The sequence below is a fragment of the Euprymna scolopes genome, chromosome 3 (genome assembly GCF_053919585.1).
Source record: "Euprymna scolopes isolate OS-2025 chromosome 3, ASM5391958v1, whole genome shotgun sequence".
Lineage (NCBI taxonomy): Eukaryota > Metazoa > Mollusca > Cephalopoda > Sepiida > Sepiolidae > Euprymna > Euprymna scolopes.
The window spans coordinates 106,275,374-106,347,462 of record NC_136484.1 but is presented as its reverse complement, the minus strand read 5'-3'; positions in this window follow the sequence as shown (position 1 = coordinate 106,347,462).

Sequence of the window (72,089 nt, the reverse complement as noted above, 5' to 3'; positions counted from 1 at the left end):
TAACTCGCATGGCAAGCGATTATTATTATTAATTACTATACTATGCTATGCTATATTATACTATACTACATTATCCTATACTATACTATGCTATATTATACTATACTACATTATACTATACTATACTGCTCATTATATTACATGATTCTTTTTGGATTTAATTCCTTTTCCCTTGTTTTATTTACTCTCACATTTCTCTTATTTTCCTATCCTATTTCTACTTATGTTGCCGTCGTATTGCTGTTTGTACGCATATATTCTTCCCCATTGCCAAGTTAATATCGTTAAGTCAGCTTCGAAATGCTATGGCGTAAAAGTATTTGTTTTTCCGTCTGCCATTTCTTTTGGATCAGATAAGTTTCACATTTTTATAGATCTGATAAGTTTCACATTTTTATAGATCTGATAAGTTTCACATTTTTATAGATCTGATAAGTTTCACATTTTTATAGATCTGATAAGTTTCACATTTTTATAGATCAGATAAGTTTCACATTTTTATAGATCTGATAAGTTTCACATATTTATAGATCTGATAATTTTCACATTTTTATAGATCTGATAAGTTTAACATTTTTATAGATCTGATAAGTTTCACATTTTTATAGATCTGATAAGTTTCACATTTTTATAGATCAGATAAGTTTCACATTTTTATAGATCTGATAAGTTTCACATATTTATAGATCTGATAATTTTCACATTTTTATAGATCTGATAAGTTTCACATTTTTATAGATCTGATAAGTTTCACATTTTTATAGATCTGATAAGTTTCACATTTTTATAGATCTGATAAGTTTCACATTTTTATAGATCTGACAAGTTTCACATTTTTATAGATCTGACAAGTTTCACATTTTTATAGATCCGATCAGTTTAACATTTTTATAGATCTGATCAGTTTAACATTTTTATAGATCTGAAAAGATTCACATTTTTATAGATCTGATCAGTTTAATATTTTTATAGATCCGATCAGTTTAACATTTTTATAGATCTGATCAGTTTAACATTTTTATAGATCGGATAAGTTTAACACTTTTTATTCAACTTTGTATCTCTCATCTCTCACTTGTTATATTAATGGCTTCATTTAACAAGGTAGAGCTTCTACTGTTTTCTACAATTTTCATAATTTTATTTAATAAAATATTATTTGTATCTTTATTAATTTTTTATTACTATATAGTAGATTAAACGACAAAATTGTGGCCATAAAAAGTATACGATTCCATTTCCGTTTTATTAAAACCGGGTTTCTTTATTTGTTTAAGATCATCTACTAGTTGGCCAGTCGTACAAATCCCAAGAGCACCAGGGGCCTTCTTTCATGACTAAAACTTACACAATGTTCAACGAACGAGATCGGAGATGCACACCTATACAACTTATGCTCCCTACTGATCAACGTTATGACGAAAGGACCACTACCAGTACCCTCAAAATGCAAACCCGGGCGGTTCAACGCTGAGGGCGCAGCTCAACGAAGTTTCCAGCCACGGTTATGATCTTTCGTGTTGTTTTAAAGTGAGGGGCACATCATACCGCCTCACATCTCTTAAATCAACTTAAAAGTCAACACCAAAGTGCATCTGGATATGCTGAAGAGTGTGCTGATCCTCTATTGCAATCAGGTGACCGTTGACAGACTCTGAGTGTGACACCGGCCCACAAGTCCGAAGAGAACCAGAAGAAGTGCTACGACTTTGTACTCTTCTCTCACTGCCCCTTTTCTCCACTGATCTGAACCCGCCGCACTACTTCGTTTGGTCGTATGTCAAGAACATCACCAACATGACCTCCCACAACACTAAAACCAACATGATCGCCGCCATCCGTGAGTATTTGCCGAGCACCCACCGACGCTTGAAGAAAAGGCATGCTCTCAGTTCCGGACCTGTATCAAGACGGTTATTGGGGCCGAAGGCGGCTACATTGAATAGATTTCAGCTCTATTACATAATAAAGTTACCTGAATTGATTTTTTTTAATATAAGTTTAAAAATAAAGCAGTAATCTTGTTTTCTTTGGGGGGTGACAAATTTATTTTTCCACCCTGTATTTTAGATAGAGAAGAAAGTTATTGCGAAAGTTTAAATTTTGATTTCAAATAATGTATTTTTAAATAAGATTTCGTTATAATACTTTTATTTTATATATCATTTCAGAGAGCGTTTGCCGCACTATCTAATAGTTTAAATTGCAATCGTTTTTTTTTTTAAATATGGCTTGTTTTCAGAACGTTGAATACAAAATGGGAAAACGCAATTCGTACAATTTTCTCATTTCAGTTCAAGTTAGGCCGAAAAGCTGCTGAAACAGCTTGCGGTATCAACGAACCACTACTGAACGCATATCTCGATGATAGTTTAAGCAATTTCGTGTCGGCGGCGATAGTCTTGAAGATGATGAGTGTAGTGGTCGGACATCGGATGTTGACAACGATCAATGAAGAGTCATAGCTGAAGCCAATCCACGCACAACTGTTCGAGAACTTGCTTCTGAATTAGACGGAACGTATACGACGATTTCCAACTACTTGAGAGAGATTGGAAAGACAAAAGAAATTGAAAAATAGGTTCCTCACGAATTGAACGACATCCAAAAGAAACGCAACAAAAACGACCCGGCATTAGTCAGCAAAAAAAAAAAAAAGAAAACAAAAATAAACGCAATTCTCCTCCACGACAATGCTTGAACGTACGTTGCTAAACCAATCATGCAGAAGTTGAATGAATTGGGCTACGAAACTCTGCCTCATCCGCAATACTCTCCGGACCTCTCACCTACCGACTACCTCTTTTTCAAGTATTTCGACAACTTTCTCCGTGAGAAATGCGTCTAAAACCGAGGCGATATAAAAACCTCCTTCGGCGACTTCTTCCTTACTATTAGAACGCAAGGGTTTTACGTTGCTGCCAGAAATACGATTGTTTAGCATTGGCAAAAGTGTGTTCATTTTGATCGTGTTTTTGTTGGTTGGAGACAAGATATGTTCATCTGTATTTAAAAGTTAAAACCGCAATAGCTTCCTTGTCAATATATGTATATATATATATATATATATATATATATATATATATATAAATATATATATATATATATATATATATATATATATATAGATATATCTCTCTCTATATATGTACATTTATGTACACACGCACTCATATGTATATATATATATATATATATATATATATATATATATATATATATATATATATATATTGTAAACTAATGTTATATTTCATTATTCAAGCGTATTTGTATTTGATCGGAGTCTATTCAGGATTTCCCCAGATGTTTGTTAAACATTTGAGAAAGAAAGAAAATAAAAAAAAGTTCGAGTAAAAAACGTGACTTTCTGAAAATGTGTATTTTACCTACAAACTGTATTATGTAACTTCTTAGAAAGTTAGAAATGAATAATCAGCATATCAAATGACGCATACTTCTTTAATGAAATATAATTGACTAAACACACAAACAGATACACACACACACACACACACACACACACACACACACACACACACACACACACACACACACACACAAACACATATATGTTTTTATTATTTCAACCTCAGGAATTTTTACTTAAATCATTACAAATGGTTTCAATAGACAGGACAATAACATTAGCCTGTCATTTTAATTCATTTTAATTTCTTTCCTTCTATTCTTAATTTTTAGTTTCAATTATAATTAAAATATAATCTGTATTTCTCCCCCCCCCATCACTTTTCTTTTATTTTTCTCTCACCCCTCCCCCTCTCTCCTCTCTATGCAGCACTTCAATTCTTGGTTTTTTGATACTCATACGTAATTTATAAGAATCTTTTTTCCTTCTAATTTATTTTGGCTTAGATCGTCTTACGAGATCGGCAGGATAATTTTATTGTCCTGCCTAATGAAACAACTTGCAATGATTTAAGTAAAAATCTCCGAGGTTGAAAAAATAAAAACTAATGTATTTAGCACTTGGTTCCCCTGTGTTTTTTAACCAAATATACCTCCTAATATATATATATATATATATATATATATATATATATATATATATATATATATATATATATATGTGTGTGTGTGTGTGTGTGTGTGTGATTGTATATATATGTAGACACACATATATGTGTATGTGTGCATAATAAATTATACACACATAAATATCGCAGTTAAACTGCATAGATGTGTCGATTTTTAATCTCCAGTTGGAGTCGTCAAGCTAAAATGTTAATTTCAAATAGAATAAAATGTAGTCATCTCTGTGCAGCTTGATTGCCATAAACATATTTTCATAACTTACCATTTAGCTCTACACTCGTATTGAGTACTGAAAATCGATACCTCATGCATTATATCTCCTTAAGGTTGGCTTTGTTTACTGGGTTCACTTTCTACACCGATGATTGAATTAAGAACGAAACAATAACGTCCGTAAATATAAAAATTGTAAATATTTCTGTATAAATGTAACAGTTATATATACATATACACAAAGATATATATATATATATATATATATATATATATATATATATATATATATATATATATATATATACAGTAACTGGCTAGGATTCTCAAATCACACAGACGTAGCTGGTAGCGCAACTCATAGCTTCTCTATATCTCATTCCCTATCCCAGTTGGTTACATTTCCGACACGTTTCCCAGACCAGCACGATCAACATGCCTCACTTCTGGATCTCTTTCTGACAACGGTTCCCAATGACTGTACAACAAATGCCCACAGCCCACTCGGGAATGCTGATCACGCTGTGATAATGGTAGAAATCAGCCTAAATTCTCGCCCTAAAACTGAAGACCCACTTCTCCAAACAACGAGGTATTACAAAAAGGCTGATTGGTAAGCCATCAGGGAGCTCATCAGAGATGCCCCATGGCAAAATATCTTTACTCTTCCAGCGGAACAGTGTGCAAATGAGACAACTGAATGGTTCAAAACTGCTATTGAAGCACATGTTCCCGCACGGAAATACTATAGCAAGCCCCACTCTTCCCAATGGTTTACTTCTGCTTGTGCAGCTGCCATTTGTCAAAGGCAGCATGCGTTCCGCAGATTCAACCGACATAAGTCCAGCTAAAATAAACAGAAGTTTATATAAGCTAGAAATAATTGTAAGAGAGTGATAGACACAGCTAAGACAGATTACTCGGAAACCACCAGAAAGCGCATCGAGGCACAGAAATTAGGAACCCGGGATTTTTGGAAAATCTACAACAGCGTAGTTAATAATGGACAGTCAATTATTCCCCCACTAACAAACAATCATGAGGTTGCTTGCACGGCAACTGACAAGGCTAATCTGCTTGCCAGTCGGTTTGCCTCAAACTCAACACTGAACTCGGTACACCACTCACTCCCTGATTTTCCTCTGCGAACAGACGCCAGACTTGACGATTTGAAAACCACCCCTTCTCAGGTACATCTTATTATAAAAAACCTAGACACCTCAAAAGTATGTGGACCAGATCTCATCCCGGCTGTGCTATTGAAAAAATGCTCTGCCGAGGTTGCTCCAGTTCTGTCCAAACTTTACAATAAATGCCTTAACGAATCTTGTTTTCCCGACTGCTGGAAAACCGCCTCTGTGGTACCAGTCTTCAAGAATTCTGGTGAAAGAACTGACCCACTAAATTATCGCCCCATTAGTCTCCTCCCGATTTTCGCCAAAATATTTGAGTCCTTAGTTAATCAAGCCCTAGTCCAGCACCTAACAGCTGGTAAACTCCTGACTGACAAACAATATGGATTCAGGCAAGCCCGTTCAACAGCAGATATATTAACTGTAGTTTCTGAACGTATATACTGTTCATTGGATAAAACAGGGGAAGGTAGAGCAATGGCCCTTGATATATCTAAGGCTTTTGACAGGGTATGGCACGATGGTCTTCTAAGGAAAATTAGATCATATGGAATCACTGGAAGAATTCATAACGTAATTAAATCCTTCTTAAGTAATAGAAAAATCAAAGTTGTCCTCGACGGACATACATCCAAACAATATGACATAAATGCGGGAATACCTCAGGGGTCTATCCTTGGACCTCTATTATTCCTGATATTCATAAACGACCTCCCTGATAATATTGTTTCGGAGATGGGTATATTTGCCGATGACACCACTTTCTATAACAGATATGAGGGGAAAACAAATGAACACATATCCAAGGAAATGGCAGAAACACTAGAGGACGACCTCTAATCTGTAGTGGAATGGGGACAAAAATGGTTTGTCACATTCAATGCTGCTAAGACTAAGCTTGTTTCCTTCAATAACTACAAGAAACCTTCTCTACCACCAATAGCAATGGCCAAGAACACATTGCCTGAAAGTACTTCTTTTAAACTCCTCGGCCTTACGTTTACAGGGAATATGAACTGGAATAGATACATTGAGAGCATTGCCAAGGCTGCTGCAAGGAAGGTTGGCTCCCTCTACCGTGCTAGAAAACTACTTACGCCTGCCAGTATCCTATACCTCTACAAGGCAACCATTCGCCCATGTATGGAGTACTGTTGTCACATCTGGGCTGGTGCATCTGCTGCTTGTCTCTCGTTCCTGGACAGGGTTCAAAAAAGAGTCGCCAACCTGATAGGTCCTGAACTGTCATCTAGGCTTCAACCTCTGTCCCATCGACGAGATGTTGCATCCCTCTGCCTGTTCTACAAATACTTTAATGGTGAATGCTCTGACGAACTGCAAACACTTGTACCTCCCCGACGTAACTACCCCCGACAAACCCGACAAGCTAGTAAGTATCATCCCTTTACAGTAGAGATCCCTAGGTGCAAGAAAGCCTTTTACTCCAATAGTTTCTTCCCCAGAACTGCGGGTCTTTGGAACTCCCTTCCGGAATTCTGCTTTCCCAACTGCAATGATATGCAGAAGTTCAAGTGTAATGTTAACAAACATCTTTCTACTCTGCTCCCTTCATAATGACCCCGCTAATTAATTCCCTAATATTAGCCCCCTGCTTCAAAGTGGCACTGTGCCTTGTTTGGGATGAAAATTGAATAAAAAAATATATTAGCAGACCGCTTGATCGTAAAACACGTTAAAATATGATATTTTAATTCAGGCAGAAGATTATGTATTTATTTTTATAGCGACAATTCTCCATGGATTATTATATTAGACCTCATATATAGTAATGAGATCAATTTGTTAAATTTCTATGGTTAAGATTTTATGATAGTTGGCAAAAAAAACCCTGATATTTTCAGACAAATAAATATGCAAAAAATTATCTACATTTGTATATATAGTATCTGAAGGCCAGCTTCAGTTTTTTCTGATTCAATTGTCCCCCCCTGTTGCCTTGCCAGACGACTAGTATATATATATATATATATATATATATATATATATATATATATATACATATATAAAGCTGAATGTGTGTGTGTGCGTGTGTCTGGTCACGAATAGGTTCCTATATGGTTTACTATTTAAAAAACGGATTACATATAATAATAGAAGACACAGGAATGGGTATGTTTGATCGAGACACAGGAATGGGTATGTTTGATCTGGCAGAACCTTGGTCCATTAAAATTGTGGGGTCTGCGTTCATGTCTGGTCCACTAAAAATGAAAAAAATTTAAAAAAAAACGTTTACAAGTGTTTTTGATATGGATATGTACATAATAATACTTTGATAAGTATGTTTTAACTTAAATAGGGATGGTATAATAAAAGGAGTGAATCTGGTGAACCCAAAAACTTAAAACACATCCTAACTTCCTCAAAACTCGTCCCACACACTACAAAAGGAGTTACAAAATGCAAAAAACCGCGATGTGGAGTATGTGACATAATAATAGAAGGTAACACATACACATTCAAAAACCAAGCACAAACATTCAAAATAAAAAAGGATCTAAATTGCACCTCCAGAAAATGTAGTATATGCACTAAGATGCATAACATGCAACAAATCCTACATAGGCGCCACCAAAAATTTCAGTAATAGAGTGGCCTTACATAAGAGCAACAGCAAAATTGCAGATAACAGACACCTCCATGTTTCAAAACACGTACATACATGCAGTGGAAACAGCTTCAAAATAATGCCAATCTTCCAAACAGACAATTATTTTTATTTACTTACAGAGGAAAAAAACTTCATCACCAGATTCACTCCTGAACTGAACAGAACCTAATACCATCACACAAAAACATGAAATGCAAGGTACACTCGCATGCACACCCATACACATACACATATACACACCCACACATAAATCAGAATCGATACATTAAAACACACACAGACATAACACCCCTATCTCTAATACAACACATTGAATAAAAACCAACCCTACTTAACCTCGAAACCAACAACACTAGGAAACACCTAGAACCATAGTATAATATCTGTTCCAACACCTCGCTCCCTCCTCAGTAGAAGAGAACTCCCTCATGACTGAAACAACTATCATCCCTTCTACCATCCCCCTCCCATACCTATACCCCCTCCAATGCCCCCCCCTCCTCTGGGGAACAAAATCTTCCCCACACTAGGAACCGATCCTGGGTCTGGCCATACCCACATGGGGAGACAAATAAATAGAAACATTAAAAAATCCCTTATTTTAAATACACCTCTCTTTCTAAACAAACATAATATAAGGAATACCCGAAAAGACTATAACGAAAAATCACAATAATAAAATCCAAGAATCCAAAAAATAAATATCAAAATAGAATGAAAGCAACCCTACCCTTATTTCAGAAGAGCTAGTCCCCCCTCTCCACACATACACATTAGTAACGACCTCGGATCACAGCCGCCATCCTAAGGAAGCAAATAACCCCAAAATACTATAAAACAATATACACATTCCCAAACCAATAAAAGCAAACACACACACACACACACGCACGCACGCACGCACGCACGCACAGACACACACACACAAACACACACACACACGCACGCACGCACACACACACAGACACACCCTACCCCACCCTAAAGGAAAAGAAAAACACATTAGGAGAAAGAGATAGCGACTACAGCCAGGTCAACGGTCTCCCTCACAAGCCCAATAAAAGAGCAATAAAAATTGAGCATGCCAATGAATAATAAACACTTACAAGCCTCCACCCCTTGGAAAAACTTCAAATTAACTACAAAAATCGCCATTTTTACATCTCCAACACATTTCAAAATAATGTCTGACGAGGACGCATCACAGAACGTCTGAAACGCGCGTAAAAACGATGTCAATGACTTAAAAACATTATGACAATGATCCAAACATAATTCTCAATGAAAAACCAAGACACGGAATAATAAAATAATGTTAAAAAATACACATTGTTGGTGACTACTCCCTTATATATATATATATATATATATATATATATATATATATATATATATATATATATATATATATATATGTATGTATAAACTGTTTTGACCGGGATTGAAAAGAAACACAACATGAAACTTTATTTTCTTACAAATATACTCATTGTACGGGTAAAAGAGTTCGTACGTATAGTGAAATTTATTGAAATGCATTTCGGTAAATTTATTACTTATAAAATCTGTCTGGGAGGGCCTAATAAACAGTGAAAGAATCTTTTGAAAGACACCAAATATAAGCTCACTTTTTGTGGATTTAAAACCGATGGTAGCTATTTTATTTTTGAAATTCTGTGATACATATATAAATAAATATTACGCTCTCATTTTTTAATTTTCTTAAAAATCGAGCAATTTTATATGATTCCGTCCCCACTAACCTGACACACACACACACACACACAGGCATATATATATATATATATATATATATATATATATATATATATATATATATATATGCGTGTCTAGACAGGAAACTACCTCAAGCTAGGATCGAAACCCGACTGTTGCTCCACAATCAAGACTCCTAACCATTACGCTAATCGGCGGCTGCTGTGCGAGGTGTGAATTAACGATGTTTTGACATCGTCCAAAATACCTAAGTTCGATTTGTTTACACTAAGAGCATCGCTTTATACGCTAATGGTATTTCGTGTACCACTTCTCAACTCAAGATAAGGAGCATAATAGTCATCCACGTACAATACTGTATCGCTGTTTCATAGCTCATCAGTACGGCTAGACAGCCACTACCTCAAGCCAGGATCGAAACCCGACCGCCTGTACGACAATCAAGGCTCCTAACCATTAAGCTAATCGACGACCGCTGTGCGAGTCGTTAAATCTCTTTCTCTCTCCCTCTCTCTCTAAAGAGGGAGAGAGAGAGAGAGAGAGAGAGAGAGAGAGAGAGAGAGAGAGATAAATATGTTGGTATGAGCAGATGTATGAACGTGTATAATATCGGTGCAATTGAATTTTACACTTAGAACAAATTAAATGAAAACCATATACACGGCCTTGGCAGGTAAAAGCATTTGCCAACTTACAAGTAATGGCAATAAAATTGTGACTCCATTCTACAAAGCTACTAAATTAGCGTCTGGCCACCTGGTATAGTTTAATATCATACACACGATATTGGAATCAGTAAATTAGATATGTGTTATTGCTCATGAAAATTTAGCTTCAATTGCATGCCATTGTTGGAAGGCTTTCACCCCCTTCCCATTCTTCACCCAAGGTTCAACAATGCCACCAGCCGAGTTGCTTAAACGCTGAATCGGATTTCAAATTGTTTCTCCAAACCTGTGTAGTATTTCGTGAGAAACTAACTGCAATCACTGAATTATTTTTAATTTGTTGACTCTACTGCAAGTATATATATATATATATATATATATATATATATATATATATATATATATATATATATATATATATATATACTTGCAGTAGAGTCAACAGAAAACATGTTACTCGCATGCACGTGTCTCAGTTTCTTTTCGTTTTATTACTTCAATTTTTTTTAAGTAATTGAACGTTACATTTAATACCGGGTAACGCTACCTACAGCATTTAGTATAGTAATAAAAGTGAGAAGGTGTGTTCATGTGAGGACACTTCTCAACCTATATACTCAACGAATATTTGTATCTACAATCTTGAGATTTTGTATATAGGGTATTCAGATATATGGAAATCTTCTTAATCGGTTTTCATCCTGAAAAATGCTGCTAAGGTGTCAAAATTGAAACATTTGTACACTCAATGTTTTTAGGCTTTGGTGTCGATCTCAGCTCGAGTATCTTTTTATAAGAATGCAACTGCTTAGAAAAAAAACAAAACAAGCATAATAAAGTAGATCTCAGGGATGCGACATTAAAACTTAGTAACAAAATACAGCACAGTATATAATACACATGTATCAAATAACATTATAAATAACACCAGGGGCCGGAAAAAAACATCGTATTCCACATGTTACAGTTTCTTTCCGTTTAATTCTGACAGTATTTTTGTTTATAATCAATACGAATTCTGCATTAATTAAAATATAATATTATGCCTATTTTACGACCTGGCAGTATATATATAGTAATTTATAAAATATATATAGGATTCGTCAGGCTTATGCGCGAATTCTGTGGTTGAAGCAACCACAGAATTCGCGCATAAGCCTGACGAATCCTATATATATATTTTATAAATTACTAACTAGCTCTACCTACGTATTGAGCACTTTTGAAGTAAATACTTAAAGTTCACGCCTAAATCTATGCTTTCGTATATTAAATTTATGTGAATAAATGAAGTAGTTATATATATATATATATATATATATATATATATATTTCTGAAATGGATCTTCTCTCTTCATTGCTATATATGGCTGGATCTGTACAGTTCTATAAGGCTTTACCGTTTCTCTTAAAAATGGATCAGTTTATCTCTAATTGCCTGAGATACTCCTATCACTAAATAACGAAGGGGCTGTCCAAGGTTCTTTTGCAGGTCAGAGTGCTCCTCCTCAGGAGCGCTGGATCTTCAATCCCACTTTCATACCGTAGTATCAGATCATTTTTTGTGGGAAAAAGATAAATACATAATAACCTTTGCTAGTTATCCGAATCAATCAACAATATTTTTATTTCCGACAATCGAACAGGTTTGGTTCTTCTAGCCAGGGGGACGTTTTATTTCTGCTCGGATATCCAATACGCATTTCATACGTGAATATATATATATATATATATATATATATATATATATATATATATATATATATATAAACTCTATCTACAATAGTAGAAATACTAAATTATGATTAAATGAAAAATAACATATTATAAATTTAAAAAATAAATTAATTGCTTAAACAAATCCAAGAAAATAACTCATAGCTAAATATAGACACGTTGTCTTGTGACTTGAATCAGACTAAGTAATAAAAACATTGTAGACGCAGCTTTCCAACTTATCTATAAATACTATTGAATATTAAACGCCGATTAAAGAAATACTAACTTTGTAGGCGTTTGTTGTGTGTTATTCAAGATTTAACTGCATATGCTAACGGATATTTGCCCTTTATTAATGGATTAATATGAAAGGAGGGAAAATAATTCTCCTTGAGTGAACGGACAATGGATGCATTGCATATTACTGATGGAATAATAAAAATGTAGTTTAAACAATATGCATGAGCATTTTCCTTTAATAAATGAACAGACATTAGCAGCTAACAAATTGTTTAACCCAGAATAAAATATAACTTACATGTGAGGATCAATCAAGCTGAAATTTAAAGTGTTAAATCGAAATGCATTTTTATGTATATATATATATATATATATATATATATATATATATATATATATATATAAATGTATATATATATATATTATGATTGAAAGAAGAGAAATTGTTCAGCAGTTTGTCCGAGAAAAAAATTACATAACTTGGTGACACAGAAGAGTCGCTGTCAGCTGGCCTTAGTGCACTCGCACTTGGCTGAGTCATGGCGTCATTTCACATTGCATAACAACAACACCAACAAGAACAACAAGAAAAAAAAACAAAACGATAAAAAAAAACAAGAGCAACAAGGAAAGAAAAAGATGAAAACAGATTGACAAGGATTTTAATACGTAAAAACTGACTAAAAAGAGAACAATCTAATGGCGTTGCTTCCGGGCCGAGAACGAAATAATAAACTGAATCGAGCGAATGTCAGTTTCGATGCAAACAGTTGAATGTCGGTGAATTGTTGATAAGGCCAAGATAATCACTTATTAACTATTGTTACTATCATTTGAGGACATCAACCTCTCAATCGTCATCATAATTGTCATGCTCATCATAGTCTTCAGAGTTGAGCTAGCATTTCAACTAACTCTAACCTACTACATATATCTTTCACAAACAGGCTGTTTCACAGTATCACTGCGTTCAGTCCAGCAACTTTCTCAAACCGAGATCGAATTCGATCACACTGGCCTTTTAACTTTTTATTAATTATTTTTTAAATTCATTATGGTAAAAATTGGTTTTTATTTAGACATTATAAAATTCTGTACATTAAAGGTTTTGATATATATATATATATATATATATATATGTATATATATATTTCTTACTTTCTTTTTCTTCTTATGTCTCTCTACATGTACATATACGCGTGTGCGCACACACATAAACACACACACACGTATGTATTTTTGAAAGTAATAAGCACATAAAACTTTATTTTTAATTTCTGCTGGAAATTAGCAGGATAATTAAACTACTGAAATATATAGATATATACGCCCAATATATTATTTTACTAGCAGGACCCATTAACTGGCGTTGCTCGGTGGAAGCATATCCCATCCGTAAAAATTTAAACTACGGTTGTTGTTGGTGGCCAGTCACCAACGTCCTAATGTTAAAAACGGCTTTAGGAATAGACACCCCTTACCTCTGCATGTTAAGAACATTGTATGGAATAAATACGCCCAACATGGCCATGATAAATGCGTCTTTCGAAATAGACACCCCATTTTATGAGGGGGATTTTCAAACTATTTGACCCAAGTTTAACCTTGATATACGTTGTCAGCATACCCACATGCAAAGACTGTAAACCAAAAAAAAAAAAAAAATCGGAAAGGATGGCTTTGTCATGTGGAGAGAAGAAGACGTGTTTATCACGCGTGTGTAGAACAGTGAATTACAGTGCATGATGCATGTCATTATATCTCGAAAACTACTTGTCTCCGCCAAAGTTAAAAATTACTGTATCATTCAACATGGTCTAAAATCTTTGGAAGTCGTCAGTTTAAAGGAAATTGTGCAGGCGGAACTAAGGTAAAACATTACCTAAAAAAACAGGTAATGTCTGAGCAGTGAAACTAAAATAAAAGAGAACTAAACTAAACACTATTATAGTAAAAAACAAATATTTAAAAAATAAGTCTATCCATAAGCAATGTAATGAAGGGGAAAATTGTACTTCAAGGGCGTAAATTACTTGACTGTTAATAAAAGTATAAAAAATGGCGTAAATTTAGTCAGATACAAACTGAATCAAAATTAATTTTTTCTGGATGTAATTCAGGTTTTGAGTGTAAAAATTTGTTTACAGAATAAGATATATATTTATATGATTTGTTAGTCTTTCAACAAACAATGCATCGGCAGTAGTATTAAATAATATAAAAAGACAGGAAAATAGAATCCACCCCCCCTCAAAAAACAAAGAAAGACAAAACCAAAAACGAAAATATCATCGTGTAAAGGTTTAGAATACGCTCTTAAATCGAAAAGTATTTTTTGTTTTTTGCCTAATCACCCCAATATATGTGCCACTTTGATGTAAGGGTCTACTACAGCTCTCCTTTATTAAGAGATTCGTTCATATTTTCATCACATAAGTTCGGACGCTCGATCGAACGATACATTATAAAAAGAACGCTGCGACGATTTTTTTATTGTACTAAATCATTATCGTCATCATCATCATCATGCAGTCCGTCAGTCTTGGCGATGACTAGTTGGGGGCCTCAGTGCTTTATCACTCTGTGTTGGCGTTGTCTCACTCCATCAACACAGGACTTCCCACATTGGCTCCAAACTTTCTTGCGCAGTTTAGATGAAGTATCTGTTGCCTATCAGATAAACACCCTCTGAATCTTCAATGCTCATGTCGAGTGGAGCTAATCCGCGACGACTGGCAGCAGAGGACGCCGCAACTTCTAGCCTAAAGTAATCTCAGTGAGGTAGACAGTCGCCCTATCGTGTCCGCTACTACGCCTTTTCTTTCTGGGTGAGGTTCCATAGCGTTTGAAGGAAAACTGCAAGACAGCAGTAGGATTTGAAGTCAGTTCCCATCTCTTAGACTTTTGCTGTGATAAGGCCCTCAAGGCAGTGGTGTTTGATTTGTATGTATATGTAAATAATAGTAATCTAAATAATGCAAAATGGCATAATTTACAACGTTGAAACCAACGAAGCAACGACATTTGTAGTAGATGTAAACATTATCAGAAGAAGCTGTGCTATCAAATTTACGGCTATTTATTTGTGTAACTAAAAGTAAATATTATGGTAAGTTGAAGTAAACATTAGTTTGTAATATCGTGGAAAAGCGACGATAGGAAATGATAATTAATTTAAAACAATGCGCACCGATAACGTGTGTATCATAACAGGTGAAGGTATAGCTACGTAAATTTATGAATAGGAGCGTGGGAGAATTTTTTTATTTAGTTTATTATGTATAAAAGTACTGATTCCTGTAGATTGGGCAGTCATATTGAATAAATTTGAACTGTTCCTTTTTTTTGTAAGAATGTGTGTAATCCGGAATAATAGAATTATATGGTCTCAGCCAATGAGAATAGCCCGAATGTTAATTGGGAGAAATCATTTTTTTTCGAATAGCGAAGTGTAAAGGTAGTTGTATGTGTATGAGTATTTCATCCAATAAATAAGGGTGTCATGGTATATAGTTCTAATGCCTCAATAATTATTCGGTGTTGACTGGGAGCGATGAGAGGACGTTTGATTTAGAGGAGAAAATACGAACTACTTCGTCTAAAAATCTTGGCGATCGTGACGATATCGCTCGTAGGAACAAAGATAGGATTTTATTATAACAAATGAATGGGTGTTCGAAAGTTACATAAGATGGTGACTAAAAGTTTAGACATAATAAATTTGTATGTGGTATTTGTTATTGCAACCCTATCGTAATTTGGTCCAAAGGGAAATTCCTGAAATCATTTTATTATATATAGATATAAATAATATTAATATCTAACACACGCACAAAATCCCATATATATATATATATATATATATATATATATATATATATATATATATATATATATATATATTACAATAGAAAATGCGAGGATGAAAAGTAATATGCTTAAGCTTAAACATGGAAAAGTAAAAGACTAGTTGTTAAAACTGGAAAAGAAAAGGCCAAGATATTCTAGTAAAAAATATAATAAATTAATAACATAAAATATTGCAGCATTAAGAAATGATTATATAATGTTATAAATTGAATTTTAAAAAGTATTCTTAATGCTGCAATATTTTAAGTTTTAAATTTAATATAGTTTTAACTAGAATATCTTGTCTTTTTCTTTACCAGTTTTAATAACTAGTTCTTTACTTTTCCATGTTAAAGCTGAACCATATTACTTTTCATGCTTGCATTTTTCTATTGTAGTCCATGATTTTTCAGGCTTCCAGTAATTTATTTGTTTAATTTCAATCTCATTTTTTTGCCCCATAGACATAATATACACATATGTATAGCAATGTACGGCGCTCGTCTGCTTTCAATAACCTTCCAATTATCTCCCTTTCATTCTTTCAATTCTCTTTGTTTTACTTGTAACTTTTCTTTTCGCGAGAGCGGTGAATTTGATAGACACAGTAGTCGCTGAAGCGGCGTGGTTGCTGTGGAAACCAGTCATTAAAAAAAAACGTCGGTCACTTCCTTACGTTTTTTTGACGATTTTGAACGCTAGTTATTTCATCATAACTTTTGATTTATTGAACGAAAATTGGATTTTTTTTCACAATATAGCCGGGAAAGTGATCTATAAACTGTAATAATTGTTGGAAATTTGGTCGAAAAATGAGTGAGCCGCGAAGCTTTAAAACAGTTCTAAATGACTAAAACTGCCACTTAACCATATATTCAAACACGGTAAACAAATACCACGCACACATGATGTTTGAATGATACAGAGTGTCTCAAAAGAAGCTGACGGATTTTAAATTTAATTAACTTTCTCAATATTCAAGTTATGCTTACTTACTTTCATATATAGGTAGATGAGCTTCTTCGTGTTTTTTTTTTTCGATATAGTAAGATATCACAGTATACTTATTCTAATTTTATTTAAACAACTTAATCTAGGGTATGTTTTTCACAAGGTCTAATTTTAGTTATGAAAAATGATGTTAGTCAAATGTCCACCATTTTCATTTTCACACTCTTGGGCTCTCTGCAGGGCATTGCCCAGCACATCACGTAATGTTTATAAGGGCATTTATTGTGGCTGGTTTTATTGCATTGGGAGTAGGGGAATTTCTTGTATCGAAGTTTCGTCGAAATACTCTTTGAGTTTCTGATATTGGCTCATTCAACCGAAAATACGACTTTACTATAAATATCCACTCCTCGGTAGTGTAACGACTCATAATGACCTTGGAAGGGTTACTCTAGACGATCTGAAAAAATAAAAGAAAAATATAAAACAATTACGGTTTAATCAAGACATTACAATTAATCAAAAAATTACGGTTTAATCAAGACATTAAAAAAAAAATGAAAATATCGACAAAAATTGTAATTATACGTATCCGTTATGGAATAAAGTTCTCCGAAAATAATTTCACTTAATTTCATCAAGTAGCTTTTGTTTTACAGCGAAAAAACAATTTGTTATGATACCGAGCAAAAGGTTCGATTTTTAAGAAGAAAAGCTAGTATTAAATATGGGGAGGGAGTGTCGGCGCTTTACCTGGAGTTATCTCCCGTGGCGTGTTCTAATCTCCAAACAAAAATTAAGAAAAAATCCAAGATGTCTGCCTTCAACGTGATGTCGTAAACACGTGTTTTTCCGCTGTAAAAAAACAAAAACAAAAAAAAACTACTCGATCAAATTAAGTGAAATTTTTTTTCGGAGATCTTCAGTTCAAGACGGATACGTACAATATAACCTTTCCCGATATTTTAATTTTTTAATGTCTTGATTAAACTGTAAAAGTACCGATTTATTTTTAACCATCAGCTTCTTTTTGGACAGCCTGTATATATGGCGATTTGAGTGTTATTTTCCACAAATGAAATCCGTATACACTTCCCTTTGTTAGCTCGAAACTTTTCTGCACAAAGCAATCTCTCTTAAATAGGATTGGAATGTCTTTTCTTGTATATTCTTTTTTTACAAGTCAATGACCTGAATGCTATTTCCACAAACTAGTTTTACTCTACTCGTCATCTCTAAAGGAAGACATTTATCATAATAAGTTTCTAGATATTTTAAAACTCGCAATTTCCGGTTAAGTTAACGCAATTTTCAGTAAAGTAAACGTACCCGCGAAGTTTACAAGCGTTTCCTTGTGTCCATATCGCCTTTTATTCTGTTTCCTCCAGCGCTGTTTTCAGATCGGGATGTTTGACCCTTTTTCTGTTCAAGTCGTAAACAACTTTCTGGCACTAATACAATAGTACCAACATTGCATCATTTCAACTTATCAATAGATTTATTGTATTTATGACGTGTGCTAAGAATTAAATGACCATAAAAACATTCAGTCAGATTTTCATCCACTCAAAATTAAAATCCAAATAAATATTTATAATTATTACTTGTGAGCACTAACATTTCATGTTTCCGCAATCATCAATGTAGGGAATGATAATTAGTGCTGGTCCAATCATTCTAAAACCTGTTGTAATTAACCTTTTACTTTACAGCCTGATATTCAACCTCTAATCCAACATCAGTTAATAAGGTAAAGAAAAGAATTTTCACTCTATAAATTGTCGAACCATTAAAAGATATACTGTAAGCTTACTAATATAGTGTTCAACAGCAGAGGCCGGAACATTATTTGACTTATTATAATAGATTCTTCTAGAGGTGTAGCCCTTCTTTTAAGGGGCCGATTAGTATACTTTTATATAAATATATATTATTATTATTACCTGAAGATATTTGTATAACAATATCTTATTTAATTATTATTACGTACACATGTATGTATAACAGTATCAATGTTTTCACTAACAATCGGAGTCTGGCGATAATACTTTGCATTCCAAAATGATTTTAACTCCTGTAAAATATACAAATGAATATTCAGAAATAATTCGAGTAGTTACTCACGGTAATAAGAAAATGATACATTTTTACACTTATAATTTCATACAATGTTTGTGACAGAGCATCGGATAGATTTCCAAACACTTTTTTACCCGGAAATAGCCGGTGTGAAATACTAATGAGAACATATTTGATATATATATATATATATATATATATATATATATATATATATAAAATATATATACACGAAACAAATAACATATATATATATTTTTTTCATATCTATTTGCGTAAGTATACTTTGATAATTATGTTTCAGTTTGAAGAAATATGGTATAATAAAATTATGGGGTGTTCATTCGCGCCTGACCTCCATATAATGTAAATATGTCACAAAGTTTAACAATGTTTTTAAAAGGGGTACGAGTCCACAATAACACCTTAACTTTAATCTTAATTTACGTTAGCTTTTATTTATTCTTTTTAGTTCAATCATATTGTGTCGAATAAATTCACGTTCTTATTAAAGTGAAAGCTCCCCCCCCAAAAAAAAATCGGAACTTTAGACAATTCTGGACACGAATTTTGCATAACTCTGTTTTTTTCCTTCTCTATTTGCACGTGGCACTCTTTCGAAAATAGATAAATAGATAAATAATGAAAAATAAGAACATTACTTGTTATCGTATCAAAAGAAGGAAAAATCCTGCTCACGTGATTACGTGTCTTTTTAAAAACATTCACATTACCTTTTTATTTGTATTTATATATCTGTTTAAGCTTTTTGTCAATATACTAGAATGAATTCAGTTGATTACAACCCTTTCTGCGTGTTCTTTACATTTAAATAGTACAACCCTGAAGCCAACGGAGCAATACTACACCGTTCAATACTGTAAAACTGAAACGAAGCTGTTCTGCTTGAAAAGTGTGCCATTTTCTTCTTATTCATATTTATATACAATTCTTTGCTTTAAAAAACTAAAGTAATTACGTGTTTACTTTTTAAATATACCTTTTTGCTCTTTCGGATTATTTTACTAAAATAAGCAAAGCTTCATTATTTTTCCAAACTATTTTTGTTTCTTTGTTTTTCGATATTTCGTCGATATTATTTAGTTAGAGTGTTTAGCAGAAAAGCCAACAAACGACTACCCGAAAAAATAAATATACAAGAAATAAATGTTACCATAGTCAATAAAAGTCCAGTTCATGTTTTTTTTTGTTTTGAAATAGTTGCTCTTTATTTGAAATAATTTGAGCGAACCGAAATTAAAACGAAATTTAAGGCAATAACTACTTAAATGAATTTTTATATAAACTACACATGTCATAAAGGAATATTCCTCAAGCACAAAATAACGGAAAACATTAAAATATGTTTATAAATATTCCTTACGTTAACGGAACTCTCTTAAATTGTTAACACCGAATGCTCAGGCGCCTCTCCTTCAAATTGAAAACGGGGCTCTCCATTTAAAAATCGCTGCCAAGTCGATTTTTTAAAAACCGGTTCGTGAATTAAAAAAAAAATTTTTTTTACAAACTACTTAAAAATACAAACCAATGAACTTTTCTACCATAAAAGTAACTTTTATTGACTATGGTAACATTTATTTCTTGTATATTTATATTATTATATATATAACATTTTCTCTTTGTAAGGAAACACCATTTTGTTGGTAACTCTTGGCTACGAATGGAAACAATGTTGATATAAAAAAATATATTTTCGCGAAAATTATCTTTACTTTCATCATATTTTGCTTAGGGTAAAATTTTTGAGCATTAAAACCTATCTTTTTACAACCCCCTCCTTTTCATAACCTATCATACTTTCATCAATCACAGTCCAATTTCTGTAGGCTATTTTTGAACCCAGTCAACGACGGGTACTTCTGCTAGTATAATATAAAGCTGAACATCTGTGTGTGTGTCTGATCACGAATAGGCTCCTATATGGTTGACTATTATAGAAAACTGATCACATATAATGATAGAAGATGTATCGAGACACAGGAATGGGTATGTTTGATCTAGCATAATGATGATTCATTAATATTGTGGGGCCTGCGTACGCGCCTGGTCCACAAAGTATGGAAATAAAAAAAAAAACGTTTACAAGTGTTTTTGATATAGATGTACATAATAATACTTTGATTAGTATGTTTTAACTTAAATAGGGATGGTATAATAAAATTGTGGGATCTGCGTTCGCGCCTTGCCTCCATAGAATGGAAATAGGCACAAACTTTAATAAAGACTTTTCATATCTATCTGCGTAAGTATACTTTGATAATTATGTTTCAGTTTGAAGAAATATGGTATAATAAAATTATGGGGTGTTCGTTTGCGTCTGACCTCCATAGAATGGAAACATGTCACAAAGTTTAACAAGGTTTTTTAATATAGCACCCCCTCTTCGGGTAAAACATACTTATCAAAGTATTCTCATGTACATCTATATCAAAAACACTTGTAAACGTTTTTTTTTATTTTTTATTTTTTTATTTCCATACTTTGTGGACCAGGCGCGAACGCAGACCCCACAATTTTAATGAACCACTGTTCTGCCAGATCAAAGATACCCATTCCTGTGTCTCGATACATCTTCTATCATTATATGTAATTATTTTTTTTTAAATAGTCAAACATATACGAGCCTATTCATGACCAGACACACACACACATAAACACATACACACAGACATTGAGCTTTATATTATAGATATAGTCTTATATCGTCATTTTCTTTCTTTTTTCATTTCTGTATAAGCTCGAATACATTTTGTTGAGCTTTCCCGATATCCCGATAAGTTTCATCTTAAAGAATAGATCTTATTCTTTCCTTTAATACTCTCTTTTATATATACACTGTGTCTAAAAAGCAACTGGAGGGTTAAAAAATCTTTGCCATTTTACTATTAATGATTACTTTTTTCTATTTAAGATATTTTACATATAATATTTTGGAGATAATTATGGATAAGTATAGCATTGAACAATGTACGCAAGTTGTAAAATTATTTTACCTAAATCAGGGGTCAATTGCTTTGACTCAAAGAATTTATCGACGGCATTTTCATGTAAGAGATAGCCCAAGTCACGACCCAATTCGAAACATTGTGAACCGATTTGAAGACCAAGGAGTTGTGCTTGATCTTTCGCAAACTGGCAGACCTCGAAACATAATCACAAATGAAAATAGGGAAAGAGTGCGAGAGCGTGGAGCGGCACCCTAAAACATAGATTCAACGTCTGCAAAGTTTAAAACTCCTTCTTATAAAGTGATGCTTGCTCAACATTTTAAGCCTGAAGATTTGTAAACAAGGGTCCAAATATGCAGATCAAATGCTAGAACTTGTCCGAAATGACCGTAATTTTCTGCAAAAGTTGATTATGTCAGATGAAGTCCATTTTCATTTGAATGGATACGTTAACTGTATCAGAAGTCTTTGTCTAGCGCAAAGCAACAACACTTTTTGGTTAAAACGTAAAGCAGAGGTTCTCTAGTCACAAGTTGAGTCGAGTAGAGTTCGTTGTTCACAATACGAGATGCACGTCGACGTTCTCTATTCGCATGTCTTAAACGCCTTTTCTACTCCTCTCAGCGACTCGCCTTTTATAATGTTTCGGGAACATCCAATTTGCATACACCACACGAGACTGCTCAATATCTACGCGTGACTGGAGGTTTTAAAAGACAACAGACGCCATCTTGGTCTCTTTTTTTCCTTTTTCTGTCTTTCAGCCTGCTGCCGAGACAGATTCTCGCCCGTTTATGAGGTAGGTCCTCTCTATATCTATCACACTCCCTCCTGATCTTATGATCACAGAAATGGCAATGGGGTGGTGACCGCCGAAGGGGAACGATGCTTGCCTCTTCTTCGCTTAAGCTCTCATTCGCGGACTGGGGGTTGAAGAATACTGCTTTCACTGGGAGGCTACTGGGAGGTTTGTATCAGAAGTATTTGTCTAACGCAAAGCAACAACACTTTTTGGTTAAAACGTCAAGCACAGGATCGCTAGTCACAAGTTGAGTCGAGTAGAGTTCGTTGTTCACAACACGATATAGAGCTCGACGTTCTCTATTCACATGTCTTGAACGCTTTTCTTACTCCTCCGAGCGACTCGCCTTTTATAATGTTTCGGGCACACCCAATTTGTATATACCACACGAGACTACTCGAGATTTACGCGTGACCGGAGACTTAAAAAGACAACAGCAACCATCTTGGTCTCTTTTTTTCTTTTTCTGTCTTTCAGCCTGCTGGCGAGACAGATTCTCGCCTTTTTCTGAGGTAGGTCCTCTCTATGTTTATCACAAACAAAATTACAGAGTTTGGGGCTCTGAAAATCCAAGGGCAATTCATCAAAAGCAGCTGCATCCTATGGTGTGTAGTAACGAAAGAGAAGATTATTGAACTTTATTCTTTTTGAAGATGAAGACAAAAATACTGTCACTGTTACTGGAGAGAGAAGCGGGCTATGATTAAAGACTTCCTGCAACCACAAATTCAAAATAGGCTCGAATTATAGTTCTAACAAGATGGGGCAACGGCACATACGGCAAGAGACACCATGGAGCTTCTTAGGCAATGCATTGACGACAACATTATCTTAAGCGTAAATGTCACATGGCCACCAGGTTCCTCAGACTTTACTAGCCCTGACTTTTCTTGTTGGGATATCTTAAAAAAAGAGGCTATGTTAACAAACTCTAAACCCTACAAGAATTGAAAGAAACCATCAGGTACAAAATAAAGGGGTTAAATCGCAATCCAGAGATTCTGCAATCTATCATTAATAAACTTTTCGAAAGAATACAAATATGCGAAGCTGAAAATGGACAACATTTAAAAGACCTTATTTTTCATAAAAAGATTGTTTGAATTTCGCATTGTTTTTTTTTAAATTTCCAATGTCTTAATCAGCTTGTGTTAAAATTACTAAAAGATACTATGAAAAAAAACTACTCAAGTTCAAAACCATTAAGTGACTGTTTCGACACCCTGTGTATATATATATATATATATATATATATATATATATATATATAAATATATATATATACGTACACACACACACATATATATATATATATATATATATATATATGAACAAATTATTAATAAAACATGTTAAAAGACATCTTGAAAAAGAGTTAAAAACATATTTAATTTTAAAAAAGGAAGCACAAGATAAGTGGATAGTCCTTAATTTATATATATATATATATATATATATATATATATATATATATATAGGATGTCCAAAAGGTCACTGAAGGCTATCAACGCGATAATTCTAGGTTCGATCCTTAGCTTGGGAGAGGTGCTAGTTTAGCCGCCCTAATGAGTTGTGATACAATGAAACAGTATTGCTTGTGGATAACTACAAATATATTTTAAGCACCCCCCTTTTTGGGTAAAACATTGTCACCCGCTACTTAATTAGCTATAAATGCGGGGCTGGTTGATTGTTTCTAAACAAGCGGTTTGAGCAGTATAAACGTGTTAGAGAAATGTTTGTTTATAATGGACATTTTTTAGGTCATTTACACACAGCTCCCGTACGTCGATGGTAGAAGTGCCGGCTATCAAAGGCAGAGTCCTATATTCAATCCTCGGCTTGGGAGAGGTGGTAGTTTAGCCGTACTAATGATACAACGAAACAGTACTGTATGTTTATAACTGCAAATATGACTATACATATATAGATATATAGATATATTTAGTATAACAATGTTGTGGTTTTATAGTTAAAAAAAAATGTTGCAAATAATAAACGCAGCCCAAAAACCACATTTCCGTCTTTTATTGTTATTTGTGATCAAGAGTGGAGGACCGCTTGAAATATAAAAAATAAAATATTCATTATAAAAACATCGTTTTTATGCTTCATAAATGCCCCACAACACTGTTATACCTATTCTTGAAGCATACGTAGTATATCTTCACACACGCACACACACATATATATATGAATATATATATGATCTGTCCCTATTAAATAGACACATTGAGCTTAACTCAAAATTAACGGTGAATGGTTTTAAAATAACAATCTAGAAAAACGAAAACAGTATACATTGAAAACGAAAACAGTATATATTGAAATAACGACATTTCAAAAACAAACTTTAAAATAATTATATATATATATATATATATATATATATATATATATATATATATATATATATATATATATACGTAAGTAGATAAAGACAAGATATTGCAGAATAAAATTTACAATGTTTTATTAAAAACAAGCAAAAAAGAAAGAACGGGATTTTAAGCGAAACAATTGGCAAAAAGAAAAACATTCCATGGCACAAGTGATTCAGAAAAGAGTGAAAAAGTGAAAAGAAAAACAAAACAGAAGAGAGACTTAATAGAGTCAAAGCAGGGGGAGGGATGTTAGACATTGCTGAGTCATCAAATTCATTTTATCTAAAAACTTTTAATTTTCATTTACTTTTTTAAATTTCTCAATTGTTTGCAGAAATTGAGCTTACCAGCAAACATAGATATTTAACTATACTTAACTTTTGCTCACTTTTTCCTCTGAACAGAAGAGACACTTTTTGAAAATCTAAGGAATAAGGAACCTTTCACCTTTATTTTAGTATTCTTTGTTTGGAATAAAATATTGTCAATTTAATTCTAACATTATTTTGACTTTTACTACTTATATAAGGCTCTTTCACTGATATTGAGCTTTTTAATCTGGATAAGGCTGTTGTTCTAAAAATATATACATCTATAGGCATATTTCTGCACTTTCGACTTCAAAATTACTTTAATAATTTTTTCTTATCTTGCGAATTTTGCTCTTATTACTATACATTACCCCTTAAGCTTCCTCTGTGGTAAGAGGTTTGTTACCTTATCCAGCTATGTTTAACAAGGAATACCATCCTCTTTCTGCTAAGAAGATACCAATCCTTACAAAGCAAGATTATATCTACAAACTTGTTCAATCTTTGAACATTTTTTCTGAAAATATTAGATGAAGTGTTTTCCATCACGACATGAACCACAGCAACAACTGTAATATGACACCACCTACGAAAGAACTAATACAGCCAGAACTTCTAAGAAAAATCTCTCCATCAACTTCAGTAGAGAATACACGAAAAGTGAAAATAAAGGCAGCTAAATTTTATGGTCTCAAAACTTCCTCCCACCCCAACTACAATCCTAATTTAGATGAATGATCAAGATTATAAAGAAGATCCAATCTAATAAATATAAATACCCTCTCAACCCAATCACTAGAGAATAAACACTTTTGCAAGTTCAAACAAAAACTCAATAATTTGTCCTTGCTGATAAGACAAAAAACTATTATAAACTCGATTACCCTACTTATAAAAGACTCATATAAAATAGCATTAACACTTTAGATAGCATAAACTTTGAGGCCCAAAATATAATTACTAATTCATAATTATACAGAAATTCTAATCCCAAGAACTCCAAGGTTTACCCGCACAGACCACAAACCCATCTTCTATGCTAACCCCACTATTAGATTACTTTGCATCTCTAACTCAAATTGAGGAGCAGTAATTAAAAAAAAAAATACTAGATAGAATTATCCCATAAATTAGGAAAAAAATATCCATCCCTCTTTGGCAATGCTCGAACTCAGTCATAAAATTGTTCCTTAAGCTTAAAGATGAGCTAATGCTGACTTGTATCACATTTGCCATTGATAGTTCTCATAAGACAATTTCTCCTATCCTTCTAAATAAAGTCCTAATCTTTGCAAAAGAAAAAAAAGCACCGATCTTACAGACCTAGAAATTAAGTTATAACGAAGCCCTTTACATTTTGACAATAAAATTTGTATTAGGGAGAACACAGCCAATAACTTTGATAGTCGGTCTATATTTGTTGACAGGAATGAGGCTCGTATTTAAATTTATTCAAAGAGGACTGTATAGAGATGATGCACTCCTTATTACTAGAGTTAAACCTAGAGAATATAATAATATTCCTTTTTCAATAACCTCGGCCTCACCATAAACATAGACCCTGATAAGAAAACATCAAACTTTTTAGACATCACTCTAAACTTAATTCCAGAATCATTTACCACCTGCCATAACCTTACCTTCGATGTCCATAAACTTTCAAATCACCTTAATTCGATTATAAAATTTCAAACAGAATTTCTAAGCTATCAGCCGTCAGGAAAACATTAAACCCAAACTCTACTAATTTCCATAATGCCTTATCTCATATTCCCCTATGCCTAATATGGCCCAAACAATAATAACATTAATAAGAAAATTAACATTGCTCAATCTAGCCCTACCCCCTGTATACTCACTACTAATTCAATTGCCAAAAATAAACTGAACTGCCCATTAGATAATAACTTCATACGCAAGGATGTAATCTATGCTTGTACTATAACCGTATTCAAATACTCTTCCCATTCTTCTAAATAATCTTATGCATAATCCAACTCTCCTTCTAAAAACTCATTTTTAAATCCTTCCCAAGTTATTACTCCCTTAATTGCTAACGATAATAATAACTATTTAAACCATATCATAAATTCCCCGAGTATATTGCCAACTTTTACAACCACTAATCAAGCCCGAAATATCCATAACCACACTAATTCTATAAACCTTTTTTTACCCTAACTTAAGTACCTAAGTAGTTATTCAATTAACATTAAACGGACACTTCCAAAACCCATACATACATTGGCTCAACCTCCACGCTATCAAAAATCTGTATTTCACACCATGTTCATTTATATATATATATATATATATATATATATATATATATATATATATATATATATATATACATATATATATATATATATAATGTTGATAACAATAAGGGTAAAACACTTTCTTCACTAATAAAAATCTCAGGGCTAAAAAGCATAAGCTTCCCCATTAAATGGACCATACTCAAAAAATAAAAATCTTACACTCCATCCGCTAAGTCTTGCCAGCTTTGTATATCTGAAGCTGTGAGCATTATCACCGTATCTTAAAATATTAACGTCTTTTATTTAAAAAACGAATTCATTTAACATTGCAAACATAGGAAGAATACAAGTATAGCCAATTCGAAATTACATAACTATTCCCCCTCCATTCACTTTACCTTCGATTCATTAGCTGATAATTCTTATATCAGGCTGGCCTGTAATTTTCCCCATAATCCCAATTTCTCTTTTATTTACCATTCTTTAAATATTTTAATCCTTTCATACTTACTTCTCCGTTAATCCGTTTTTTGACCTTTACGTCATTTAATTAGACAATACTCGTTTAGCTCCAATTTCCTTTATATCCTATTGCATCCACTCTTTGTATTTTTCCCTTCCACATCCTTTAGCCTTAAACAAGTTTGAATTTAGAGACATGATACTATCTTCATCTTCGGCTGAACATGATTCTCCCGTACGCCTTTTTATTTTAAACCGTTTTATCTTTTACCAATTTACTCCTTATTTGTTTGTTTTCTATATTATGTTACTCACTATATTTTTAGTGTCTTAACGAATAACTCCTATTTTTTTGATACCCTTCCCATAAACCACATTTTAATGTTGATTACAATCTATCCCTATATATTTTGACTTACATTTATTTTCACTTAAATCTATCTCTCATTTATACATTTGCTAGGCCTCCTCCTACATTTACAGATCTAATTTATTCGTAAACTAAGTTTGAAACTCTTATTTTTTCAGCTTTACTTTCTCACTAATTTCATGTTATCAATTATAGAAATTCTTATATATTATCTTTATATGTTTTTACCAATGTGTATATACGTTTTGGAATTATATTTCTTTCTGAATGTATTTATTTATTAAGTTTTTCCAGCTTATATCAGACTATCTTTCTTTTACACCAAGTAACTTTAAGCTTCACCCTTCCTCCCCTTACCTCCTTCATTTCTCTTACCCTTCTTCATCTCGTTTATTTCTATTATTAATACACACATCAGCAGCGTGATAGTAAAACAACCCTCCTCTGCCTTGACCTTATTAACTGTCTCTTCCGTTTAGTTTTACTTTTGACTTTTTCACCCTTTTCTGGATCATTTTGGCCATGGAGGTTATTTTGCCAATCGTTATACTTCAAATCTCGTTCTTTACTTTTTAACTCTTTTCTATTTAAACCCTATATATATATATATATATATATATATTAAAGATTAAAGACCTCATTTGCCTCTCTGGACAAAAACTATTAATTCCAAGGATTGGATTTCACTACAAGATTTTTCAACACAGACTGTTCATTCCTTCTCTAACACTGGAAAAGAACTCTTAAGAATATCTTACGGAACTCTTTTTGGACTTACTAATCTCTTAACCTATTGTGAACTTTTGGATATCGCTGGATATTTACAACCATACAACCTTGCTTAGTATTCCCTTTTATTTTCTCTAAAATCTTGTAATTTTCTTTCAACTTTTTATTTCTCGACTGTGTTCCAAAATTGAGCTAACCAGCAAAATAGATACTTATCTATACTCACTGTTTGTTAAATTTATTTCCATGAGAAGAATAGCCACTCGATGAAGCTCCATGGAATAAGGAACCTTTTACCTTTATTTTTCTATTCCTTGCTTTGAATAAAATATTGTAGACTTTTGCTACTTATATTAGGCTCTATCACTGATATTAAGATTTTTAATCTGGATAAGGTTGTTGTTCTATAAATATATGCTTCTATGTTTATATTTCTGCACTTTCGAATTTGAAAAGCTTTTTATTAATCTTTTCTTATCTTGCGAATTTTGCTTGTATATATATATATATATATATATATATATATATATATATATATATATATATATATCATAATTTAGGAATTTAAAATTTGTGATTTGAAAAAGTTAAATTTCAAAGGTAGAAATTTTATTGTATTCAAGACAAAAAATACAGTATAGTAAAATATATTTCCTTAATCCATGAGTTTTCGATGTTTATACATTTCCTGGGAGGAAAAATATTAGCAAATATTATAAAAGGTTTGCACCTTATTTGCTAAAGGTAGTAAACATAGAACATTAAATAAAATGTTTTTTAAATGATTCAAAAACCTTTCTCCGAGGGGATGTATAAACATCGAAAACTCATGGGTAAGGAAATATATTTTACTGTATTCTTTGTCTTGCATACAATAAAATTTCTATATTTGAAATTTAACTTTTTTAAATCACAAATTTTAAATTCATAAATTATGATTTATTTGCTACATCTAGTATAATGAGCAATTTTATTTAACTGGGATAGTCTTATATAAAATATTACATCCAATAATATTTTGTAAGACCGAAAATCACTGGATTTGCACACCAGTAGATTTTATTGTATTTCATTATTCTGAATAATTATATATATATATATATATATATATATATATATATATATATATATAGGTTTTCGCATATTATTATCTAAAAATAGTAGAATCCAATATTGAGCGTGGAGCTACTTATCTGTGCATGTTAATTTACAAAAATATTGATATTTGATTATTTCATTTTCATACGAGAATCGGATTTTGTAGTTACGGATATTTTTTTGATTTTTCCATTCTAGTGTAATAATATTGAATCAACATTTTTCTCTCTTCTTTTTCCCCTTTTTATTTTACACCATTCCATTCCATACATCAGTTTCTCTGCTCTCAACCGGTTTTATAAAGTGTGGTAAAAGCTACCAGTAGATAGTGGCTTTCTAACCTAAAATGCACCCAACATTGATGTTATTGTTTTTTTCTGTTTTGCAAAACTGAAGCATTTTTTTGCAAAATCAAAAGCAAAAACGACAATTTCCCGTTACAAAATAACCAAACTAAACATCATGAATAAATATCTGCAGATAAATATTTTGAAGCATAAAATCATTTACAAAAATGACTGAATTTGACATGAAATAATCGGAAAATGGTTAATGTACCATAAAACAAACGGCACCAAACACCATGAATAATTTCTCTTACGTTTGTACAATGTCTGTGTTTGATATTCTCTCTAACTGGAATAAACAATTAATAGAAATATTATTGGGCAATACAAATGGGTCATCTAATAATTTTTTAAAGATATCAAGAACAAGAAGTATTAATGGATTCGTCATTAAATGACGGTAAAAATGCCGTAAAACCAAATAGTTAACACAAATTCTACAAATGACTATTTGAAGACACCAAGAAGTTGAAGCATAAAACCTTTTTACAAAGTTATAGATTCGTTAAAGATTATGAAAAAATTGGATATGTCGTAAAACAACACAACGAAACCAAAGTCTCTTTGTTTGTGTGATCCACCTTCCTTAAACTATCTAAAATATTTACAAATCTAAGTGTGTGTTGTAACAAACAAGTAAGCACAATAACATCACTAGAACGTTATTAGTATAGTAGATCCTTAGAGATTACTTTAGACAGTATTTTTTATTATAAGATAATAAGCAAGCAAGTCTTATATTAGTGTAAGGTATTCTCAAATATAGTCGATTTTACAAGTATATATATATATATATATATATATGTATATATATATATGTGTGTGTGTACGTATATGTGTGTGCGTAGAGGTACGAAAATTCTAACGAGAGACAAAATGTATGTTTGAAGGAGTGGATTCACCAACAATTGCTGTTTCTTATATATTTAATATATTAATAATCGGAGTTAAGCAACGTTGAACCTGGTCAATACTAATTGGGTAACAATGTGGGATTTCCAGGTGCTGTATGTGCTCTCAGCTTATCTCGGCATTATTTCCAGTTGTCCTGGACTTCTTGCCACTGTACTCAAACAGTGCCGATTCAGGGGAGGTGTGGTTGGATTTGCGCAACCCTTGCCTCACAATTACGTGCGCATCTGCCCCTACAGGGGATATCCTTTGTCTTTCGCGATTGAACGAATTTATTATTTGATATTTTTTATTTTTATTTTACAATCTTATCAATTATTGCTGTAAGTTCTAATGCTCATATTTATTTGCGTCCTCATCATATTTTTTGTGGAAAGGAAGATAGGTTACAGGAAGCTATTCCGAAACATATGCAGTCCATTCAGCTTTTAAAAACACGTTGAAACCAAAATAATATTAACAGATTTGTCCTTATAAACTGAGTAGGCTATTCCTTAGACCAATGCAACCAAATTACGGTTACAACTTTGCCCTCCAAAACTGATCAGGCTATATTTACTATCAGCTGTATCAGACTGGTTTAGTCCAAATACCAATTACAACTTAGCTCTTTCAAACCGAATAAACTATTACTTTTATTCGCTTTTGAAGACAAATTAAAACCAACATACCGATAACGACTTTAGCCTTTCGAAAACTAGCTCTGTAAGTTGAGTCTAACGAAACATTCTGTTGACCACTTGTTCTATGAGATCAATTAAAACCAAAATATAGGTGACGATATTTCTTTTTAAAACTGATTAGTACATATATTCCATCAGTATCACTAATTCAAGGCGAAATAATGTTGAAATCTTTGCCATTCGAAACTGACATGATTATTTTCTAAAGTCGATTGAAAACAAATTACCACTGATCACTTTGCCCATTGAAAAAGACTACTATTCATTCTATCAGCTCTAAAAAACAGATTGCAACCGAAAAAAAACACTCACCCTGCTTCCCTTCGAAACAAATGAAACTAGTCTATCTACCAACTATATAAGGCCGGTTGAAAGGCAAATACTAGTGTTGACTGATTAGGGCGATTGAAACTCAAACAAGTTTACTTTTGAAACTTACAAGATGAAAGCGGTTATCACTCGTAAACCTCTTAGTACGAGTGAAACCCAAACACACATGACTTTTGCAAACTTACAAGAACTTAGAAACAATTTCTTACTGACTAATGATGACGATTTCATGTCAAACACAGTTGAGAACTTCAAACATCCAAACCAATTCAGCTGTACTTCTACCAAATCTAGAATGCTGACTGAAACCCAAATAATACTGACAACTTTGATCTTCAAAAACAATGAGGTTAGATGGTCTACCAGTTTAAAAAAAAAACTGATTGAAACCAAAACTTCGCTGACTAGTTCGACCTTTTAAACTATGTGAGATTATTCCTTCTATAAGCCAGAGAAAGTCGTTTAAAACAAAACACAGCAGAGATATTTAGACATTAAAATGAATTTGTTCATACCTCCTACAGACAATTAGTACCCAAATGCTATTGACCACGTTGACCTTTGAAACCACTCGTCCAGATTTGTGGATTAATAATAATAATATTTTTCTTGTCTAGACTTGTAGATTCATCGAGGTCTCCCCATGTGCCGTGAAGTAAGAAAGAAAGAAAGAAAAAAAAGCATGAGAAAAAAGGAAATAAGTTTATCAGCAAAACAAAGTTATAGGAAGTGATGTTAGTAAAAAGATAATAGAGAGGAAGTTTTTGATTAATGTCCACATAAAAGCTGAACTAAGATTGATTATCAAGGTGTGACGGTGGTTGGGACAAAGGAGGTCAATAATTTTAGAGTTCTTTTTCGGTCAGTTTAAGTATGATAGAGAGTTTTGTGACAGTTTACGACAGTTAGAGAAAATTTATGGACAGTCCTGATTTTGCGACAGTTGGACACAATTTGACTCCGGCTGTGGCTCGTAGTAGATGGAAATGAACTGCTGTAAAATGAGGAACACAGTCTCAGCAGACGAGTAATATGCTGAAATTAGGCTGATAGGGTCGAAGGTGCCACACTCACAGCCGGAGTACAACTGATATTTGCAGAATGTGTCGCAGTTTGTGTTTTCTCTAGTTTTTTGGCTTTATTTTCATACTCATAAATCACTGCGCAGACCTTGGCAGCAACCAGTGTGAGGGAAAACTACATGGCCAGAATAGAAGCTGAAATAGACGAATTCTACTATCGTTGTGTTACACTCGTAATACATTTTCCTTCTTTCTATTCACAAAATCATCTTAATCGTTTAAACTTATATTTTCGTCGCCTAGATGTTTTGACTTTTAATAAACCATTTTCTCCCTCAAGTCACGTCAAGTCACGTCATATAACATAATTAAAAAAAATCTTCTTTCCTTAACAACCTGCATTTACTTGTTGAACGAAAATGTGAAGTAAAGTTCATGAAAAGCTGTAATAATAGCATTTAATTTACTGTGTGATTAAATGTCTAATTTATAGTAAACTTTTCGCCCAGCAATATATTATCTCTGCATAGACAACGTCAGCTGAATATATATATATATATATATATATATATATATATATATATATATATATATATATATATATATGTGTGTGTGTGTGTGTGTGTGTGTGTATGTGTGCATATATATGCGGTGTGTGTATATATATATATATAATGAAATAAAGATATGCAGTGTTTACCAGATATAAGCAATGGTAATCTTCAATCTAATATAAATACCAGTATTGATATATAGCTATTTCAATCCCAACAAAATAAAAAAAGCTCAATACACACACAATAGAGGGTAAAGCTTATTATAAAAGAAAAGAAATTAAAAGTTGAAATTTGCAATCAGATTTAGTGTTCGACTGAATGCTAAAATAAATTTTATTAATTTATTAATAGGGCTTTGACAGAAGTCTATTCGTTTCATTATTTTGATTCTCAAGTATATATCAGTTAATATCTTATATGTTTTTAGATAGAGTGATGTGGTTCTCGATTAATTAACTGTGTCTAACTGTGTAAGATATATACTCGAGAGTCAAAACAATGATAAGAATATTCTCTTGTCATAGCCCTACTCATAAGTAAAAAAATAACATCCCACCTCCAAACCCCCTATTAGCATTTTTTTTAGTTTTTTAATTTAAAATTTTTATATATTTTTTATTTTTATATATTTTTTTTCATATTTATTTTTTATCATTTTATTCCATTTATTGGTGTATATTTCATATTTATTATTATTGTTTTTGGAATATTCACTCGAACAATAAATTTTATTGTTAATTTCAACTTAAAGATTTAATTTCTTTTCTCATATATATATATATATATATATATATATATATATATATATATATATATATCTTTTATCGTCCTGAATTGCCCGATCGTAAATACGTTTCTACATGATATTTTAATTTATGCAGATTTCGTATTTATTATTATATTATATTGGATCCAATATATAGTAATGATTTCAAAAGTTTACAGAAAAATTAATCGTGTGCCACCACCAAGAATCGAAACCAAAACGTTTAGGTTACGCTTTACTTTTTCCTTTAACGTTAATGCCTGAGCTATGAAGACATGTTTGCTGCAAAGCTAAATATTAAAGCATGAACCAATAACTATTGCATTAAGCATGCATGTTCGTAATGTCGTCGTTTGACCGTCGCATGAAAAATTCTATTTTTTAATTTTTATATTTTTGCACCGATTTACACCGGCTAAAACCCAAATAAAAATTTCGCATCAGTTCGAATACCCTATATAGTAAGTTTCATGTCTGTAGACCAAAAACTGGCAAATATTTTAAACAAATATATATACTCATATATATATATATATATATATATATATATATATATAGGATTGATATATATATATATATATATATATATATATATATATATATATATATAAAGAGTTTTTTGTTTACTATAACCTTTTGACGCACATATTACGCAAGTATAAACTGTGTAGAATATCTGCATGAATATAATTACACGTAATAATTAACTAAAGATTATAATCCTATAGGAAACTGAAAAATCTCATAGGGAATTTAATATAACGAATGTCTAAAAACATAGTCAAATTAGCTAGATATTTTGCAGATAAATTCAATTCCAGGGCCCATATATAACAACTACTTATGAAGCCCCTGAGTCCACTCGAGGATAAAGGTTAAAGTGTGTACAGTAGCAACGGACAATATCATAGTAATCGTTAATAACGTAGATTTGGTAAATTGGATTAGTTAAGGGGAAAGCTCATTAAGAATTTGTTTACGTTGAACTTAAAAACAACCATATTGAAGTTAGTGGAAAGCAGGCAAACGGAAGACAGTTTCACAGGTGTGCAGTTCTAAGAAAGAAGCTTTGTTCATGGAATCTACGTTTAGGTTTAGGCACAGATAAAGAGTGGGAGATTATTGATAGTAGTTTCATCTAGACGAGTGTTTTTCGTATAAGTTTGGCGAGGTTGACCATGTATTGGAGCTCAGACGAGCATTTGCTATAAAAATAACGATAAAACAGAGAAGGCTCGCAATGTCTCTTCTGTGAGAAAGAGATTACAGGAAAGAGAAAAGGGCATCCCCTGCGAGGCTACGAAGTCTATTTATAACTCTGTCAAGACAGAATAAGGTTTTTTCGAGCAACTCCTCCCCAGATGTGGCAGCAATACTTCATCCTTGGACGTACCTTACTCTTATATAGGTGGAAAATTGTATCAGCAGTGAGATATCTACTGGATCGATAAAAGGATCACACCATTTTTGCAACGAGTTTGCCAACGCATTTATGTATGTGTTTAATTTCAGAGGAAGAGTAAAGGCCAAGCCCAGAAGCTTATCAAAACATGGAGCCTCCACAACACGAGAGCCATTCATTTCAATTGATGCCAGATCAGGATCAAGAGCGTTGATGCCGTAAAAGCTTGGTTTTAGATGCATTAAAAGTAATCGGTCACTTCTTTCGCCATCGTACCACATGCTCACGATCAGAGGAGAAAGAATCAGAGAGAACTTGGTCGTTTACAGCCTTTGGTGTGCTGCCATTGATGGTTGTGTCGTCAGGATAAATGTCTACGGATGATCGAAGGGTGTCATTCAGAAGATCGTTAATGTAGATCAGGAAGAGAGTTGGACCCAGGATGGATCCCTGAGGAACTCCAGCATTAATAATGTGAGCTTCTGATTTCTGCCAATCAACACCTACTCTTATGAACCTATCAGAGGGAAATGACAATAACTGGTAAGAAACTTCCAGCTATAGCATAGCTGGAGATCTTGTCAAGTAGAACTTTATGCCATACTCTGTCAAAGGCCTTTGATATGTTAAGAGCAATTGCTCTAGAAAAGAAACCTCCCTCCAGAGATTCGCTAATACTATGAGATATAACGGTAAGCACATCTGCTGTAGATCTAGCAAAATGGAAACCATATTGCATGCCACTAAGAAGGTTAGTTTTGCTGAGATGGTTGACCACTTCTCTATTTAACACAGATTCCAGTAACTTACTCATGATGCACAGGATACTTGGTCTGTAATAAGAGGTAGATGACCGAACACCTGAATTCTAAAATACAGTGCATACTAATGAGATTTGCTAGGGTGTTGGGAAGCAATTCTCTTTAAGACAACGCTTAAACAGCTTTATAGGTATCGGAGCTAGTTTTGGTTGAAGCTTTTTCAGCACTATAATTGGAATGCAGTTAGGGCTAGTTGCTTTACTGGGACCAAGGGTTTTGTATAAGCTTGGCGTAGATATTTGTATGTCGCATAGCGTGTTTTCTGATATAGGAGGAAATACAAGGAAAATACGGCCTTGGTCGCATAGGGTAGAATTAGCTGCAAAGTTCTTGGCAAAGAGTTTGGCATTGTCCGATGCTGACAAGATTACCTGAGGTCCATAGTTAGGATAGAGCACACACTTCTGTTCATGATCCTGTTTGCTATTTCTTCATTTTCATTTTAGAGTGGTTGCTGGCAGTCCCGAAAGCGGGGTTAATCTCAGTACATCTGTTACGTTGGGAGTAATGGAAGAAGTGATTTCTGTGCGCAATGACAGCAGCACATTCTGGAGGAAACCACGGACGGCTGTTAGGTTTTTGCTGGAACTTTTTCGAGGGCATGAAACGATCTATACCTACAATTAACCATTCTGTCAGGTCTGTTACTAAAGAAGACACATCCTGTTATAACATGGAACGTAGAGGTAGATCTGATATAAATGTACAGAAGCTATCTCAGTAATCTATAGAGTATCGATATATTGTACGATGGAGAGGTACGTCTGAGGACTTATTACATTTCGTTTTAATCTTAGCGGATACAGCAAAGTGGTCGAAAGATCGCAGTGGGGATAGAACGGAAGGTGAACATAGCTCAGGGCAAGTTGTGTAGAAATGGTCTAAGAGACTTGCATACTGACCGTCTCTGTCGGGTACCCGCGTGGGTGCTTGAACAATCTGAGTGAGGTCATAAGTAATGGTGAAATCGCGACAGAACCTCCCCTCATTATCAGTTGTGTCTGAATTCGTTAACCATTCCACATTGTGAACATTGAAGTCTCCACAGACGTCAATGTTATCCGAAGGATAGATACACGGGATGTAGTACATTTTCTCAGATATGCTCTTAAAATAGTAACTCCGCTGTTGGAGGGGTCAAATATAAACGCAGTAGTGTGAGAAGTGCAGACCCGAAGCACATATAAGGTAATTTAAGGTCTCTGGTGATATCTCTGCTACACGGAAAACCATCTTTAATGTAGGCATATATTTCATGCCTATGGTGATCTTGGAGGTCAGATTTGGATGTTAAGTTAGAGTATCCTTTAATTACAAACTCATCTAGAGAAATAGTCGATCCGATGCCAGTTTTACTTAAGAATAATAAGTCTGGTTTGGTCTCCTGTAATTGGGTTTCAAACTCTGGAAGGAACGTAGACCTCTGATGTTAGAGAAGGAGACATGGTAGCGGGGGTGTATGTTGGAAGTTGGAGATCTGAGTTCAATCGTGTATTTTTTCTGGAAACTTTTCATGATGGAGTTTTGGGATTTGTGAAATAGGTCGACAGAATTGCTTAGAGCAGGACAAGGAGGGAAAGTAAGACAGAAAAAGAAACGAAGAAATATATATATATATATATATATATATCTTTTTTGTAACACACGATAAGCTAAAGCCGTAAAAATTACTCATTAATATGGCATCCAGAAGCCTCACCAGAAGCGACTGCATGCTCCAGAATTCATTCAGACAATACAGCAGCCTCAATACTTTGCACATGCTGATAGGACATCCTTCTTAGTGGTTAATCCAAGGTTCTAGTCCCTGACTATCAGGCGGATAACGTCAGCCCAGATAAAACGTTTACCTCCAGCACTTTTATGGCTACAAGGATATACATAGAAACAGAAAGTTTGCGACATCTCTGGCGACTGTTCACGCAAAATACTGTCAACCTAGAAGTCAGGTTTTTCTTCTCCTTTGGCAAGAAAGATAACTCTTTAAAAATGAGAACTGAGGGACAAATTAGGAAAAGCGAGAGTAACGGGAGCTGCCGATAACGCATCCACAATATATTGTCTTCTATCCACTATAAAAAAGGTACTATTAAGTATTGAACTTAATATAAGTCCAATTGACGTGTTTATAGAAAACTTTTGTGATAGATTCCCCTTTCACTAACTGAAAAGAAGTAGAATTGTCGAATCTATTCAGGCCATATTTTAAATCAACTTGCTAGATATAATGAGTACATTCATGGACGAGAAAATCTATTAAATAAAGCAATCAAATAAAAAAAATAGACATAAATTAAAAACTGAACTAAATATAAATAATATTAACATTTGTATCTAATAAAATAGAGAATACATATCACAATTAAACAACCAATCTGCTAAAAGCTTTCATTTCTAATGCAAACTATTAAAAATAGTCTTAGCTTTAAGTTAAGCATTCCAATATTTTTTAGATTTAACTGTTGAAAATGCTACTTTTGCTCCATAGTTGACCTGGTGATTGTTTTAATATCAATATCAACACACACACAGACAGACACAAAAATTTATAAGAGTATAGATTGAATTCATTAATAAGAAAAAAATAAAATAAAATAGTGTGGTACACAGAATCTTTCGATCTGTAGTCGAATGCTCTACAACTGAGCCATGTTCCCAGATATCAAAATATCGTTTTTTTTTTTAGAAGAAATTATTTGTTAAGATTTTATTATCTTCCTTGCCGGTGTAAACTAAAATAAGACCCTGTAAATTTTGTTATCTATAGGGCAGAACGATTATTTTTAGGACCGGATTTTTTTCGATTTTCGATATCAGACGAATTTCTGAACAAAACACATCTAAAAACACTGCCAAACATATAATGGAGCCTATACACACAAAGTAACTTATATATATATATATATATATATATATATATATATATATATATATATATATATATATATATATATATATATATATATATATATATAATTTTTTGTTAAAATTTCATTAAAAAAAACATAATTTTTCAGAACAGGAATTTATTGTTTGAATAAAGAATAAAGTTAATCTATTTTCTTTATGCTTCCTAAAAAGATTTAATTCATTTTTAAATATATTTTCTTTGTGTGTGCTAAATAGGAAAATTATTTTGATTCGATCTAATATTTGCTAATGACTTCTCCTCCGATGAGATGAACCTACATCGAAAATCTGAACTGTATTCTTTGTTGAAACAATTTTTGTTCTGAAAAATTATGTTTTTCTAAATGAAATTTAAACAAAAAAATGTAAATTCTATTTGCTCTATCAAGTATATTGAGATATTCTCTTTTTGGCTGGGATTGTCTTATATAATATTACCTTCTAAAATATTCTGGAAAACTGGATACCACACGATTAATTAATTTGTGTTCCGATTTAGCTTAGGAATCTGATACACACACACACACACACACACACACACACACACATATATTTATATACCTAATCTGAGATAGATCGTCAAGTACTTGCTAATGTTTAATAGTTTCAGATAACATTAATCAGTCGAGTGATAAAGACTCGATGTTCGTGTTATGTTTCCATGTCGACGAATAAAAGTGCAACTCGTGTTCACCATACCAAGTAATGTTTCCTATTTGTTTTGGCGACGTTAGATGTGTTGACTTCGAACGTACACAATTACGCAACTGAGAAGTTCATTACACAAACTCTGTAATAGGCGAATGATATTTTGTGCGTTTCTGTTTTTTATGTAATCTGAGTCATATATTCGTGCAGGTGGGTTTAGTGGCGCAGTTTATTATTTGAGCGTGTATTAATTCTGACAGTAAAGTTGCAAAACTAGTTTATAAAAATGTTGCACATAGGCTTGACTTGTGGTGTAAAAGTACATATAACACCGAAAACATCTACTTACATTTTTTTTTACTAATGGGTCATCACATATAAAGGCTTAGTAGCTACTCGAGGATAAGATGACGGCTAAAGTAATTTTTAGTTCTACTACGAACGCAACTACGAGAGAATTAGAAATATGGGTGGAACAGAGAGAGGAGTATTTAAAAAGAGTTGAGTGTTCAAGATGACGAGCCAACAAGGATTTGTTTATATTAAACTTGAAGAAAACCCGGTTCTAGTCGATTGAGAAGATTGAGTCATGTTTTCTTCTGTATTTCTAGGATGTTCTAGTGAATAAACTTTGTTCATGGAAGTTCCGTTTAGAATTTGATCAGAGAGAGAGAGAGAGAGAGAGAGAGAGAGAGAGAGAGAGAGAGAGAGAGAGAGAGAGAGAGAGAGAAACAGAGGGGGAGATGAGAAAGGAAACTTGCAGTGATTGTAGCTTGTCGAGTTTTTGCTATAAATGTTATACAGATGGGAATATGTATAAACACACACACACACACACACACACACACACACACATATATATATATATATATATATATATATATATATATATATATATATAATAAATATTCCACTAACTGACAATAGTGAAATATTGGCATTTTGATAGGATGTGTTATCCTTCCACTACTGTTTGTGTTGCTAATAACACCAAAATAACGTGACATTAATCACAGAATCCAAATCACACATGAAACAAATGATAATCCTCTTACAGGATCTGTTTAATTGAACTGCGATGAAAATAAAGCCATGAAAATATCGCAGTTCATCTATAATTAAAGGAAACATTCTTTGTGAACGGAAACAAAATCCCCACAATCTGCGAAAAAGGCGTCAGAAGCCTTGGTCGCTGCTATTCTCTACCGCTGAATGATTGACACTGTTGGCAGGACCTACACAAAATGCTACAAGATGGATTACGCTCAATTGATAAAAGTGACCTCCTTAATAAAGACAAGATATGGTGCATTTACTTTGGATTAATTCCCAAATTATCATGGCCAATGTAAATTTATGAAATATCACTAACAATATTTGAGGCGATCGAACGTCTGATCAGCAAGTTTATAAAAGAAATTGTCAGGAGTATCTAATTCCCTGACAAACGTAGCACTATACTGTTCATTAACAAAGTTAAAACTTCTAACGAATATAAATTAAGGAATGCGCGACTTTTCCAGATGCTGCGTTACTCTCCCGACTCAATAGCAAAGAATGCTCAATCATCAGTAATATCTGGTCGAAAATAAAAAGTAAAACAAGCAGTGGAAGATGCAGAATCGGCCCTTAAGATGCTGCGGCATGCAGGAAAAACAGGTCTAGAGTTATATCTAAAACAATGGCGGTCCAAAGAACACCCTGTAAAGCAGAGAAGAATGGTTTTGGAAGATATCCATAACCTTAAAGAAGTAAGCGCATTGCTAAAGCTCTAGGTCAAAGTAAACAAGGCGCATAGACAAAGTGGGAGAGTGTAAAAAACAATGAAATTACATGGCGCGACCTCAAATACATGGACCCTAAAAATGAAGCTTTTTTTTTAAAAGCAGCTTACGATATCTTACTAATATCAGTTAGCCTTCAGCTAATCGATGCAAAGTATGTGAGAAAACTGCCAATCTCAAACATTTTCTTACTGGATGCGAGCGAACATTCTCTAAGAAGCTACACCTGGAGACACAATGAAGTATTAAAGCTTGTTGCGGAAGCTGCGAAGATATGTTGCGTGACTGCCAATAAAGCTCAAAATATCACCAGTAGAGCAATTCATTTCGTTAAATGTTGCAAAGAAAAAAAGAGTACACAAAACCTCAGCTCACTCCAGCAGCGTCGCCCGTCGTTACTTTCCGTAGACTAGTTTTCACCTCTGTCATATCTGCTCCAGTGGCCTGATTTTATAAAAGACAGGATCCTCCAAATTTGCACATTTGCATATGTGCGCGAGAACACGAAAGATTCTATGAGACTGCATTGTTATATAAGGTCGCAGGCGCCATCTTGAACCCTTTTCAGCATCGTGACGCTGCGTCGGAAAAGCGCACACCGAGGCCGTTTAAGAGTTAAGCCTGCGTTCCCAGTTTTCGCCACATTTAAGAAGGAAATAATTCTAAATCTTTATGCAAAAATAGGCAGAGATCATCATTGTTTGATGGCTGCACGGACTGGCGCGTTGCAATCGATTAGAACGTCGATTGGTATTTCCAACTGAAATAACGTGAACGGATCAGCGTCCGGATATAGTCATGTATCCGGTTAATTAAAAAAATGAATGTTTTTCACGTTGAATTAACGGTTCCATTTGAGGAACATTTTGACTGAGCACATCAGTGTGAGTTGGAATGATATGAGAATCTACGAGAAGAATGTACTAGACAATGGCTGGAAAACCATTGTGTTTCTTATGGAAGTCAGCTACTAATGACGATGAAGCTGTTCACTACCCTGTGAAGTTTTTAAACTCTTTAGAACTATCTGGAATGCTTCCTCTCATTTTTAATATCCAAATTGGATCCACAATTATGATTCGTCGATCCTTAGAACCGCCCTCCCCCCTCCCCCCAAAAAAAAAACTAACGGAACCAGATTTGTTCTCAGCAGATTGCACACCAATGTACATGAGGTTTTATTGCTCTCTCTGCATCATCGTGGATATGGCAATCCCAGAGATTGACAACAACCCAACAAAGTTTTGTGGTATAGTGAGATACTGCTGGGCGCTCTGGGCTAGTGGTAATGATGCTTCGGCCCCGACACCATGTCTGGACCCAGAGTCATCATCTGATGAAGGTTTTGTTGGAAGCAATGTTGCTATAAAAGCAACTGTTATTGTATTAATTTTTCAATTTATATATATATATATATATATATATATATATATATATATATATATATATATATATATATATATATATATCATCCCAGCTGTGCTATTAAAAAAACTGCTCAGCCGAAGTAGCTCCAGTTCTCTCCAAACTCTACAACAAATGCCTTAATGAATCATGCTTCCCGGGCTGTTGGAAAACTGCTTCTGTGTTACCAGTATTCAAGAATTCTGGCGAAAGAACTGACCCATCAAATTATCACCCTATTAGCTTCCTCCCACTTTTTGCCAAATTATTTGAGACCGCAATTAACCATGCTCTAGTCTGTCACCTTACAGATGCTAAACTTCTGACTGACAAACAATATGGATTTAGACAAGCCCGCCCCACAGCATACATCCTCACTGTAATCTCTGAACGTATATACCATTCACTGGACAAAGCGGGGAAGGACAGAGCCGTAGCTCTAGATATATCTAAGGCTTTTGACAGGGTATGGCATGAGGGTCTCCTCAGGAAAATTAAATCATACGGTATCACTGGTAGAATACTTAACATAATTAAATCCTTCTTAGATAAGAGAAAATTCCAGGTTGTCCTCGATGTCGTACATCTAAACAGTGTGATATAAATGCGGGAGTGCCTCAGGGGCCTATCCTTGGACCTCTATTTTTTCCTAATATTTATTAATGACCTCCCCGACAAAGCTGCTTCTGAGATGGGTATATATGCTGATGACACCACACTCTATAACAGACATGACAGGAAAACAAATGAACACATAACTAAAGAAATGGGAAAAAACTAGAGGATGACCTTCAATCTGTAGTGGAATGAGGACAAAAAATGATGGTCACATTCAATGCTGCTAAGACTAAACTTGTTTCTCTCTTCCACCTATAGCAATGGCCAGTGACTCCCTGTCTTAGAGTACATCTTTCAAACTGCTTGGCCTAACGTTCACAGGAAACATGAGTTGGAACAATTATATTGAAAACATTGCCAGGGCCGCTGCGAAGAAGGTGTGCTCTCTCTACCGTGCTAGAAAACTACTGACACCTGAAAATATCCTGTACCTATAAGGCCACCATTCGCCTATGTATGGAGTATTGTTGTCACATTTGGGCTGGTGCATCTGCTGCTAGTCTCTCGCTCCTGGACAAGGTTAAAAAGAGAGTCGCCAATCTGATAGGCCCTAAACTGGCATCTAAGCTTCAGCTTCTGTCCCATCGACGAAACGTTGCATCCCTCTGCCTGTTCTACAAGTATTTAATGGTGAATGTTCTGACGAACTGCAGAACTTGCTCCCCACGACGTAGACACCCTCAGCAAACCCGGCAGGCAGCTAAATCCCACCCCCACACAGTAGAGATCTCTAGATGTAGTAGTTTCTTCTCCAGAACCGCTAGACTCTGGAATTCCATTCCAGGTCCCTGCTTCCCCAACTGTACTGAAAGATTACCGGACAACGCCAGGTAAATTATCTAATATTTGTTTCTTATTGTGCGCTTCCAGTTGAAGTAAGTCGGTCAACTTAGCTCATATGTGCAGATCGTCATATAATGATTAGATCACTTTGACTGACGTTAAAGCATTTAAAAGGAATAAATGTTTAAACCTCAAATGTATTTCTCGCAGTTGACGATTGCCGGGTTCGAATCTCTCGACTGGTGTTAATCGTGACACGCTGCATTGATGATTCCCGAAAGGATGAAACACTAGTGTCTGTATGTATTTAATAATTATTTTAGTAAATAATTATATATATATATATATATATATATATATATATATATATATATATATATATATTCGGTAGTATTTTATCTATCACTTTTGAACATTTTGAAGATTTGATGCATAATTTGTCATATTACAATGTTACTTTTAAGAAAACTAGCAGGTCGCTCAGCATTACCCAGTCATAAAATACGCATAAATATTATATTTAAATTCATTCAAAAACCGTGACATATGCATGCGAGCATTATGTTTTTTTTTTCTGAACTGTTCAATTCTTGTAAGTCAATATAAAAGTACTCCAGCTGAGATCGAAACCAAAATCTTAAAACACTGAGTCAAGAACGATAATAATTAGACCAGCTTGATGCTTTCTTTAAAAAGTGTTTTCAAACCTATTTATTCCCAACATAAGGACTTTGCCACGAGAACGATTCACGCATCCGCAGTCGTTAAACAGTTAGCAAACAGATAAAAACGTCATCATATATGCCCCTTAGCACTCCATTTTTACCGGATGAAAACCGATAAAAAAGTTTTCTACGTGCCTGAATACACATTATATTAAATGTCAAGTCTGTAGATAAAAAATTCGTTGAGTATATAGGTTGAGAATTATCCTCACACACACATTCTCACTTATATAGAGATATAAATATATTGATAGATAAATAGTTCAAAGTGTTACATTTATTCTGATTCCAATGCATCATTCAATGAATTATTCACTCTTCTTGTAGTCGACGAAGAGTTTATTATCTTTTGTTTCCATTTTGAAAAAGTTTATTGTCTTTCGTTTCCATTTTGAAAAGGTTAGTTTACCGTTTGTATTTTAAAGGATCCTCATCGATGATAGATGAAACTGATTAGGATATTTTTTGCGGTCAGACTGGACTACCCATTTTTGAGGTGAGGTATCGCACTATAAACTGATCTTGTGTCTAACCTTGACATCCCGGGAAGTAGTTAAACAGACACGGTTGCTATTTGCACCAAATATGGTTGGATTACAGGAAAGGCTGTAAATTTTATTAACGATAATTTTATGGAAATCGCTCTAGACAAAACACGGAGCCACTTGATGTAAGGAACTAGAAATACTACTTTAAAGTTAAAAACTAACCAACGATAAAGGCTAGATGGATAGATCCCGACTCAGAAAACAGCAATTCGTCCTCTTATTTCGAATGCGAGAACTAAAAGAAGAAAATAGGAGAAACGAAAGTAAACTGAAGTCCACTACTTAATCGCCTTTCATAGGTGAGTGGAAAATTTAAATAGAATCTCATACTTTGATGGCTAATAGATATAAATCCAGGGCCAGGGAAGTCCCAGGAGAAAGTTAAAGATATCTACGGCAATCGTTTATATGAAATCCTACCATACTTCATACATAACTTACCTTTGTTTGTATGTATGTGTTATATGTATTGTGTATGTATGGATGTATTATGGATGTGTGCATGCGTGTATGTTTATGGGTATGTATGTGTATGTATGTGTGTATATGTATATATATGTATGTATGCCAAAGACCGTCTTCAATGTCATGTCTGCTTGAGCGTGTGAATTCGCTGGCAGGACTAAAAAAAAAGAGAAGTTATTTTCGGGCTCATGGACTTTCAGTGACTGAGGGAGTGGCACTCGTCTGACAAGACGTTGCAATCATCATATATATATATATATATATATATATATATATATATATATTAGTACTGGGACGATTAATCGGAATCGGAACTCGGAAACATCGGAACTTTTTGGAGTATCGGAATCGTTATCGGTATCGGAAAAATTGTGCCCATTAGTCGATGCCAAAAACGATTCCTTGAATTGTCTTTTTTTATTTAATTTTGTTTGAAACAAAATCTTCAAATGCTGGTTGCGATGATGAATAAAAAAATATTTAATAATTTCGAAACTAATAGTAAAATACGGAAAAATATTCAGAGCTCATTCAAAAGGTATATTTTTACATTTGAGGAAATATCTGCATGTTTAACATATGTTTTGACGGTAATCGAGAACAAACAACAACACTATTGTTAATATGTAAATATTTATAAAAAGCAGAATCAAAATCGGTAATTATATCGGTATCGGAAACTTACGGAATTGCTAATTATATTGAATTCACTCCGCTATGTATCATTGTATTCCAAAGCAATGCCTTTGATTTTATTATTCCGCCGATTTGGTTAAAGGGGATTGCAAATTACATTGTTACGATGACTCAACTCATGCATTCTATAATTTTAAAGTTTAATCGCTCTGTTGCAGATGTTGACGGTGTGAGGCTCTAAGAAAGAAATCTCATTCATGATCGTTCACTAGAAACATAGATACATCAGTAAATTCTTCCATGCAGAAAAAAAGGAACCAATCAGCAATGCATTTAACGTTTACGAGGCCGATGCAGTTGTCAGCACAGTTAGGAGATGGGTTCTTCGATTTCAGAGTGGCAACAGAGATAGAATGATAAAGCGCGCACCGGACTTTTACGACCGAGGTGTTAAAAGAGGCTGGCAAAAGTGGGTTTAGAATGATTGTGACTATGTAGAAAAATAAATTGTGGATGTCGATGACTTTAGTAGTATCACTACCGTCTTCGTAGCTCTTCAACGTTTTAATTTTTGAATTAAATGATAGGAGGCTCTACTTTTGAACAACCATCGAACTAATATCGTATCTTAACTTTGTGTAAGGCGCACAGAAATGCATGCTGGTGTTATCATTGCAAAAGAATAAAAATTAAAGTTTTAAAAATTGTATTCACATCTAGTTAGCTGCATGTTTTCCTTATACGTTTTCTGTCGTAATCTTCCCTAACTGATAGTTTAGTTTCTTATCTATAGTTTCAAAACAAGCAACTCGAATCCAAACTGATGGAAGAGAGAGAACATTTATCCAGCTTGATCTTCGTTTCAATACAGAGACCAGTGTGACGAGCAGAGAGACAGCAGTCTCTGTTTAATCATATTTTGTCAGCACAGCTCATTCTTCATGTTCATGGTCTGCGTTTTCCCAAATGTGCTGCCCCCTACTTTTTCTCGCTTTAGTCATATGACGTAATGGCCGTTTCTATTGATTCTCACCATCTAGAAATCTTCACCAGGGGTTAATCAAGTGCATCCGAAATGACTTTCAACTAACGATTTTATATACTAGTAGATCTACTCGTTCAATATTAAACATTACAAATATTCACTATTTTAGCACTGAGTTGTATATATTAGTGTTAACACGTTTATAAATGAGGACATAAAATGTTGAAGTGCTAAACATTTAAATAAGTTATATACATAGCATTTATATACACACACACACACACACACACACACACACACACACACACACATATATATATATATATATATATATATATCAATCATTATTCCAGGTTCATACTTTCCAGAGGTAAAGCAACCAATGAATTTTAACGAAGTCAATACAAGTTGCTCAATATCGAAGATATACTTTTTATTTGTTTTACATAAGCATTTATATTTCGCTACACAATCATGATCATGGTTTGGTCAGGCAATTCAAACTAGGGACCTTTTAAGGCGATAATATTCATACAAAGATAGAATCCGTAATGAAACTCCAGTACATACTGTATTTTTTTCTTCTTTTATTATAATCTCCTCTATCTCTACATATACAGAGTGAAAGACGGATATATATATATATATATATATATATATATATATATATGCATATAAAATGTTTTAAAAGATACCAACGAAAGATAAATGTATATTTAAATGAGTAGGGTCATTAACAATTGCTATGTTTTTTGATACTTGTGTTATTATTTCATATTTTCATTTTTTTTTAATTCATTAGGTCATTGTAATAGTTTTTAAGTCATTGAAATAATTATTTTCAAATAATTTTTACGCGTTTCGGACGTTCTTTAAAGTGTCCTCTTCAGAAAATTTGCAATATATTCAAAATGTAAAATATTTAAATCCAGCGTTTTTTTGCTGACTATTTTGATGATAGGAGATATTTCCAAGAAGTTGGACGATTTGTAATGTTTCAAAATATTTTCCTGATTATATTCTATCCTTCCTTTGTTTAGTGGGGGTCAGCATATTACCACTGAATGTTGTTGGTCATTGCTTTTAACATTTTTTCCTTTTTTCTTTTCTTTTTTTAATTTTTCTTCTCGCTGCGTGGAGGTCTAGGGTGCATTGGCGCTGGGTCATTTAAGTTTGTCTGTGTACGTGTGATCATGTGCGTATGGGGTTTGTGAGTGCGTGTATGTGTGTGTATTTCTTTGTATTGGTTGTTGGAATGTCCGTTCTGTCTTATAGTTTGAGTAAGCCTTGTCTAGAATTCGTTTTTGGTAGGATGTTATTTCTTTCTATTGTAATTTTCGTTTTTATCTTAGTCTGTTGGGATATTCACTATATTTATAATTTGATAATTACGTTTGTTGATATAAGGGGGGCGATATTTATGAACAAATAAGGTATTACTTAGTGTTTATTTTCATTTGTCTCTCCACATGATTGGTTTTTAGTGTTGAGAAATCCCCGTTCTCCAAAAGGGGGCACTCTGGGTAGGCACAAGAATAAGAATAACAATTGTCTCAGTCACGAGGGATTTCTCCTTCACTGACCGAGTGTAGAAGACAAGAAATATACTACACTGTTATTCTAGCTATTTCTTGGTGTTGTTGGTCTCGTAGTAAAGTAAGGTTGCCTGTATGTGTAGCCCTAGGTGTTTGTGTGTGTGTGCGTGTTTGTTTTTCAATATGTCGGTTTTGATTTATGTTTAAAGGGGCATATATATATATATATATATATATATATATATATATATATATATACGTGTGTGCGAGTGTATTTTGCATTTCGTTTGCTTGTGTGTCGATATTAAGTTCTGTTCAATTAGGAAGTGAATCTTATGAAATTTTTACTGTTTGGAAGATTGGCATTATTTTGAAGTTATTCCCACTACATGTAGGTACGTGTTTTGAAGGTGTCCGTTATCTGTAATTTGCATGTTGCTCTTATGTAAGCCCACTCTATTGCTAACGTTTTGGTTACGTCTATGTAAGATTTGTCACATGCTGTGCATCTTAGTGCATACACTACATTTCTGGAAGTGTAATTAGGTCTTTCTTTAAATCTGAATGTTTGTGTTGGGCTTTTGAATGTGTATATGTTTCTTTCTATTATTATTATTATTATTATTATTATTATTATGTTATAAACTTCACATCGGTGTTGCTTATATTGTAACCTCTTTTGTAGTGTGTTGATTGAGTTTTGAGGAATCTATGATGTGTTTTAGGTTTATAAAAGTTGTATAAACTTGATTACGGACTACCTTTTTACAAGTAAGTAGCCAATTGTAATTGGCTGACCGAAACATGCTTCTGAATATGTAGCGACAAATAAGTGCTTATGTAAATCCAATGAAAAGTATATATACATATATATATATATATACATTAATTGATTTTAATTGTCTCTGAAGAGAACGGTAAATAATGAAGATTCGGTATGTTATAATTAAAAAACCGTTTGTCTTTTTACCCTTCGAAACAGCTGTCAGACTAAGGAGGAAAAAAAATATATAATAACATGTCTTAAAAAATAATAAAAACAAAAATTGTGTACTACTAAATAAAAGGTGTTGTTTTTCTGATTATATAAATTATATTGCTCTGAATTCTCATCGAGCTAAACCGAGGTTAATATTGGTACAATTATCAATAAAATACCATTTAAAAGGTATTAAAATTGATTGTTAAAAAAATACATATATATATATATATATATATATATATATATATTGCTCTCTCTCTTTCTCTCTCTCTCTCTCTCTCTCTCTCTCTCTATATATATATATATATATATATATATATATATACATATATAATTATTGTATCCAACTTTTAGAATTTTTATATTTTATTTTGCAAAGGTCATTGAAAGTCTAATAGATTACATTTTCTCTTTAAATTCTCTGCATACTATTTCCATGTGGGCATGGAGACTTGAACAAAAGACATTTTCACAGCTGAAGGCTATTGTTTTAATTCAATTTCACACAAAGATTTGATTTAAAATTGAACTTTTTGTGTGTGTGTTTGTGTGTTTGTGTGTGTGTGTGTTTATATGTGTGCTTCTCTGTGTGCGTGTTTGTGCATATCAATAGAATGTTATACGTCAAAGCACACTGAGGGTGACAAGCGCGAAGAAAAAATGAGTAGGAAAGGACGAGGAAAGAGAGGAGAAGAAAGTGAATATGCGCATAGAAAACATTCGCATGTCAAATAGATAAACATACGGAGAAAGAGAGGGAAGGAAGGGAGGAAGTAAGAGAGACAGAGAAAGAAAGATAGAGAGGGAATGTTAGTAGAGGCGGAGAAGAATTGAAGAACAAAGATCAAAAGCAAAAGATGAAAAAACATATATGCAAGAAAAATTAGAAGAGGAAGAAGAAAAAGAATAAGCAGAAAAAGAGGTAGTAGTAGTAGTAGTAGTAGTAGTAGTAGAAAAATATGAAGGATAAAACTAAGAAGAAAACGAAGTAAGAAGAACCAAAAGGAGAAGACGAAGAAAGAAAGAAGAAATAATAGAAATATACAAAAAAAAAAAAAAAAGGATGAGAATGCCATACGAAGAGAGAAGAAAGAAAAGGAAAATTATTTGTAAAAATATGAAAGTGAAAACAAAACAGCACAGCACCAATAATAACAAGTAGTATTAGTAGTAGTAGTAGTAGTAAAAGTGGAAGAAGAAAAAGAAAAAGAATTGCATAAGTACAAAAAAGCAAAGGGAAAATATGTTAAGAAAGGAAAGACAAAGAGAGAAAAGTATCGAACAGAGAGGGGGGAGAGAGAGAGAGAGAGTTAGTAAAAGTATATATATATATATATATTCTTTATTTTTCTGCAGTCTTTGATTTTATTTTTACATTTTTTTAAAGCTTGTTTAGACTAGACATATTTTCTTTAACTATGTTCCTCTCTCTGCATATACAGAGTAAGAGAGAGAGACAGAAAGAGAGGGGGGCAGAGAGAGAAAGAGAGAAAGAGAGAAAGAGAGAGAAGTGATAAAAGTATATATATATATATATATATATATATATATATATGTGTATCCTTTTACTCACTCTTTCTCTTACTCTTTTAATCTCTCTCTTTACATATATATATATATATATATATGTGTGTGTGTGTGTGTGTGTGTGTGTGTGTGTGGAGAGAGAGAGAGAGGGAGAGAGAAGAGAGTAAGAGAGGAGAGGCGGAGAAGAGATTCAGGGCATAAGAACTAAGGAAGAAAGGGAGGGCATGGAATGCGACATTACAGATAATTTGAGAATCAGCAGGTGTCCAGGGCAAGCGCACTTTTTAATATGTCCTTGGCTGTAACAGAAAAAGAAAACGAAAAGAAAACGTCCACAATCCAAATTAAAGTAACAACAATAACGAAAAAGGAAGTGAATCAAGCTTTTTGGATAAACAAGAGTTGTGCCGGTCGCCTTGGTCCTTCTACATGCAAACGAAGTCAACATTGCGTAAATATCCCTGCAGTCCGATAAGGCGAGAGAGGGGCGAGTCGGTTGGCGGTAGGAGTGGACGCTGTTATCACTGCGAAATGAAACCTTCCCTCCTTTCCTCTGCCCTGAGGATTGCATCATATATCTACACGAGGAGGGCTTGTGAGCGCATGCGCACATTTTTTATGTTGTTTTTGTGTTTTAATCTCACAAAACGGCTTCTGTGTACGTGCGCCTATATGTTTACGTCCATATGACATTTTATGTGTCCCTCGGTACGGTTGTACCTCAACGAGGAGAAAAGTTTTCTCTAGGGCGAGGTGCCCTTACCGATATCTAAAAGAGCGCTTACCCTTGTACCAAAATGGTGTGCATTTTGGTCAAATCTTACTAAGTCGAGATTAATCTGACACACGTTTATAAATGAAGTATCTGTTCTGATACTGCACAGACACAGGGATCTTCTCTCTGCCCTCAAAGCACAAGTTTCCACGCCATTCTTAAGATGAATTACTCTCTCTTTGGTTAAAGTGTGGTTCGTATAATCCAGTGAAGTTCTATTGAGAAAGGGTTAGTTCATTGTTAATCGTATGAGCTGTCACCACTGGTGAACACGTGCGGGACTGCCTAGAGACTTTTCGGGGGCTAGAGTGCTGTTCTGTTAGGGCGGTTGCTCATCACGCCCCATTTCCACAATCTTGTGTCACATTTTCCTTCCGTAGGAAGGAGATAAACACCTTTCAACTTTTCTGTCTCCGGTCAATGAAAAAGATATAGTACTAGCAGATGTACCCGGCGTTGCCCGGTATTAAATGTAACGTGGAATTCCTTTAAGAATAATGAAGTAAAAAAAGGAAAGAAACTGAAACATGTGCATGCGAGTGTTATGTTGTTTTCTAAACAATTCACTTCTTGTAAGTAAAAAACTACTAAAGCTGAGATCGAAACCAAAACCTACCAACAGTGAGTCAAGTGCGAGAACTATTAGAAGAATTGTTTTCAAACCTCATCAAAAAGTTGAACATAAAAATCCGATGTCCCCAAGTACCAATGTTTCAATTTTCACCCCTTACCAGCTCTTTTTTCCTGAAAGAAACCGATTAAAACAGTTTTTCACGTGTCTGAGTACCCTGTATACCAAATTCTAAGTCTGTAGATTCATTGGGTATATAGGTTGGGAATTGTCCTCACGAACACAGACATTCTCACCCTTATAGACATATAGAAAGCAGTTTTAATTTTTGACTCAATGCAGAGTGCTACTTTCAGAAAAAGTTGGATATTTTTCTCCCATATTAATAACCGAACTTGTGTGGTCCTGGGTATGATCTTAAACTATATCCGATGGTGAGGCCCCAGTTTGCGAGCTTTGAGGAGTGTGGAGTAACCCCTTAATTGCCATTGCTCCCAGGTCCACTCTGACGCGGAGTTAGGATTCCAACTATTGGTTAAATAGAAACTGACTTGAAAAAAAAGCATATATTCTATTAAAAACTTTTTCTTTAAAATCACTGGATTCGGCATTAAATGACCTAAAAAGGGTTGATATGCCGTAAAACAAAAACAACCAACCAACCAACCAACCAACCAACCGAACTTGTGCCTAACTCTATCATCGGCCATATGGAAGTAAGATACTCTAGTCGAGATTGGCAGTGCGTGACTGCCTTAAGATATACCGACTGGAACAATGAGCGCAATTCATTTATCTTATCTCTTGCGTTCCGCACTAAATAACGTCGAGCAAAACATTCATTCACACTTACCTCTGAGGTATTGAATAAATAACAAGATGAATGGTCTACAATGTATCGTTTACACTAGGTATTACGCTCTGGATTTCAATTATTCGAAAACCCGTGCTCTGTCTCTATTTACTTATCGACCTGCAAGGGCAAAGTTAGACAAACGATCAGATTTTAATGTACAGACAATTCAGCTCCTTAAAACGAGTCCCTCTGTCTAGAAGGATTTCTCTTTCACTGATCAAAGATAGAAACAATGAAGCGTACTATCAGGACAGATACTACATATTGTTCCTAACAAAAAATGCAACGCCTACTAGTATTCACATCTTATTTTCTACAGCGATTAGAATTTTTTCTCACATTCACCCCCAAAAGGCGTATAGCCACTTGAATGTAAGAGGCTACTATTTGGTAAGATTAACAAGATATTGGTTTACGTTACATTTACACGGCTGTATGAAAGTACAGTCAGGGAAGCGGGTAGCATGAAGGGAATTCCAAAATCTAAAAAAAAAACTAACAGACTAGAAAGATTTCTGGCATTTGTAGACCTCAACAGTGAAGTAGTGTGGTTTTATTGCTAAGTCTGAGTGTCAGGCATATGTACGTAGATGGGGAATAAGTGGAACGAGTTCATCAGAGAATATTTCATTAAAATACTTGTAAAAGAGACGCAGAGATGCAACATTGCGGCGATGGGATAGGGGCTGGAGCTTAGTTGACAAAGTGGAACCTACAAGGTCAAAAAGTGGCAACTGAATAGTCACAGCATAGTAGGACGTACACTCTGACATACAAAAATGCCCGAAATAGCCTCGTTACTATTCCGTGTTAGTTGCACCCGAGGCGATCAACATTAAACTACTCCCTTCTCAAAAGGAGGAGATAAAAGTCAAACGGAACCTTTTCTACACAGAACTCTAATACTAAACATATACCGTATAGATTGAACAGGATTCTGGCTTTGCCGGTCTGCTTGTCGACACAACGTATATGGAAAGATGTGTCTGTACAAAGCAGAGAGTGCTTGGTTATAAAAAGTGGTAACATTTCTCATTAACAATTTCAGAGAAGACCATCAGCCGACAATGTTGTGTCAGTTATTGATTATTGACAAGATGATAAGCTAAATAGTCTATAATGAATCGTTTACACTAGGCGTTGAGCTTCGGCATTAAACATTTTAAAGAGCTGAAACGCCATAAAAAAATACCGCATTTTGCTTACTTTTACGTAACACTTATATCCATTCATTAAAGGAATTCGAATTTCTAAATATACATTCCCGAATTCGACGTAAATATTCCGAGATCGGCAGGATGCACCGGAAGACGGTCAAACGTTACATCGGCCTGTAATGTCGGTGGAACAAATAAACAAAAGAAAATAAATAAAAATTCGACTCGGCATTTTTTTCAAGTGTAAATGAAATGCATTTATTTGTGGTTTCTCCAAAACGATGCACTTCACTATCTTGCAAATGAAATGCATTTATTTGTGGTTTCTCCAAAACGATGCACTTCACTATCTTGCAAATGAAATGCATTTATTTATGGTTTCTCCAAAACGATGCACTTCACTATCTTGCAAATGAAATGCATTTATTTGTGGTTTCTCCAAAACGATGCACTTCACTATCTTGCAAATGAAATGCATTTATTTATGGTTTCTCCAAAACGATGCACTTCACTATCTTGCAAATGAAATGCATTTATTTGTGGTTTCTCCAAAACGATGCACTTCACTATCTTGCAAATGAAATGCATTTATTTATGGTTTCTCCAAAACGATGCACTTCACTATCTTGCAAATGAAATGCATTTATTTGTGGTTTCTCCAAAACGATGCACTTCACTATCTTGCAAATGAAATGCATTTATTTATGGTTTCCCCAAAACGATGCACTTCACTATCTTGCAAATGAAATGCATTTATTTGTGGTTTCTCCAAAACGATGCACTTCACTATCTTGCAAATGAAATGCATTTATTTGTGGTTTCTCCAAAACGATGCACTTCACTATCTTGCAAATGAAATGCATTTATTTGTGGTTTCTCCAAAACGATGCACTTCACTATCTTGCAAATGAAATGCATTTATTTGTGGTTTCTCCAAAACGATGCACTTCACTATCTTGCAAATGAAATGCATTTATTTGTGGTTTCTCCAAAACGATGCACTTCACTATCTTGCAAATGAAATGCATTTATTTGTGGTTTCTCCAAAACGATGCACTTCACTATCTTGCAAATGAAATGCATTTATTTGTGGTTTCTCCAAAACGATGCACTTCACTATCTTGCAAATGAAATGCATTTATTTGTGGTTTCTCCAAAACGATGCACTTCACTATCTTGCAAATGTCATTTCGCAGACACATGTGATTTTTAAAAGTCTTTCTTCTCACCACCTCGCGCCGACCGTCAATCAGTGCTTTCACGCCCTCGACTTTACATGTCGATATTGCACGGTACGCCACTTGCTTCTGTGGAAAAATTAATTTCCTAAAAGTAATAAGACTGCTCAGTCGAGAAGGAAGCAAGATACACTCACCTTTAGAGTTGCGAAAGAATTGCCCTTCCGCGACTTGACAGTCAGTTAACAAAATAAGTAATCCAGGTAATCATCAGCAGCAATTTTTAAATACAACTGAAATTGAATCTCTACAAGGAGGTTGATTACCTCCCTTTATAGGTCTGAAAAGGTCATGTGATCACCATCACATGACCAAGGTAAAGCTTTATAACGCTTCTAGGAAACAACAACTCTTTTGGTTAGTAACAAGGTAAGTGCACCTACCCCCCTCTCTCCTGAGCAACCAGTAATTTCTAGTTTTTTCCACACTTCTGTTCTCACGCTGGCGCTTGCTAGCGCTTTCTCGCCCTCGCATTTGCATGTCCATCTTTCCCGGCGTGGGATTTTCTTCTCTTTCTACCACGTGGAATATTTTTCTCTCGTTTTCTTGAGACGCAATCTCGCGCACACTTGTTAATTTGCATACGTGCTTTAACGGCTGCTGCTAATATTTTGACTAGCTAATTTTATCACACACGCCCATACGCGCTCTATTAGAGATCGAAACATTGTGGGATGAAAATAATACCCTAAATAATACAAATAATAAGGAATCATAGAAAATGCAATAAGTACTGAGAAAGAGCAAACAACAAACATAGTTGGTCTTTTCCATTGAACATAGCCGAGCGTGCTATATCATAAAAAGTGGTAACATTTCTCGTTTAAAACCATTAAGAGGGGCATTAACCAACAATCTTACAGAAAATCTTACTTGTTTTTGTCAGAAGTAAATAATAGGTCGCTCCAAAAATAATTCCTCCTATATTTTAATTCCGTCTCAGTAGATCAGAGGGGATTCAAAATTGTATTATTATAACTAACCTTATGCATTCATGAACTGAAAGTTTCATCTGTTGCAGATATTGACGGTGTAAGAATCTAAGATAGCACCTCCTGCCATGGATGTGCGTCAAAAGCAAAGATTCGTCATTGACTTCCAGGAAAATGTGTGTTGAGAATGGTGGTAAGTATGTGGAAAAATTCGAGAGCACAAAAGGTCGCCCGTTTTAATAGTACCTTTCCCGTCATCGTTGCTTCTCAAACTTGGGAGTTAAAATTTAGGAGGATTTGCTTTTGGAACCGTTTTCGTATTATTGAACACCTTTAGAGGTATTATTTCATTGTCTGAATTTTGTGACTAGATTTTATAATCTTCTATAATATAAGGCAAAACGTGTGTGTTTCTATGTATTCCACAGACGACAGATCCTCACGAGATCAGTATCGTTTTGATGTTCGACGTCTTGAACGACAAATATCGAAAAATTGGCCCAAAACATAAATGCTCTTACCCTCAACTGGCAGTTTTCTACTAGGAGGAGTCGTTTTTTTCTTCGATATTTTCGCAAGTTATCGTCTCTGTTGGATTGACTAGTTTTAATTCAGACGCTCGCGACTTCCGGTTTCGCCATGGATGCATCAGCTAAGTTTTTAAAAAATCTTTTTCTCTTTCGTGTTACGGGTTCGAGCCTGCCTGCCTGCCTGCCTGCTACCCCTTTTTGTTTTAACACCTCTATCCACCCGGGCTGCCTACTGTTGCTTTGATCGCCCCCCGCTACTACCACTTTTTTACACCTCCCGGGGTTCCTTACTACACCACGCGAAACACCTGGGCAATGCCAGGTGCCCCCGCTAGTATTTACTAAAAACAAAGAAATTTGCAAAGAATAAAATGTGTGCGTTGTTATCCTCTTTTATTGAATTCAGTAACTTCCAACTTCTTGGATTGTGATAGTATTCTATGACCGCTCAACACACATATCGCACATATCACAACAAATGCTTCAAGCAAACCACATAATTTGTAATAACATTTTTTGTTAGTGCTACTATGTATTACCCTGCTTGTCATAACAATTGCATAATCATCTTCCAAACTCGACTTGTCTCAAAATAAATCACGGCAAGGTATTTCTTTAAAAACGTTTTATTTAAAGTTATCGCGCTTCTACAGAATTGGGACGAGGTTTTCGGAAATCGTAAAACTTAATTTCACATGAAAACAATGATATCTACGTATTCCTCTTAATATTTAAAATGATTATATCCAAAAAATTACGAAAATTGATAAGGTAGAAATGTTTTTTTCTTCAAGAAAAAAAAAAAGAATTTGATGAAAACGATCGTAAAACACAGGAGAGTCCAACAAGGAGAGATAATTTTCCGTTCGAATTAAAAAAAGATGGCGGCATTTTTTCACATGCTAACACGATTAAGCTTGTTATTTAAATAATTCAGTAAATTATTCAGGTAATTTCTACAGTATTATTTGGAAGCCATAATTGTAACTTATTAAAACTGACAACCCCCTCCCCCCAAAAAAACAGTTGTAACCATTGTTTTTTTTATCTGAAAACTCCATTAATCGACTACAAAATTTCGCCCAAATAACATGGAAACACCAATGTTATTTTACCACTGGTTTAACAGCATATGATTTTTTTTATGGCAATTGGTTTCCACAATTCATTTTTGAATCGAATCTTCGCAGAGGAGACCATTTGTGTGATGCAAACATACCGAGAGGAGTGATATTATAAATATAACAAAAATAAGAATATATATATATACTATTATTTAATGTATACTGATATATATTCTTATTTTTGTTATATCTATAATACCACTCCTCTCGGTATGTTTGCATCACACAAATGGTCTCCTCTGCGAAGATTCGATTCCAAAATGAATTGTGGAAACCAATTGCCAGAAAAATCATATGCAGTTAAACCAGTGGTAAAATAATTTAATATCATATATATATATATATATATATATATATATATATATATATATATATATATATATATATATATATATATATTAGCTATATTTATCTAACGTTGGTTCGAAGGGGACGTATTGCTAAGTGGAGGGTTCAGAGAAAACAGCCACATTCTATAAAATAATACGCTTTCTGTCAATTTATTAAATCTGTTAGTACGTTCAGGATGTTGAGCAGCATGTCGAGAAGGATATCAGAAAAAATGTCAGCCAGAATATTCAAGAGAATGTCGATCAGGATGCCCAGGATATCGACCAGGATGTCGAACAGGATGTTGTTGTAGGTCGTTAAGAATACCAGATTCTTACAGTAACATATTACTGTTTTTTTTTAATAGTATACATCCTTAATGTACGACATAGTCACGTTGACACACTGGTCCCCGTAGGATCAATGTAGCTAAGCATTATTGTCTTGTCAGTACTAAAATGGTTGCCTATTTAGGAATTCCAGGTTCAGTATGTGCTCTCCGCTTATATCGGCATTGTTTCCAGCCAGTGTTGGGCCCCTTTTTGCCACTGGACCCAAGCAGTGTGGATTAAGGATAGATATGGTTGGGATTGCGCAACACTTGCCTCACAATTACACGCGCAACTACCTTTACATGGGTGTCTATTGTCTCTTGAGACTTAACCTAGGCATCAACATATTTAAAAGTACGTGCGTTATGGCGCCAAAGGCATTTGGTAAACATTTTGTGAGGTTTTATGTTCTGCTGATGCAATACTAAAGCATCTGCCTTTACATCATAAATACAAAGTTTCATGAGGAAAAATGCTTAAATTCTGTTAGTGCTTGAGCGTTTTAATAAATAAACATATATGAAAATTCAAGTTGGGGTCAATTAGGTTCCAAAGACCCCAGAAAATAAGCAAAATGACGTACAGACAATTATTCGATTGTTTATTAAAACTTTTTTTTATTTAAAAATGCATAAAAATTAGTATTCCATTTCCTGTTTTCATTAAAATAATTATTTCCTTATATGGAATGTTTATTTTAAGAAAAAGTCTCATTTTTTTAATATATTTCCCTCTATTAAAATCAATCTCATGACGAAACAACTTAGGTTTATTATACATTTGTATACAGTGTACACGGGTCAATACAAAAAAACGGTGTAGATCTGAGATAATTTCTTTCATTTTGCCTATTTTCTGGGACTATTAGAACCTATTTGGTCCGAAAATTGTAAAAAATATTGTATAAGAGGGTCTAAACTGAAATTCGATTTCTAGTAGTGTGAAAAAATATTAAAATTTAAAAGATAATTAAACAATAACAACAGTCATACAAATACATGCGCCACCGAGCGTCGAATGTTAGCAAAAGAGGTAGACAATTTCCATTCAAATCAAGTCGAGAATGACTTGGGGAAATTAGCCGATTTGCTCAAGAATGACATATGTTAACGTGACCAATTTAATTCTGGTAAGCAAAAAACATATTTAAAAAATTACTTCTTTATTTCAGTTAGTAAGAGGGGAGCCTATCAACATACGTCCCCCTAAACAGGTTAATTGAACTTATATTAAGTAGAATACTTATTATTATTATTATTATTATTATTATTATTATTATTATTATTATTATTATCATCAATATTGATGATTTTCAGTTTTGATGAGCTTTAAGATAACTTTGTTCATTAATTTAGTTTCCGTCTTTACATTAGTATTTATATCAATCTCAACGGGAGTTATACGTAATTTGCAATCTCGCATTCCGAAATTCAACTGGATTTGAAAATGTACCGTGATTGGTTCATTGTTGCAGTTTATTTTTAAAAGTAAATTTTATATACCGAGGAACCATGGCAACTGTGCAAGATCAGCCATTAAAAAATATTTTTAATTTATTTTTAACATCTTTTAAAGTGTTGTAAAATAAATTAAATAAAACATTCAATGCAGTCACGATCTCGAGTGTTGCGTAATTCTTTAGAATAAAGATGGCGGCATTAAATCGACGAAGAATCAATGCAGTCATGATCAGCAGTGGTTCAGTCATTCAAGATGGAGATTGATAGGGAACTGACTTGAATAAAAAATTCGATATTTTATAATGATTTCGGAGGCTTCTCATTGCTTGATTGTCCTAACCGTAGTTATAAATAAAATCGTCCATATCATTGGGGCATACTCTTATTAGTAGTCAAAAACATTTTAACAGGAAGTAAGCTTACACGAATTATACATATAATGTAATTATCGGTAAATCTTAGGGGTATAATTTCTAACATATTATGAATAAATTTTTACTTACATCTATCAACGATTTGTAAGTTCTTAGAAACATAATGTTTACGAAACTAAGAGTTTCTAGTTTAAGTATGATTAATTTTAATCAGATGTAGTTTTTTAAAAAATTATTTTTATATGTTATCATTATGACTGAAAGGAGATAAAAAGAGGGAAAACGAGGGAAAAAAGAAAACATTGAAAAAAGGAGAAAAAAGAAGAAAAAAGGGAAGGTGAGAAATCGAAGTTGTTTATATGTGAGAAGAGAAGGGACAACTCTAAAAATAGAGTGACTATTTTGGATTATCTCCCCTGAAGGTTTTGGGTAATTTCTTACAAAAGAAAGAGACGGGAAAGAAAACTTAAGTGATTTCTAAAAGTGGGTTTAGAAGAACTCTAGATATGTGAATTTGTATTCATGTCCTTAGATTTTAACTCGGTTGTTAATGTATGTGATTAGTCGTAAATTTATAATAAAACTCCTATGTTTTGTAAATAATAAACATACGAGATTATATTTTTCCTATTGTACTTAAGTATAGTTAACGTGAATTTGTAATTAACGGTTCATATATAGTATTAAATTCAACACTGGGGCGACTTAAAATATTGTTATAATTTAGCTATTTCACCTATTTGAGTCGTTTTACTTTCCATTGATCTTCTCTCTATGATATTTATTTCATCCCAAAATGGGAGGTAGATTTATTTTTTTCTCTGTTAGTTTCAATGGGATTGGTCCTATTGCCAATTCTCTCGAAATGCCCCATATATATGCTGGCCAGTACTAGTGACAATAGAGTTCCCTGATAATTAAATTATGTTTATAATTTGTGTAAACTTACATCGAACTAGATTCCAAAATTCAAAACATTAGAGTGCAGAGCTACAGACTTTTCTTACCAAAAACTGGCGATTTTAACACCTGACAAAGGTCGGAGGTTACATCGACCGAAACGTTGTGCAGATGACACTGAAGAGGAGCACTATTCTCCAATGAATCTAAATAATACAAGCATTTATACCTCGTCGCAAAAATTCAGAGCCGTTTTTTTTTTCATATGCATATTAGATGCCCTGAAGTGTCATTACCTCATGACATAGCAAGTCTATAAATAAACGTAGCGGCCATTTTTTTCTTTCCTCATTTTTCTTACTATACGCGAACAGTGCATGCACTACAACGTAGGGTTTGTATTAATTTTCAATCACACATTTTTTTGGAGCTGTAAAAATGAGGATGAAATTAGTCGAGGTTCAAAAGAAAAAAAGAAGAATTTATATTACCTTTTTCGGAAAGAAAACGAGGATAAGGTTAGGGAAGAAGACAACTGTAAAAGATTATACCCTTTGTACCAGGAAATAAACAACCGTTGTACCTTTGATAATTGGAGTAAAGTTCAAAATTGTAGGAAACGACTGTAGTACAAGGATATGCGCCCCTTCGTTGAAGCTGAATTTCTTCGACAATTATAGCTACGCTTGTGCCTGACTTTCCCCTGTAGGGAGGCAAGTAAATCAAAACAATTCTGCCAGAGCAGCCATTAACAAGTGTGACGTCAATCAAATTTGATTCCAACTAATTTTGACAGATGTTTACAGTATTGTCCACGGTAGAGTACGTTCGGAAGGTCAAAAGCCAAAATAAATGACACAAATGACGAATTTAACAGAATAAAACCGATGACTGTTGTCCTTTCTATCTGTCTCTTTCTTTTTGATATGCGATCTTATTTCTTTTTTCTCTTATAGGCGTTTACTCTTTCTCTCTGTTTTTGTGACTACGAGAGAGAATTTGTGAGTTAGTATGTTTTATTTTTCCCGTACATACATGCCAGTCAGCTCCCGATATTTTATTTTATTTTTTTTGAATGGATGAATAAATACATATTTCTATGTAAGCTTCTTGTTTGCTTGTTTATTCAACCGCGTTTCATTTCGAGCAATGATGCCAAAAGGATAATTAATACTACGGAGTGAATTAATAATGTCCAACACATCCAGAAAACATCTAACCGAACAACAGCCGAATCATCAATTCGAATGGCACAAGGATATTTAATAAGGTGAGCCTCAAATGCATAAACAATGTTATTATCATTATTTTAAACAGGGAATGTAACTATTGTGTCTCCGGGGATTATGGTCCGTGCCAGGACGATACGTGCCCTTTCAGAGAAGTCATCAAAGCACAGTCATATTAAATTATACACACCGAATGACGATGTTTCATATATAAACTAAAAACAAAAACAAGGTTTTTTTTTTCTTTCATGGTACGTTTTTAAAATGCCATGACGAATGAAGCACACATGAGATTTGCATTGTAGTAACTCGGAAATGATACGTTAAAATGCTTATTATAGGCGGTGTGATCGATAGCAAACGCAGTGATAAACATGAAATTATATCACGCATGTTGTAATACTCAAACGTATCTCTAATTATTTTATTCCACATTTCTTCAGTTCGTAAGGGATCGAAAGATTAATTCTTATTACTATAAGATCTATACACTCATATTCCGTTGTTAAAATCAGAGAAAATATAAACATTTGAATGAAACAAAATATTTGTTGATGAAAACGCAAATCTAAAACTGGCGTAAGTCGTAGTAGCTTTTTGTGAGGAAGTTATACCAGACAAATAAATAGGGGGAATTCTGGCTTTAATAAATATATATTATTAAACCTTAAAATCTAGTATATTACGCACAACATTGCAGCTGTATCTTAATTATATATACATTGCGTTACTCGGAAGTTAATTTACTTTCAGTATATTTTCCCTCATACCCCCTAACAAACACTTATGAAATTCTGGTAGGGAAATTATTTACATTTTCGAAAATATATGAGAATAAAATAAATATATTCTATTTAAAAAGGAAAATCATGTCTGAATCAAAATGAACGGGCAAAATGAAATTAAAATCAAAGAAATATTTGCGATTCTTTAAACTATGCTGGTTATTAGTTACTAAATTGTTTTTATTTTTTTTTTACATGGAATTTGAAAATATACTAAATTGTTAGAAACCGAATACAAAAATCGAAATAATTTTGATCGAGCGAAGCGTAAATAAACGTGTTTACAATATTAACAAACAGGCTCTTGAAAAAATAAATAAATAAAGAATTCACTTGATAGTAAATTAAAAATATACGACTATACATAAGTAAGTTACCTTAATTATTTTTTTATATAAGTTTTAAAATTATGATGTAGTATTGTTTTTTTTAGGGCAACAGTTTTACATTAGTCTGAAATAGTAAATTGAATAGAACATTAAAAGATAGTACAACAGTACAATCGTGACCAGCGTTTAGCCTTGAAAAACAACGGATTCTCCCTATAAGGATGCTGCGAGTGTAATCATGAAACAATGGTTGCACAATCTTCATATTCAATAATGTTTGATTCCAGGGCCAAGAAAAAATTCAGTTCGACTCGAAACAATGCCGAGAAAAGTAGACAACACATACATCTTGTATTCTTAAATGGTCACCCCTTTCTTACTGGCCAGGCTAAACGTCACTTAACTTTTGTTGATCTATGCGGACCTATGTGTCAGCGTTTAATCCAGTATAATAATAGTACATTATAAATCTATGATATTATACTATTATTTAGCGAGTGTGTTAGACGCCGCCGTTGAACTTTTGAACGCCACATAAGACACTGGGTTATTAATCTAGGCGGGGGACGCTGAAATCATTAAATATCCAGTTTTGAGTGTATTGAATAGTTTAGTTCAATGCAATGCAGATAATGGGGTCCCAAATCAGTGAGAGGGCCGATACGTAAAAAAGTTGTTGAGAGGTAGACCCCGAAACGGTACGTATTCTCTTCAGACGACCGATTTAATCTTTAGACCAGAATAGATTATCCTACCAGAAAAGAAAACAAAAAACGATAAACTTTATTATATACAAGTCTACAAGGAGAAATAGGTTCTGAAATGGTGCGTATTCTCTCTTGATTATCGACATTATCTGGAGAGCCGGAATGAAATATTCCACAAGTTAAAACATCTTTGCAAGGTAAGCTGTTTCTCCCAAAAAACAATATCTTCTGTTAATCGTCGCTTTCTTGCGAGTTTCTGCTACTGTTCCCGTATAACATAATAAAGTATGCTTTTATAGAGACGGCAGATTTTAAATTAAAATAAATTATAGAAAAATATTTTTACTATGCAAATATATAGTTTATTACAAAGATTACTTTTTGGCATTAAAAAGTTAGATACAAATTCTGGCATATGGTCCTCTCAGTCCTCTCGTATATAGCATAATCTACAGGTCCAGTTTTAACAAATTCTACGTATTAAATTAGGCTGTATATCGGCAGTAAGGCGTCGAAGTTGTCTTCAAAGTTGTCTGTTGTACCTGGCTTATCAGCGTTAACACGGGATTTTATATACCCCCACCAATAATCTTATGTGGTTAAATCGCGCGAGCGATAAGACCAATTGACAAGCCTAATTCGTTAAATTATTCGTTCATCAAATGCAAATAAAATAAATTTTCACATTTTGCAAACACTGTTAATGAATTGTTGAACCCAGCTAAACTCAAAATAGCCGATAGCTGCCAAATCTGCAACAAAATAGAGTTGTCAATTTAAAGTTCGCCGCTTCTAAAAAAACGTGAAAGTATAGATTCAGCTTCAGGCATACAGATACTAAATCCTCATTAATGATCAATCGATAGATACATCAGAAGACACTGAATCAGAGAAATAGGCATGGCTTGTTTTCGTAATGGCGTTGATGGCTTCGCGCCAACTCGAACCACATCGGGGATTCTGCAGTGAAACTAGGAAAATTTAAGGAATCCCTGGATCAAAATAAAGACAACACGTGTTTTATAATTGGCGTGACGTCGAACGGAATTGGTGACGTGCTTTCCTGTTTATGTCATGCGTACTAAATTGGTAGGCGTACATGCTACCAGTCAGGCGTAGTGAACAATTGCAGCGTCTAGGTTAGTTTGGTAATGTGCTTCCCATTTAAACTCTAGTGACACTTGGTCTTATGCGTCAATCGTGTTATCATCACAAAAAGAAGACTGACATAACATGATAGCTACGTAGCTGCACGATTGACGTAATGTTTACCGTCAAGAACTATCTCAAATGTTGACAATCAATATGTTGCTGTGTAATGTTTTTATCATTTCATCAATCTCGCTGTCTGAATGACCGCTGAAGCGAAAAACAAAATAATAATAAAATGAAAAAATAAGTAGTTTTCTTCAGCTTTCCGGATTTTCTCTTTTTTTTTTGGTCCTGTCCACGTTCAGACCCGCCCCCCCTTCAACCATTTCTTTGATTGCTTTTTCTTTTTTACTGTCGGTACAGTGCCTTGAATGGCCATGTTTGAATGATCTGTGTGACAAAGCCATAACGATTTATTTTTTTTTCTCTTATTCACAAAGGTCAATAGATCTTTTTCACAAACTCAGACAAGCTGCCGGAACATATGTGTCCAGACTGCTTGTCTGAGTCTGTTCTTCTACTCACTTATTTGTAACGTAGTCTTCGTATGAAATGTTGACGATCTATCAGCACATCTCTGTGGCCTGTCGCCTTTTCTGTTCGTTAGCACTTACACTTTTATGGGTCCCCCGACAAAAGGAGGATCGACATGGAAATTCACCTTTGTCGGTTCGTTCATTCGTCTATTCGCCCTTTTGTCAATGACTACGCTTTGGAATTTTTTGAAATTTTGCACAAAATTAACATGATAAGAGTTAAAAAAAAGTAACAGAACGGATTTTCCGGGAAACCCCGGTTGATCTCCCCCCCCCCCCTAGGGGTGCCTTTCGAGTTAAAAATGGCTCAAATTGACACTGTGGTGCTTATTAAAAAAATTTGATTCCTCGGATTTTTATAAAACTTTCTGAAATGTTGTAACTAACTAATTTCTATATAATGTTGTTTGTCTATACTTCGCGATAACTATTTGGTGTGCCCCAGGGGTTCTGTTAAGGCTAATAAAAACACTCTATTTTGGGGACTATTTTATCATATTTGTCCAAAATTTTCTGTGTATGTCTATTTAGCAGTTTTCTATGCCGCAGAACTCAAATTTACATATGTTAAGGCTTAAAATTGCACCGTTTGTTCATTTTCACCATGATTTGACGTCCCCTGGGGACTTTTGGGGCAAAATGGGGGTGGGGATGCTGAATTTAGTAATTTTCTAGTCACGTGCAAGCGACTCTTATAGAGTCACTCCGTCGGTCGGTCAGTCGGTCTGTCCGTAACAATTTTGTGCTTGGCCTTTTTGGTTAAGATCAAAGGTCTGCTGTTAGTAGATGCTGTTCCGACAGATACTGCAAGCAAAAACCATATGTGGGGGCAATCCCATGTATAAGACGTTGGTCAATGTAGGTCAACCCTTCATACCAATTGTCACTATCCAGCTCCCCTACTCCCCAAGAAGTTCGTCCCCATTTCCTCTTCACTCCTCACATTAAAAATCGGCCTTGTGCCTAATTTGCTCGGTGGGGGAGCAAATAAATACTCTTTTCTTGACCTTTTGGTCAAGATCAAAGTGTAGTATCTATTTTTACGACATGTTTGTAACGTTGTGATATAAAGTGGGAGTCACTTTTCTGTATTAATTTAATGTAAAATGATCACCCACTTTACAACCAGTTAGTCTCAAAGCCATTCAAGTCATTCTCCAAATAATTCAAGTTGATTTTGAAGGATTCCAGTTATTTTTTAAGCATTCAAGTTATTCTTAAGGTCATTCAATTCATCCTTACGTCCATTAAAGTCATTCTAAGTCATTTACTTTTTATTTATTTAAGTCATTTCAGCCCATTTTTAGGTCATTTTAGTTTATCTTCAAGAATTTTATGTCAATCCTACATTCACGCATTCATTCATTACACAAGAGCACGTGACTAATGGGTATCGGCCTTGTTTATGTCTCGTTCTCTGTGCACTCTCAAAAATTAAATTGCAAGTAAACACATTTTGTTCTCTTTTTCATGCTATCATGATTTTAGCTAAGTTAATGATGCTTGATTTGTTATGGCTCTTTTTTACTGATGGTTCAATACTTATTAAGGCTCTGTGCCCACTCGAGGAAAAGGGTTAAAGAGCTCGTCAGTTCGACGATGATCATTGCCACGGAACAACCGAAAACGATAGGTGGAAAATCAAAAAATTACTTAAGAAAATTAATTATGCAAGAGAACGACCCCAAAAGTATTTGTTTACATTAAACTTAAAGATGACAATGCTGTAATCGTTTTGGACGCAAACATCTGAAATCTAGTTCCACGGGTGGGATGTTCTTGGAAAGAAACTTTATAAACAGAGAGCGAAGGAAAGTTAATCTATATGATTGTAGATAGACGAGTTCTTACCGTAAATGCTTTGCAGGGGAGAACCCAGCGATGTGAGCTCAGTCGAATATCTACCAGGAGCTAAACAATACATTTTTTCTGCCATCCTTCCACATTAGCTTGCCATGTTTTTTTTCACTGTTTCAACACAATAAATAACGTATACGTTTCAAGGAAATAACTCAAATTAATCTCAAGTTTTAAAATAGACGCAGAATCTAAAAGAAGGCCGTTCCTTTCACGCAAACAGATGACAGAATCTCTACGTCAGTCTATATGGACTAAATTTTGTCTCCTCGCGTTTGGGTACAGTAAATATACTAGGAGAATTGCATTTTCGATTATAAATGCAATAAATCAAATCAGTTTACTGAGAAACATCTGTCCTACCAACTCCATCGCGAGATGTAAAAATTCTTTACTAGAATGTACGCATGCTGAGGTGATTCACGCCAATAGGTAAATACTTTACCAAGGGATTTCAATTTACGCAAGTAGCAATGAATGGCATTCTGTAAATCTTTCTATTTTATCCGAACATATGAATTTATACGTAGCTGTCTACAGCAAAACATCTCTAAGCCTGCAACAATAAAAATATTATGGATATTAATTTCAAAATATCGTGACGGATTTCCATTTGAAGAAGAGTTAATACTTCACACCAATATTAAAACAAACTACTGCTTTAAATAATTTTTTTAAATATATATAAATATATATAAATGCAGTTTCCAAGTTGTTTGCTATTTGTTGGTGTTGTTTTTGGGGGTTGCATGCTCTTTTTATTTTTTTAAATTTTAAAGTAGTCTATGATATTTAAATGAATATTTAAATGGCAGCGATAATATCACCCTTTATATAGTGAGTCAGATACACAATAAAATGATGTATTACTGCGGCATTTGAGCTTCAAATAGATTTCTAAATCAACTTCAAAAAATCTAATGGAGACGACCTCTTCTTTTCTTTGTAACGCTTTTGTACACAGAAGAGACGTTTGTTAGTCTTTCTCCACTTTACTGTCATTTCCATGAAAGGTGAGTAACTGAGTTCAAATCTCCAGGTCTTTAATGTGAGGCATTCCCAGTAATGACTTTTTGTACTACGATTGGTAAAAATTCCGTGTGCGGTATTTCCACAGAGCTCATTCGCAAGCGTTTCATGCTTGTGAAACGAGAAACTGTTTTACTGCAGATTGCAACATGGTCGTAATCACATCCTGTGTCAACAGTTTACCGTTATGAACCACAATCACGCATATTCATTGGCTGAGAAGATGCAACGCATGGCAATAATGAAAAAGCTTAAATATTAAGGAAACCCCTTGAATGAAGAGACTAATACACATGATCTAAAACACTAACCGGGAATTGGAACAGATATGAAAAAAAAAAAAAAGACAGAAGAACATCACATGGAAGTAAGAAAACTGAAACAGTATAATGCTAAGTTTAACTTTTCCGTCCAAATAAATAAATAAATAAAATGAAATAAAAATTGTAGTGCATGCATCAATTGGAACCACACCAATTAGTCGTGTAGGGCAAGGAGTATGGAAAGCATAGAGAAAGCACTGACCAGGCTCCCAGTCAATTGGGCGTGAATAGGACTGGGACCTTGAGGAGATTTTTTGTTGACACCCAAATTCCAGTTCAGGTGCTGTCGGTATCGCAGAAACTAATTAAAAAAGAACTGACCTGGCACCATTCTTTTCAACTGGGTACCAATTAAAAAAGAACTAACGTGGAACATTCTTTTCAATTGGGAACCAATTAAAAAGAACTGACTGGAATCATTCCTTTTAATTAGGAAACAATTAAAAAAGAATTGACGTGGAATCATTCTTTTCAACTGGGTACCAATTAGAAAAGAACTGACTG